The following is a 72,089-nucleotide window of genomic DNA, read 5'->3' on the forward strand; positions in this document are numbered from 1 at the left end:
TTGGTGATCGTCGAGGGGACACTGAATAGTGCACGGTACATCCAAACCGTCATCGAACCCATCGTTCTACCATTCCTAGACCGGCAAGGGAACTTGCTGTTCCAACAGGACAATGCACGTCCGCATGTATCCCGTGCCACCCAACGTGCTCTAGAAGGTGTAAGTCAACTACCCTGGCCAGCAAGATCTCCGGATCTGTCCCCCATTGAGCATGTTTGGGACTGGATGAAGCGTCGTCTCACGCGGTCTGCACGTCTAGCACGAACGCTGGTCCAACTGAGGCGCCAGGTGGAAATGGCATGGCAAGCCGTTCCACAGGACTACATCCAGGACTACGATCGTCTCCATGGGAGAATAGCAGCCTGCATTGCTGCGAAAGGTGGATATACACTGTACTAGTGCCGACATTGTGCATGCTCTGTTGCCTGTGTCTATGTGCCTGTGGTTCTGTCAGTGTGATCATGTGGTGTATCTGACCCCAGGAATGTGTCAATAAAGTTTCCCCTTCCTGGGACAATGAATTCACGGTGTTCTTATTTCAATTTCCAGGAGTGTATTTGTCCATTTCTTCTTGGTGTAGCAATTTTAATGGCCAGTAGTGTAGATACTTACATGTTCCATATATCATTTAAAATATTCTTTTATCGAATTGTTGAGCAAGGGGTCAATTTACATGATATGTATATTTGTTTAGTGTTAACAATAGTGAAAACATTATTTTTTATTCCTGCTTATGCAAAAATAATTTTTTTATATGGTATACTCACTGATCAACGTTATTGTGATACTGTACTCATCGAGGAACTAGATATTGGGGAGGAACTATTGGAAGGAGAGAATGTTCGGCGAATGGATTCGCCTGCCCGTTACAACCAAATTAGATCTCATGGAGCATGTGTGGGATGCGTTAGGGAGACGTATTGCAGATCTTCCGCATGCACCAGCGATCATCCATCAGTTGTCAACCTCACTGGGTATGTAATGGGATGTCCTACCACATGAACTCTTTACCAACCTTGAGGCTAGCCACACGGACCACACTGCTGATCACGTACTGTCCCCTGTAGTGAGCGCGCGCGCGCGCACACACACACACACACACACACACACACACACACACACACAAGCGCGCGCGCGCGGGCGCTTTGAAGGACCATGTCCCTCGTTTTGTAATGTCCTGTGGACGTTTATAAATATCGTAATTATTGTCCTTGAATAAAAGTGCTTGTTGATTTCGTCTCATTGTACATTTCTTTCAGCTACCTTGTGTACTATATTGTAGCCGTTGTTTCTTTGTATGGTCTGAGTTCCATCGAGATATGTTAAATGGTTCAAATGTCTCAAAGCACTATGGGACTTAACATCTGAGGTCGTCAGTCCCATAGACTTAGAACTACTTAAACCTAACTAACCTAAGGACAGCACACACATCCATGCCCGAGGCAGGATTCGGACCTGCGACCGTAGCAGCAGCGCGGTTCCGAACTGAAGCGCCTAGAACCGCTAGGCCACAGCGGCCGGCCGAGGTATATTACGTGTTAGTGACATATCAAGGGAAAGTTACTTGCGGCCTGAAGTTTTGCATATCATGCCGTTCAAGTGTAAGAAATAGAAGTATACCATGAAAACATCTATTTGATTCAGGCATGACGGGAAGGATATGTAGGGACATGTTGGGATGGACACGAGCCAGTTCTGTCTCATACAGAAAAGAGCCAGATCGTACAGCTTTGACAATTCCACTTTAGGTTCATTAAGTAACGCACGGGTACGGAAACGTGGAGGCGGAGAAGGGAGGCAACAGATATGGGGAGAAATATTTTTATTGACGTAGATGCCTAAATGTTACCACACAGTAAGTTAACCTAAAACTGTTTATAAAGTACAAACTTGCTTTTTATATTTTATGTAATCATCTTTATCCACGGATCTGAGTATCTTTCCTCTTAATGACAATTATACGCCTCGTTTGTTCTTTCACGACATTTACGGTTTCTTTTGGCAGATGTTCAAATGAAGAGCTATCCCCGAAATTCGCAAAAAGAGAATTTCAAAACAAGTGATCCATTGTTATTGGCAACCAAATTACGCTGTCAAAAAAGGCGCGCCCAGCATTTTTCTTTCTCTATTTCTCCTTAACCGTTGAGTTTACACCTTTTTTTCCATTAACTGTGACGTTATTGTGTTAAAACGTATTCTTGCTAATTTCGTAAGTATAATTAATCTTTCGAAATATACGTTCAATAAGTACGTCAAATAAAGCCGGAAATAAAAATATATATTTCAGACCATCAAAACTGTACCAGCAGGAAAGATAGGAAATGGCGTAATTTTACTTATCATGCGTGTACAGTAGAGCAATAAGAAAATAGGTAAGATTAAATTTGTGGGTGATATGGGAGTATAGCAGAGGGTACAAAATTTAGTACACAAAAATGATGGTTCAAATGACTCTGAGCACTATGGGACTTAGCTTCTAAGGTCATCAATCCCCTAGAACTTAGAACTACTCAAACCTACCTAACCTAAGGACACCACACACGTCCATGCCCGAGGCAGGATTCGAACCTGCGACCGTAGCGGTCGCGCGGTTCCAGACTGTAGCGCCGAGAACCGCTCGGCCACTCCGGCCGGCTTTTAGTACACAGATCTGTCATGTCTGGCAACAGTAGCGGATCTAATTCGACTGCGCATGTAGTCAGCTAGGATCAAAGCACTCAACTTTGACTGGCTAGTGATGGCGCCACGGAGTCTCGGTGACCCGTTACCCAGCGCTTTCAGTGGGTTAGAGTTCTGGAGAAGGTACTGGCTAGGGCAACAGCCGCACACTCGCAGCATGGAGGTAGGTCAGAACAGCACGGGAAACATACGGTCTTCCGTTATCCTGTTGAAATGTATCGAGGATATAAAAAATATAACGCACGTTGTCCAAATTACTGACTATATGAACAAAAGATGATTGTGTTGCGTAGCCAATGGAACGCGACACCACCACGCCCGTTGCTAAGCCTTTATGATTATGAGTAATGTCATTTTGTGATGTCCGTTTGCCCCAGAGCCTCTGCGTCCAGTGGAGTCCGTGTTTGCACTACTGTAGGCATGCATCTTTTACTGCCACATCAAAGAGCCGCAACAATGGTCACTATGCTTGTTTGCCACACTGTCTGTCTTCCTGGTGTCAAATGATCCTTAGATTGTCATCCTTGGAGTGTAAAATGACATGTCAGGACAACAATAGATTCGTTCAGTTAATTTATTTATTCCAACTCTCGGCCATAGTACATCAGGAACAGTTTGGTGGACGCGGTCAATTGCCTCTCATGTAGCAATACTGGCAGCGCACAGAACGGGGTCAAATGTGGCGTCTCTCGAATGCCACTGTCAGCGATGTCCCTGGCGGCACCTCAGGCAGAAAACTAACAATTATATCAAGAAATGCCAAATCACATAAGTGCTTGCATAGTGGCCATAGGTGGATCAACGCGTTATGGACCTGCTCAATTTGTGAAGCTCTTTCTCTTAAATAAATTATGAAATTTTTCTGCAATATTGATCATTTGTTTTCTGCTCATGTTCATCGCATCTACCGATTTGCGTCTCCTTCTGATAATTCTTCCGTGGTAGGTTTTTTTTTTTTTTTTAGTGTATTTTGGCTCAACAGTGTAAGTGGCTGATTATTTACATAAATGTTACCGCCTTAAGAGTATGTGTGCCGTGTTGTGGAGGTTAACGACCACCAACACAGCAGCTGTTTTCGGGAGTGGTGCAGTATTCATATTTTCGCGTGAAACATCTGTGCAAGAGAAATGGCTGTCACACGGCAACATTTCACGAGTGGCTGCACACGCCCTTCATTATCGTGTCGTGGAGAGTACATTCACCCAAACGCTACAAACGCGCTGTCTAGTGAACACCACGGACGAAGATTCGTACACGGCAACAATTAAACTTAACGAAATTAGAATTATATTAATACCTTGAGCTGCTAACGGGCGTTGATATATCAACGGGGACAGGTGAAAATGTGTGCCCCGACCGGGACTCGAACCCGGGATCTCCTGCTGACATGGCAGACGTTCTATGCAGCCGAGCCACCGAGGGCACAGAGTATAGTGCGACTGTAGGGACTATCTCGCGCACGCCTCCCGCGTGACCCACATTCTCACCTTGTATGTCCACACACTACATTCGGAGTCAGCCACCCCGACACACTCATTACTCGTGGAAGACATTCTTAACAAATCCCGTAAGAGTTCGGGGAATGTGTGTGCATCCGCACAACAGGAGGAGGACATGTCCGGTATTGCCAGAACTATAAACTTGTATGGATATGGTGTGTGTTCTTCCGGACATGTCCGAAAGAACAAATGTTCAAATGTTTGTGAAATCTTATGGGACTTAACTGCTAAGGTCATCAGTCCCTAAGCTTACACATTAGTTAACCTAAATTATCCTAAGGACAAACACACACATCCATGCCCGAGGGAGGACTCGAACCTCCGCCGGGACCAGCCGCACAGTCCATGACTGCAGCGCCTTAAACCGCTCGGCTAATCCCGCGCGGCGAAAGAACGGACACCATATCCATATAAGTATATTAAACTTAACGGTGAACGTGCATACCAAATTTATGTATTTTTTTCCGATCTCATTTTGCCAGAGCTGTGTGTCAGTGATTTTAAAATGGCCCTTTTCGCCAAACCTTTAGACTTTAGCCGGCCGCGGTGGCCGAGCGGTTCTAGGCGCTACAGTCCGGAACCGCGCGACCGCTACGGTCGCAGGTTCGAATCCTGCCTTGGGCATGGATGTGTGTGATGGCCTTAGGTTAGTTAGGTGTAAGTAGTTCTAACTTCTAGGGGACTGATGTCCTCAGATGTTAAGTCCCATAGTGCTCAGAGCCACTTGAACCATTTTTTGTATACTTTAGTTATTCCAGAAACGCAAGCTGTTGGTGAAACAGAAGACTCTAGGTGAGCTTGTCTCGGCATAACAGGTACGTGTACATTACAGACACCGATTAAAAGTATTCATTACACTGTAAGCATATAGCCGTTTTATCTGCTACATCGGTTACAACGTTAAGAGACAACCATACTCACAAGTAATTTATCCGAGTTACTGTGTATCCGTAAGCCTTCTGTATGAAGCAACGGCACTTTCAGCGTTACTTCACGGATTTAAAAAATCCACCGACATATGGAGTCTACACATATGAAAATTAGAGAAAGGAAATATCTCCGTCGGAAACATGTGCGTTAAATAGTCTGAGTTGACACCACAGAACAAAATTGAAAATAATCCTTTATGTTACGTGCGAACAACTTCGTTATACGTGATACAGACAGTACAGTCTCACGTTTTGCAAATAAATTGTGCCAAAATAATACGACCACCGCGTTCTTTACACATCTCGTTGGCAGATGTAATGTGTAATCAGCAGTAAATTTGCATACGAGAAAAATATTGGTCTCTTGGCCAATGTTGTTCTTTTTCCTGACAGCACTGCCACTTTTCACACCACAGAATATGTCCCGTTACGGTGTTCCCCATTTCCCATGGGAGACATAGCGAGCGCCCGCCACGATGTGGCGTCCTCTGTTAAAGAAAAGGTCTCACCTACTCTGACCGAGTGGCATTGCTTACGAAACTCTTAGGACTGCAATCTGGCTAGCAAAAGAAAGGAAATGTCTCATTATGCTTTACTGAACACATTATACGGGAGCAATTTGTCAAACATTACTTACAAATGTAGTTGCGCTCGTATCTCGGAAAATTATTGGCACCCTCCCGGTATTCGGAGGCTTGGAAGAAAGCGTTGGCGGCTCTGATCTTATAAAGCAGACGCCATGCAATCAGATGTATATTGGAAAAAGCTGAAGAGATTATCGAACACTGAAATCAAGTTTGAAAGGTCAATGGCCATCTGCTTGCTTCCTGCCATTAATAAGACACTCTCCTTCTTGTCATGCCTGGAGATATGCGAGACTCATGATTCTATCATTTTATTACCTCTGACTACCGTGTGATTGTGAGTATTGTGTTTTATAGAAAGTGTCGGAGTTGTCTGTCTGAACTTCTGCCAAGGGAATTCGTGGTAACCTTGCAGCTCGTTTCCTCAGTTCGGGAACGGCTGAGGCACGCAATACTGGGAATAACAGGGCGATCCGCTCACCACTCAGAGGAATAAACCCCTGGCTTACGCGGGTGATGGAGTCATTTCGGTGAGGCTTCAAACAGGTACGGATATTCGGTGTTGTGGCTTACGGTACTGTCCGGTGACGGTGAGCGGGTTTGAGTCTTAAGAGCTGGCCCGCCACCTGATAACATCTGGAGAAAACTCACTATTTTGTAAGAGACCATGCCTGCTGCGGTGGGAACGGGACCTCGTGGAGTGCCCTTCGCGTTCGGTTGGCTTGCTGGAAATTCTGACTCGTGCAAACAATGCTCTGATTCGCTTCTCTCCTCTTGATGTCAGACGGGAATTTTCATACCAGGTTTGAAAGAAGAGTGTGCCCTGACTGGCCCTCTGCTTGCCATATTCCGTGGTGGGAAATCATTGAACGTAGTTGTTCCACCCTATTGGACAGACGTAAATAACATTTTCCCTGGTCGGTTTTTGCTGTCATGTCGGCGCAAACGGGGGAGTTGGGTGCAGGACGAATGATCGAAAACACTCTCGGATCGGTAGTCTTAGAGGCGACTTGTCAGTTCAATCGCTGAGGTGGCGAACATTCTGGTGTTGTGCGGTGGGACGTCGACTTACCGTGATCCGCAGGTTGAAATGGTTGAAATGGCTCTGAGCACTATGGGACTTAACAGCTCAGGTCATTAGTCCCCTAGAACTTAGAACTACTTAAACCTAACTAACCTAAGGACATCACACACATCCATGCCCGAGGAAGGATTCGAACGTGCGACCGTAGCGGTCGCGTGGTTCAAGACGGAAGCGCCTATAACCGCTCGGCCACCACGGCCGGCTTAAATGAGGAAAACTAGTCGATAATGTACTTATACTTGTGCAAGAGTTGTAATCGAACGGGACCCATATCTAAAGGCACAACAAGTTTATAAAGTCGGGTGCTGCGGCTGCGCTCAGAGTTGACGTGAGTGTGTATGGATGTGTGGAAAGTCGGCCGGGCAGGCTGGTGGCTGGGTGTTCGCAGAGGAACAACAGCCATTTGTGAGTGGACAGGTGAAATACAGGCCGACGGATGTTGCTGACTGGGCAGCGCAAGCCCCAGCCGTTGATCGCATGCGGGTGGGACCACAACGATGCAGGCGGCCTAGCGAGCCCAAAAACTACCAGAGTTCGCCAAGATCTGATTCAACGAATCACCGTTCTGCAGTCAGATTGTGTGCGTCCTATTTAATATTAAAGTTTCTTCTTAAATTCAAGTTGTAGCGACGAAATCAGTTGCGTTTCCACAACTCATCTGGAAAAATTAATTACTTTTTCAAAGCTACACTGACTACACAGTGATATTAAAGGCTAAAGTGGTATGGAAGGAGGTACTGACCACTAATTGGCTGGTACAAACATTCGTTGTGTGAGCTGGTATGGAGGCAATTTCGCTCGCAAAAGGTACTTCGTTCTGTGTACTCAGGAGTAATTGATACATATGACTTCTTCCTCGACATTCGTGAGCTGGCGGATAGGTTTTCTTTATAGTGGTGCACAACATGAATGAAGGGGTTGTGTCACCTTGCTCCACTGATATTGGTTTTCTCTATCAACGAACGATTCGTGCCCTAGCTGTTTTAATGAAAATAATTAGTGTAAGATATAAGAGGGGCGTTCAGTCAATAATGCAACAAATTTTTTCGGACAATTTCAGCTGCAAAAATTGCTAAATTTTTTGTGTAACATCGTGAGATATTCCCACTCATGAAGCTCCATTAGGCGGCATCGCTATATGTAGCCTTCCCAACCGGTCTGTAACGGAGGTGCGTTCCAAGCAGAGCGCTGTCATTGAGAGTCTTTTGGCGGGAAACCGTAGCATCGCATAGAATCACAGGCGCTTGCAGAATATCTACGGAGCCCTGACAGCGAACAAAAGCACGGAGAGTCGTTGAGCAAGGCGTCTGTCATCGTCGCAACATGATCGCTCAAACCTGTCCCATCTCCCGCATGCCAGCCAGCCATCTGCACACACCTTTGACTCTTGCAATGATGGAACGTGTGGACACTCTCATTCGACATGACTGACAGATCACGATCAGAAACCTCGCTGGCCAGCTGGATGTCTCTGTTGGTAGTGCTGACACTTTTGTCCACCAGTTGGAGTACTGAGAGGTATTTGCCCGTTGGGTTCAAAATGGCTCTAAGCACTATGGGACTTAACATCTGAGGTCATCAGTCCCCTAGACTTAGAACTACTTGAACCTAAAGACATCATACACATCCATGCCCGAGGCACGATTCGAACCTGCGACCGTAGCAGCAGCGCGGTTCCGGAATAAAGCGCCTCGAACCGCTCGGCCACGCCGGGCGGCTCGTTGGGTTCCTAGGCGCCTAACAGAAGACCTTAAAGAGCAACGAAGAATCATACGCTGTGACCGAGCGGTTCTAGGCGCTTCAGTCTGCAGTCGCAGATTCGAATCCTGCCTCGGGAATGGATGTGTGTCATGTCCTTCGGTTAGTTAGGTTTAAGTAGTTCTAAGTCTACAGGACTGATGACCTCAGATATTAAGTCCCATAGTGCTCAAAGCCATTTTTGAAGGATCATCTTTGCTCATTTGCTTGCGCGTTACGAGGCTGATCATGACAATTTTTTGTCTAACATCGTCGCAGGCGATGAAACATGGGTTCATCTCTTCGAACTGGGAGCAAAACAACGGTCCATGAAGTGGCATCAGACCACTTCTCTCCCGAAGTTCAAACCCGCAGCCTCAGCTGGTAAAGTCACGGTGACGGTCTTCTGGCACTCTGAAGGGGTTGTTCTGTTTGATGTCCTCCCTCATGGTACAGCAATACTTTGACCAATAGGGTGGAACCATGCAGGCATACAGGCCCTCCCATAAGGCGGCGTAAGGTCATCGCATTGATCGGACAATATGTTGAAAAATACACATTAAAAATGTTTTGCATCACCCCTGTTCCCAGTACTCGTGAAGACAGACGTTGACTGTGGATATTGTATCACAGAGACAGTCCCTTTCATTCTTCAGGGATGTCACTAAACCCGCCCAAAGATGTAAACGATAATGCAGGAGAAGCGCCTATTAGACGGAGAAGGTCCGACAGCCGGTCAGTTCCAGTCATTCCACCAGGAAGCAGGTACACGGCTCGTGTTGTCTGTAGTTCAAACCATGCCTAGACGGTCAATATCGCATTACAATTGCGTCCGCATTGTTACTTTGTGCCAGGAAGGGCTCTCAACAAGGAAAGTATTCAGGCGTCTCGGAGTGAACCAAAGCGATGTTGTTCGGACATGGAAGAGGTACACAGAGACAATAGCTGTCGATGACATACCTCTCACAGGCCGCCAAGGGCTACTACTGCAATAGATGACCGCTACCTATGGATTATGGCTCGGAGGATCCCTGACAGAAACGCCACCATGTTGAATAATGCTTTTCGTGCAGCCACAGGACGTCGTGTTACGACTGCAACTGTGTGGAATAGGCCGCATAATGCGCAACTTCACTCCCGACGCCCATGGCGAGGTCCATCTTTTGAGCCACTACACCATGCAGAGCGGTACAGATGGGCCCAATAACATGCCGAATGGACCGCTCAGGATTGGCGTCACGTTCTCTTCACCGATAACTGTTTCATATGGCAAGGTGGAGGTTCCCTGCTGTTTTGGGGGGTTACATTACATGGGGCCGACGTACGCTGCTGTTGGTTATGGAAGGCGCCGTAACGGACGTACGATACGTGAATGCCATCCTCCACCCGATAGTACTACCATATCGGCAGCATATTGGCACGGTATTCTTCTTCATGGACGACAATTTGCGCCCCCATCGTGCACATCTTGTGAATGACTCCCTTCAGGATTACGACATTGCTCGACTAGAGTGGCCAACATGTTCTCCAGACATGAACATTATCGAACTTGCCTGGGATGGATTGAAAAGGGCTGTTTATGGACGACGTGATCCACCAAGCACTCTGAGGGATCTACGCCGAATCTTCGTTCATGAGTGGAACAATCTGAACCAACAGTGCCTTGATGAACTTGCGGATAGTATGCCACGACGAATACAGGCATGCATCAATGCAAGAGAACGTGCTACTGGGTATTAGAGGTACCAGGGTGTACAGCAAACTGGACCACCACCTCTGAAGGTCTCGCTGTATGGTGGTACAAAGTGCAAAGTGTGGATTTCATGAGCAATAACAGGCGCACTAGGCCGAGTATGTACCCTTAATCAGTACAGCGCCGAATGTTGCCATCTCAGGATGTTGCTACACGAAATACGAGGACCAACAAGTTTCACTGACCTCAAGTCCGTTGACGGTTACCTATGCCAGACGTACAGAGAAGCATGATAACGCTTAGGACTGAAAGTTCTCTGTTAGATTCCTTTCATGCTATTTTCCTCGGTTTATTGTTGTTTACGTCATACATTTGCACCTCTGAATTTATTATAGTATTTCCAAATATATCTGGGAGGAGACTGAGCAGTGGAATATGTTATATTGACATATAAACCCGAACAACTTGTCATACAACATTTTCAAACACAATTTTATATGTAATTCTTATCATACACTTTCCTATGAAACCCACATCCGCCTCCTTTACGTAGTGTATATGATGTCTTAAGATATTGTCGTCTCCTACCCTACTGGTGTGAAAGGATGAATGAGTGTGAGTATTTATAGTTGCATGCTCGGTGGTAGCAGACACGATCTGTCTGCTAGAGAACAGTAGGACCAACGTCTGAGTGGGTAGAGGGGATTTCTAAGGCAAAAAGGTTGTCTCTTTGGTGTGGTTCTGTGCGTCATTTGTCAGGTTGGTAAAGGAAGCTACCTCTCTGGTCACTTCCTGTTGTATCTGTGGTACACCCTTGGATGGGCCCCGCTCTAGTCAGTCGGCGGGCAGTTTGTCCAGTGGTAACATCTCCGGGTAAGCGTGTGTTTGGTGAGTCCGAAGGACAATGAAGTTCTTAAGCTTTCAGCCTAACTGAAATATTAATTATTTTTCTTCCAGGTCTATATCGAAAATGTTTTTTTATGTTATTTTAAATCTCGATGCAGTGCGATTTCAGTGTTGGTTCCGGAGTGTATTGCAATAGTTGCTTTGTCTCCACTCCAATAAAGTAAAGTGGAAGCACTTTGCCAGAAGGCGTATTTCTGATTAAAATCATACCTCTTTAGTGTGAATGTGCGTATAAGTATTTTCTCTCGTTGAAATTCTTCAAATTAATAATTTCTCTTCGTGTTCAACCCGCGCGATGAGTGCTTTGTAGTTGCAGTACCACGGGCTCGTAAAATCGTGGGGCCATCAGGTCAATACTACGCCGTTATTAACTCAGTTCGGAAGTTTCTTTTGTAACTAATGTGTTTGGATCAGATTTCGTCATTAAAATCGTTGTGGAACTACACATTTTCTGTACATGTACTTGTGCACGTGGAACATGTGCTGCAGTAACAAAACTAGCCCTCAGCTACTCTTTTGCATAATATTTCGCGTATTCAAACTTAATTAATCGCTATCGCGAGCAGTTTACCTATGTCACAGTTTCTAGAAAGGTTTTTATAGAGCATTTTCGTATGATTGTGGATATATCGAAACACGTGATCCTTGTTTAAACTCCCAATACGAGTCTGTGGTTATCCAATGGGAACACGACTACACCAGGAATGGAATTTCTTTGCTTAAATGGAATGGATTGGTGATGGTTCAGTTTCTTTCTTTGTGTACCCTTGAACTATCTTTGCGTGCTTGTTTGAATGCAGTATCCCATCCTGTTTCCTATTCTTTGAAAATCACCTTTTATGCTAATTGAACCGCCTCTGAGTAACACTTTTCTTAATTAATTCGCAACAGTAAGTAATGCTTTGAGACAGACTTAGCGTGTGTTATACGTTTTTTTGAACATTGATGAATTTTAAAATAAATATCAAAGTTTAAACTTACTTTAGTTTTCTTTAATTAAATTTCGTCGTCATCTAATTACTTAAAATAATAAAAGTATAAAAAAGGAGCTGATAGTGTGGGTGAATATTCCTTAGATTTAAAAATTCATAACAGTAGTAAAAATCTCTGTCACCAACGCATATTTTCTATCCTAGGTTCGGAGACTGATGACCATAGATGTTAAGTCCCATAGTGCTCAGAGCCATTTGAACCCAGGTTCGGAAGGTTTTAAAAACACTAAGCTCTTTATAGGACTACTGGATAACGACAAACGCTGCGACTTAATAATACAGATGTCCGCCCCCGGTAGCTAAGTGGTCAGCGCAACAGTTGTCAATACTAAGGGCCCGAGTTCGATTCCCGGCTGGGTCGGAGATTTTCTTAACTCAGGGACTGGGTGTTGTGTTGTCCTAATCATCATAATTTTATCCTCATCAACGCGCAATTCGCCGAAGTGGCGTCAAATCGAAAGACTTGCACCCGGCGAACGGTCTACCCGACGGGAGGCCCTAGTCACACGACTTTTATTTTTAATAGTTCAGAAAGCCCCACTCACAGCCTCAGCTAAACAAATGAGAGACTAATTCGCCATAATTCGAACAACATGAAACTCACCGACTCTAAAACAGTTATAGGTCTCATTCAAAGAGAGTATGAGTGATGACATACAGTACCAAATCCAACAAGCTCATCCTGAACTGACCATTGAATTCAACGACGACATCATCAATGAAACACTCTTTCATCTAGATGATAGATGTTGTGCAATAAACAACCAGACCTTGGTACAACTTGGGACACAAGCACATTAAAAGATGCTATCAGCAAGCTAAGCTTCGAAACTACAAAGGGAAAAAATTACAATATCAATGAACTACTTCAAGACATTGCTCACAATAAACCACTCCTCCGTGACAATCAAAAGGCAATTTACATCGTTATCATGGATCGGATCGGCAACGACACTGGCGGAATTTTTTCTTTGGATGCACCAGGCGGCACCGGTAAAACGTTTCTAATAAATCGACTGCTAGCGGAAATACGTGCTAAGCAACATATCGCACTTGCACTGGCATCATCCGCCATTGCAGCCACACTTACAGAAGGAAGACGAACTGCCCATTCCACCCTACAACTACTGTTGAATATAGCTGAAGAACAATTCCCTTTACACGAAATTTCAAAAGTGTTTGGATGGGGTGAACGTCTAAAGCAAGCTAAAATTATCTTCTGGAACTAATGCACAATAGCACATAAAACGTCACTGGAAGCCATGGGCAAAACATTAAAAGACTTGCGAGGAAACTTTGAAGTGATGGAAGAAGCTGTACTCATACTCCCAGGAGATTTGGACAAACTCTGGTACCGCGCGCCGCCGAATTTGAATCCGCGCTAGACGTCATGGACGTCGAAGACCCCTAGAGGTCTCTGCACCATCGCGCTGTAAGCTCTGGCGGCGCGCGCCTCCTGGCCTGCTTTTAGTGTGAGGGCGCCACAGCGGAACACGTGGTTCCAGCAGCCAATAGCGGCGCCCTCGATAGCGTACGTAAGCGCCTGCCTCTTGCTCAGCCAGCCCCCCTACCCTCCATCTCTACACCCTTCATCTCCTTTCCCAAGGTGGCTTCCATCAACTCCCCCTCCCGGATGATGCCCTCTCTCCCTCCATTTATTCCTCCTATCAACTCTGATCCTCACTCCCCCTCCTTTCCTCTGTCCTTTTCCCGGGCTCCCTCTCCCCCCCTTCCATCCTCTTTTTTTCCCCACCTCCCATCTGTCTGCCCCCTTCTCTCCCCCAAGTCCTTTTGCATTTCCCTCCTCTGCCTCTTCTCATTCCCTCTCACGTCTGCCCTGCCCCTCTCCCTCTTTATGAGTCCTCTCCCTCATTGGTTCACCCCCCTTTTCGTTTTTTCCTTCCTCCCTCCTTGTTCTTCCCCCTCCTCCAGGTCCCCCCCCTCCCACATCTGCCTTTGGCTCGGGAGTGTCATCTTTGTGCCGCCATTTTCGTGCAGCGTTTTACAGTGAGTGTTTTACAGTGAGTGTTCCGTGTTGTGTTTTTTTGGAAGTGTTGTGAACGGCCATCATACTGTCGCTGGGTGTGCTTTTTATCTCTTGCGAACAGAAACCAGACTGTCGCCATGTTTTTTAATTGTGTGTGTACTATGTTACTTGTCTGATTCCTGTGTCTTTTATTAACAATGCCAACCCCTTTTGCTTTCTGTTTTAACTTTCCGCATTTTCCCGCCATTTTACACTTTAAGTCACCGTTTTATCGCCTGTTTTTCTTGTTTCTTTTCTTCTTCCGTTTTTTTTAAAAAAAAGTCTGTAGGCTGTACAGCAGCATACTAAGCTGCTGCCAGCCCACTCCCTTTGGGGGGAATTAAAAATCAATAAAGGAAGGAAAAAAAAAAGCTCAGCCAGTACAACCTTATTCCGTTCCCCCACCTCCTCCTTTTCCTCGAACGGATACGGATCCTCTACACCTCCTGTAAACTCGATCCTCCTCACCTGCTGGTCTCTCCCATCCTCTCCCGCCCCCGTCTGCTGCCGCGCCTGTAATTCCATGTCCCATGTGCTCTCCATCTCTCCACTCTCCATACCCTCTTCCACGGTGGCTTCCGCCATCTACCTCTCCCTGATGATGCCCTCCTCCCCTTCATCTACCCCTCCTATCAACTTTGATCCTCCCTCCCTCTCCCTGTGTCTGTTCCTATGGACACCCTCTCTCCCTTCTCTCCCCCTTCCCTCCCTCCTCCCTTTCTCCTCACTCCTCCCCCAGGCTTCCCCTACCCCCATGCCTCCATTCCTCCTACCATCTCCTCTGCCATTGGCATTTTTGCTCTCCCCTCTCCCTCCCTCACCCCCTTCTTCCCCTCTTGGCAGGTCCCCGGACTCGCACATGTTACGTGGACATTCGCGTGCCGGAGATCATCGCCTAGTGTTTGTGTGGCATCGTGTTCGTGCTCAAGTGTCCCAGTGTTTATTCGTTTGTGCTCCAACGTTCGCGTGTGCCATCTATCATCTCTGTGCGTGTCCAAGTGCCTGAACGTTCTTATCTTGGACTCTGCGCCCGTGAACGCCTCCGTGTGTTATAATTTTGTGTATGTATGTCCGTCTATCCACCCTGTCTGTTCTGCGATTGTCTTCTTTTGTAGCTTTAGTTTTATCTGTGGCCGAAGAGCGGCGTAATATGCCGCTGCTGGCCTACCTGTATCAGGTGTGAAATTAACAATAAAGGAAAAAAAAAAGCAAAAGCTCAGCCAGCTAGACTAATCTCGCGTACGTCTGTTGACTCATCGCCTCGCGTTAGACAGCTTATTTACTTGTTCTGTATGCGAGTGGACGTGTTTGTCAGATTTCCTTGTGACTTCCTTGTTCGATCTTGTTGTATTCGTTCTGTCCTTCGTTGGTCGTGTCCGTCCTCTCCCGTTGTGGTGTTGTTCGCGGGCCCCTCCGCGGGTCCCGCCGCGCTTTCCGTCATTTCAACACCGCGACCGTCCCGGTCGCAGTTACAACACAAACATTTCCAGTTATCCCCAAGTCAACACCAGCAGACGAGATCGATGCATGCTTAAACAAAAATCACATCTCTAGCCACACATACAAATACTGTGACAAACAAAAAATACGAGAGTTGAACTACAGAAGTACGAAACAACAGCACATTTTTGTCGACAAGTTTTACGAATAAGCGAAGGCACGTATATTATTGACCAGACAACCGGCCTCATTAAACTCGACAGTGATTCTGAAACATAGTTACTGCTGAAAGCGAACTAATCGACCAAATTTATCGAAACATTGTTCACAATTATACCGATCCGAGCTGGCTATCTAAAAGGGCTACATTGGCAGCTAAAAATAATATTGTCTACAATACCAACTTTAATATTCAAAAGACAATTCCATGTGAAGAGAGTATATACAAATCGATCAAGACGGTAAACGTTGACGAAAGTGTGAACTTCCCTACAGAATTTCTGAACTGTTGCAAGGTCCAGGAATTTCATTACACTTCCTTCGACTTAAAACTGGGTCTCCGATCACACTATGCAGAAATCTCTACTCATCGAAACTTTGTAATAGAAGAAGGATGATGCTACAACAGCAGTGAAGTAACATCATCGAAGCCGAACTTCTGACTGGGAAGTACAAAGGACACACGCTATTTATTCCCAGAATACCACTGATCTCTACTGATCAGTCATTCTAATTTAAAATACTGCAATTTCCAGTCAAATTAGCCTACGGTTTTGCAATTAACAAAGCGCAATGACAAACTTTAAAATATTGTGGCATCAACCTCAAAGACTCCTGTTTCTGTCACGGTCAACTAAACGTGGCTTGCTCTCGAGTAGGAAATTCGAAAAATTTGTACATATATAGCCCAGATAACAAAATGAAAAATGTTGTTTATAAGCAAGTATTGCAGTGCTTTCAATATTTTTCTTACCTCTTATCCCTATCATGCACAAATCGCGGCTCCACCACCATACTGAAATATTTTTTGCAGGCCTGTTAAGCCCAAAATGGTAAATTAAAATACATAATTAGTCATAAACCGAACAATTCAGTCGCTTCAGTCACTGCTGTGATAGATACATTCTTTTTCTAGTTGAATAAACAATAGCACCAAGAAACTTTTACCTTTTATTCAAATTTATCCTTTTATGCCAACTACCACACAATTCATGACTCCACTCAAGTATATTTTAGATACACCTTGTAGATGAGCGACTGGAATGAATAACGAATGAAATACCGCATACTACGGCTGTCAGTTAGAGAAATGAGTCTACTTCAGAAACACAGGATGCGCTACATTTGTGACGTCAAGGTACGTTACTCGTTACTGTTCGTTATTAGTCGCAAATCTGCAGCGGTGATCTCGTTCATTTAATCAATCTGACAAATTACTGTAGCATACAGAGTTAATTTTATACTCCCCAATTTCGCGTTATCTCATGTACTAACAAAGGAAGAACTGATTCATCGCTAACGAGCCGCAATGGCGCGCTATCGAGCAGCTCTGATAGTATAAATAGGGGCGGAGTGGCGAATGCGGCGAGGGCAGGCATAGCCCGTGCGTTTCGCAGCGTTCGATATTCGATATTGCCCTGTTGTCAGTTTCATGGGAGTTCGTTGCAACCAATGCACCATATTATCACCATTGTTATTTTTCTGCTGTGTTAACAGATTTTTGTTGTCTCCATTTCCTACAGTCGACCGCTTCCTTTTCCATTCAGTTGCCTTTACAGTCACTGAGCAGATTTTTCTGGATCTGAGTCGACTCTGGTCCTTGCCCTGTCTGCCCCCACTCCTCCCCTCCCATCCTTGTCTCCTACCACAGTCAATATCCTTCTAAAACAGACTGAATTTTCTCATTTTACGAGAACTGAAGGGCAATCTGTTTCATCGTTAAAGGGCCGGCCGAGGTGGCCGAGCGGTTCTAGGCGCTACAGTCTGGAAAAGCGGTACCGCTACGGTCGCAGGTTCGAATCCTGCCTCGGGCATGGATGTGTGTGACGTCCATAGGTTAGTTAGGTTTAAGTAGTTCTAAGTTCTAGGAAACTGATGACATCAGATGTTAAGTCCAATAGTGCTCAGAGCCATTTTTCATCGTTAAACACCATTCAACAGCCAAGACGGCATAAAATATTTTTCTTTTTATTCAAGACAACCGGTTGCAACAGATTATGCTGTCATCTTCATGTCTTAAAATCTTTTATTGTAAAACATGCTCACTTTACGCTGATCTCACGTACAAGATATCAAGTGAATAAAAATAGCACATTATAAAAGGTTTGTATTTAGCGGTGACAAACCGTTTATAATGTACTACTGTGTGTAAGATGAACATGTTTTACAACAAAAGATTTCAAGAACAGAAGATGACAGCATAGACTGCCGAAACCTATCGTCTTAAAAAAAAAAAAAAGTATGCCACCTTAGCCGTTGAATGGTTTCTTCTAAAACAGATTTTTAAATTATTTTGAACTTTTTCAGTGCATGTCCAGACAAATTTCTATTTTTATACGGCAGTCATTAAATGCCTTTCTTCTTCCATTCTTCTTGTAATTACTTCATTTATCACACTTTCTACAATTTATTGTATCCTTTTATCGCCTTGAACATATTTCCTGTATCGCTCTGGTCATCTTATCTCCTGAAGACTCTAGATTTGACGCCGTATAGTGGATCACTCCAAACGGAGGTCTTCAACTATTCCCTTGCTCTTATTACAGAAAAATCTCCTTTGTCCTTAAAGAACACTGACGCTACCATTGTTGTTCTCGCTGTAATACCTTCGCTACATCTCCAATTGAGTTCTATTCTGATTTCTAGATACTTAAAATCTGGCGCATATTCGAATTCCTCTTCGTTCAGCTTAATATTTTCCCTTTAAAGTTCTTTAATGCAATTATTATAGTTTTATTTTTATGGTATGCCAACGGCCTTGCCTCATTTGGCAGCACCGGTTCTCGTCAGATCACCGAAGGTGAGCGCTGTTGGGCTGGGCTCGCACTTGGATGGGTGACCATCCGGTCTGCCGAGCGCCCTTGGCAAGCGGGGTGCACTCAGCACTTCTGAGGCAAACCGAGGGGCTACTGGATTGAGAAGTAGCGGCTCCGGTCTCGTCAACTGACATACGGTAGGAAGCGCAGTGTGCTGATCACATGCCCCTCCAGATCCGCATCCAGTCACTCCTGTGGGCCGAGGACGACACGGCAGCCGGTCGGTGCCGTTGGGCCTTCCAGTGAAAAAGAAGCGTGATGTCGTTGCAAGCAATGTGACTTTGTTAGATATGTTTCGAATTGTATAATACACAAAATTATCAAGGAAATCTGTACCTTTTAGACGTCAGCATACTCTACTTCCAAAAATGAATCTTGTATCAATGGGATTAAAAAAAAATCAGATGTAGTTGTAGTGGTGGAGAGGGGAAGGGGAAAGACAGGATAGCACAAGCCAATGTTTGTCTTGGGAGCCCGTTGCCTACGTTACATCAGTCTGTTGATGCCGTAAGTGGAACTGTACATATGGAGCGGTAGCTGCGTCTCAGGTAGTGGGACGGTGGTTAGTGATGATATGGCTGCTTACTGGTTATTGTTGCACTGGGATGATGTTCTACTCCAGTGCTATTCGTTTGTCCAATGTAGGAACAATTGACAGCCATTCGTGTAAGCAACACATTGTTCTTACAAAGAGGATCTGTCTCATCAATACATCGATGCTGGCAACATGTAGTTTCCTTTGACGATGACTTGTCTCATCAATATGTTGTCGCCTAAGAGGAAGATCCACGGCATTGACGGCTTGTGTCATCGACACATAGTTGTCCACAGTGATAACATGTATCATCAACATACTACCGTCTGGAAAAGCAGCTCATACTGTATTGAGCCTTGGGTGGCTCATGTTATGCGTTGGATTAAACCTTTATTGCTATTCCGTGTTTAGTCTCCTACAGTTATTGCGATTATGCTGTTATCCTCTCTCTCCGCTAGTGGTGGCAGCAGCAGTGTGTATTGATATTCGCACCTTGTACTAGCTTTGGCCTAGCGCTTATAGTTTCCAGCTGTACTGTGTGCGAGCAGTTGGCCGATTGGTGTGGAGCAGTGACGAAATCTCCGCGGCGCGTGGTTTGGCCGGGCCGCTGGCGGCATCAACGCGCGGTCGGAGTGTGTGGTGCTGTTCCCATTGCTACGAGGTCGGTGTATCACCGATCCTGGACACTAAAGTTGAGTTTTGATTTAATCTACCAGCAAGTCACGACTGTTCACATTGTGTCGTTTGGATTTAGTTGGCTGTTGGGTCATTCCCGTGAGCAACAACGTGTGTTTTCAAGTTGGCAAATTTAAGCACCCTCTGATGGAGTTTAACTGTACTTGGTTATTTTGAATTGAAATTTACCATCGGAATCTTCTGCCTTGTGGCCGTTAACGTTCCGGTTAACCACCCTGGCCGTTGACGTAAATTCAGGCAGTGTATTTTCCTCATCGGGTTGTCACTGTCCAGCACCGTGTGTAGTTTGACAGCTCAATGTATAATTGATTGTGGACGGCAATATTTTCTACATTGTTCCACTGAACTCCCTGTTGTGTAATGGTCGGGTGAAGCGGAAGTTATCTTGTCGGTGGGTCCGTTGACTGTATGTCGGTTGGGTTGTCGTGGGATGGAGAATCATTGGGCCGACTGCCTGTCGCACCTAAGCGAGCGTTAGTGTTTGAATTCCAGGCCGACCCTGGGAAACCTCTGAGCGCCGTTGGGTGCATGCCTTTTCTTATTTGTTCTTGTTGTTTGTATTCATATGGCTACTAGCAGATTTTTAAATTAAGATTGTTTTGCCCTCAAGGCGTAAGATTGTTTGGGTCTTCAGCCCAATTTAAAGAACTGTTTTAAGGCAAGGCCTTTGGCCTTTTTAAAAATATAATTTTGTTGGAGTCTTAAGTGATGGGCCGTCAGCAGATGTTAAATTAAAGTTGTTTTGCTCTCAAGGTGTCAGATTGTTTGGGCCTTTAGCCTAATTAATGAACTGTTTTAAGGTATGGCCTTTGACATAAAAAAATTTTTTTTTGTTTCAGTCTTCAGAGATGGGCCTTCAGCCGATTTTTTAAAATTAAAGTTCTTTGCTCTTAAGGTATGAGATTGATTGGGCCTTCAGCCTAATTGAAAGAACTGATTTAAGATAAGGCCTCCTGCCTTTTAAATTTCTGATTTTGGTTTGAGTCTTAAGTTATTGGCTTTTAAATTAAATGTAACTGACAGCCGCTTACTCTGGCCCCTTCCCACAATTTAAACTACCGGTCCTGTCCTGTGGATTTGGCAGGGCGTCCCATGTATCATCAACATGTTGCCGGCAATGACAAGACGTGTGAGCGACGTGCTGTTGCTTGTGGCGATGACACATGCAAGCGAGAAGCGGTCGTTGCGACTAACAACATGATATTGCCCATGCCAGTGGCCCACGTCAGCGCGAAGTTGTTCTACCTGACAAAAAATCGCGTCGTCATCATACTGTTGACCACGACAATGACGCGTGTCATCAACACGTTGATGCCTGTCGGAGATGATACCACTCGCAAAAGGAACTCGAGAGCGGTGGACGCACAAAAACTCTTCCTCGGCAGTCGCCAACCGGCGGATATGTTTGAGTATTGTGTCGCACAACACTGAAGAAATATTGTGTAACAATTACGTTGCTCCATTGGTGCCGGTTTTCACTATCAAGAAGCAATACGTGGCGTACAGTTTCAATACAGGTAATTAGCATGTAAGAAATGGATTGTGGTTCACATAACCTAAAATGCTCACTTATAATTATTTATTGCAGTTTGGGAATCCGGTTTTGATCTTCGATTTTTTAACGGTTGCAGGTGATGGCGTTGCACACACTGTATGGTGGTTGTTGGATGTATCAGTTGCGCGAATGGCACATGGATGAAGGTTTATGTGGGGTGTCAGTTGTGCTTGAACAGTACAAAGCAGACCTCAGCACGCTGGTTTTCGCAGATTACGGAATCCACACGTACGAGGGCGAGTTAATCGAAAACCTTAAATTTGTAATAACAAAAACAAAATTTCGCGCCGTTATCCTGTAAGCTGGTAAACGTGCTACAACAGCGTGCAGAATGGCCTGTAGGTGGCAGCATAGTGCAGATGCACACATACCGTCGCAGTATCAGTATAAAGATGGCCGCCCCACTTGCGACTTGCACCAGGGAACAACAGCGTTCTGTTATTCGGTTTTTGCGTAATGAAAGTGTGAAACCTATTGAAATTCATCGGCGAATGAAGGTTCAGAACGGTGATGCATGTTTGTCACAGCAGCAGGTCTACGAATGGAGTAGGAAGTTCGCCAATGGTGTGACTTCAGTGGAAGATGCTCCTGGTCGAGGTCAGGCACAACGAGTTGTGACTCCACAGAGCATTGCAGTAGTTGAAGCCATAGTGAAGGAAAACCGCCGAGTGACAGCGAATGACACTGCAGCATGTTTACAGATTAGTCATGGGCCAGCACACCACATTGTGCATGATGTGCTCCAGTTTCACAAAGTGTCTGCAAGATAGGTGCCACGGCAGCTGACTCCTGAAATGAGAGAACGACGTGTTGACGCTTGTGAAGATCTTCTTCGGCGCTCTGAACGAGAAAGTGATGGCTTCCTTGCAAGAATCGTTACTGGGGACGAAACCTGGGTGCACTTACACCAACCGGAAACGAAGAGAGCGAGCGAGGAATGGCGCCATTCCTCATCACCAAACCAGAGAAGTTTCGAACAGAACCATCAGCATGGAAGGTTATGCTGACTTTCTTTTGGGACGAAAAAGGCGACACTTTGGAGCATTAAATACCTAGATGGACCACTGTCACTAGTGCATCATACACAGATCTAATAAAAAATGATCTGCGGCCTGTAATAAAATCAAAGCGACATGGATTTCTGTCAGCAGGTGTCCTTTTGCAACATGACAATGCAAGGCCCCACACTGCCCGTACAGGAGTTGCAACAATCACAGACTTGCATTTTGAGTGTCTTCCTCATCCACCATACTCACCAGACCTTGCCCCAAGTGATTTCCATATGTTTGGACCAACTTCGTCAGCTTCGTCTGTGCGAGTGCTACGACGATTGCGTTTTCGTGGGTTGAAACTTCCCGTTTCCTGAAGCGTCGCAACAAGACGAGAAAACATCCGTCGGGAAGGTCGGTTCTTGTCAAGAGATTGATCTCTGCAAAGTTCCGCTGCCTGCGTAGCATTTCGCCTACCTTCAACTACTACAACCACAACATCAACAACAATAAAAGAAACGTTATGTGGATGCAGATTATAGGAAGGACAGCCTTTACTGTATGCCTATTCTGCAGGACAGTATTTAAAAGGACTAAACTACTGTACTAAGAAGGGGAGGCCACGACGTTTGGAACGCGGATTTACTGCAAACTTCGTACACTCGTAGTACTCCATTAGGACAACAAAATGTGTAAGCAGTAGCGCGTACTTGGCCTGCAATCAAAGCAAAGCGACGTGGATTGCTGTAAGCAGGTGTCCTTTTGTAACATGACAATGCAAGACCCCACATTGCCCGTACAACAGTTGCAACAATCACAGACCTGCATTTTGAGTGTCTTCCTCATCCACCAGACTCACCAGACTTTCCCCCAAATGATTTCCATATGTCTGGACCACTCAAAGCCGCAATGGGAGGAAAGAAGTTCCGTTCTCATCGAGAGGTACGCCAAACGGTGGATGAGTGGTTGCACGGACTACCAAAAGAATATTTTTCTACAGGAATTTATGGACTTTGTAAGCGCTGGAGAACTTTCATTGAGCGTGGGGGAGATTATGTTGAAAAGTGATACAGTTTTGTACCACTTCTGCACAATACATAATATTTAAAAATACACTCCTGGAAATGGAAAAAAGAACACATTGACACCGGTGTGTCAGACCCACCATACTTGCTCCGGACACTGCGAGAGGGCTGTACAAGCAATGATCACACGCACGGCACAGCGGACACACCAGGAACCGCGGTGTTGGCCGTCGAATGGCGCTAGCTGCGCAGCATTTGTGCACCGCCGCCGTCAGTGTCAGCCAGTTTGCCGTGGCATACGGAGCTCCATCGCAGTCTTTAACACTGGTAGCATGCCGCGACAGCGTGGACGTGAACCGTATGTGCAGTTGACGGACTTTGAGCGAGGGCGTATAGTGGGCATGCGGGAGGCCGGGTGGACGTACCGCCGAATTGCTCAACACGTGGGGCGTGAGGTCTCCACAGTACATCGATGTTGTCGCCAGTGGTCGGCGGAAGGTGCACGTGCCCGTCGACCTGGGACCGGACCGCAGCGACGCACGGATGCACGCCAAGACCGTAGGATCCTACGCAGTGCCGTAGGGGACCGCACCGCCACTTCCCAGCAAATTAGGGACACTGTTGCTCCTGGGGTATCGGCGAGGACCATTCGCAACCGTCTCCATGAAGCTGGGCTACGGTCCCGCACACCGTTAGGCCGTCTTCCGCTCACGCCCCAACATCGTGCAGCCCGCCTCCAGTCGTGTCGCGACAGGCGTGAATGGAGGGACGAATGGAGACGTGTCGTCTTCAGCGATGAGAGTCGCTTCTGCCTTGGTGCCAATGATGGTCGTATGCGTGTTTGGCGCCGTGCAGGTGAGCGCCACAATCAGGACTGCATACGACCGAGGCACACAGGGCCAACACCCGGCATCATGGTGTGGGGAGCGATCTCCTACACTGGCCGTACACCACTGGTGATCGTCGAGGGGACACTGAATAGTGCACGGTACATCCAAACCGTCATCGAACCCATCGTTCTACCATTCCTAGACCGGCAAGGGAATTTGCTGTTCCAACAGGACAATGCACGTCCGCATGTATCCCGTGCCACCCAACGTGCTCTAGAAGGTGTAAGTCAACTACCCTGGCCAGCAAGATCTCCGGATCTGTCCCCCATTGAGCATGTTTGGGACTGGATGAAGCGTCGTCTCACGCGGTCTGCACGTCCAGCACGAACGCTGGTCCAACTGAGGCGCCAGGTGGAAATGGCATGGCAAGCCGTTCCACAGGACTACATCCAGCATCTCTACGATCGTCTCCATGGGAGAATAGCAGCCTGCATTGCTGCGAAACGTGGATATACACTGTACTAGTGCCGACATTGTGCATGCTCTGTTGCCTGTGTCTATGTGCCTGTGGTTCTGTCAGTGTGATCATGTGATGTATCTGACCCCAGGAATGTGTCAATAAAGTTTCCCCTTCCTGGGACAATGAATTCACGGTGTTCTTATTTCAATTTCCAGCAGTGTATATTTACGGTTTTCATTCGACTCACCCTCGTAGAAGAATAGTTGAGCAAACAGCCCGTAACCTATACAACTCGTATCATCGCAGCTGTCAGATAATTTGAAGCTCTGTAGTACTTCGTCAGTGTTGGGTCACATCCCCAACAAACCGGAGAAACCTAATTCAATCTTAGGGTAATCCACAGCTAGAGCTCCTAAATCTGCCTCCGCTGGAATCCAAAGTGTGAGGAGGGACGGTGCCGAGTAGCCCCTCACCCCCGGCTGCACAAACTAGACCAGAGTGGACAGGCCTGGCTAGGCGGGACTTACGCGTGCAGGAGCGCGGCTCGTCGGAGGCGTCCCCGCAGTGGTCGGCGCCGTCGCAGTAGCGGTCCAGCCGCACGCAGCGCCCGTTGCGGCACGGGAACTCGGAGATGCGGCACGCGGGCACCGCCCCCGCGCCCGCCGCCCACGCCGCCACCGCCGCCGAAGCCGCCAGCAGCCACAGCGACCACGCCGCCGCCCGCCGCCGTGCCTGCCACACACAAACAGCACTCACGTCGCAGCTGCCTGCTCCACTCGCCCTCTGCAAGGTGCTCATTGTTCGTGTGAGCGTCGTTCGTAAAGCGGGTCGACGGCAAAAAACTGTTTGTAATGAAAGTAGCTTATTCTCGTTGTTTTTCTTTTTTTTAGTGTGACTAATGCTACCATGCTTCACACTGTCAAACAAATAAAAGCAACTGCTGTTTATAACATCGCTGCAGAACTGCTGAAAAAATTATGGGTTAAGTCTGCCGCAGACGGCCCCTGCCAAGCAGACTACACTCAAGACACCCCTGTGTAACATATAACATACACAAGCACTTGCAGGCGCAACCCAGAGGAAAACAATTCTTCAAAAACAAAACAGAACTTGCTACAGACTAATATGAACCTTTTTCTGCAGAGGTCGCCTCACAGACACAGGGAAGTTGGAATACTCCGCCGACCTCCGCCTTCTTTATAAGGCCAGCGCAGCAGCAGTACAGCCAGTTCCTCGCCGAGCTAGGACCATCTCCGACGGACCTCACTGACGCTCTTGATGAATAGTCGTCTACTTGTTATTTGTTTTCTTTGTGTGTGTATAGTGATTGTTCGAGAAGTGTAGTTCAGTTTAAATAAACGACGTTATACTGAGTGTTGTATAATACTGAGTATTCTTCAGGTTACAAAATGAAAGATCAATTATTCAGAGTAGTAAATCCCTGCTATGCAGGATCATTAACGTACCTAAAATAGGAAAGAAGCAAAACTAGCTGGTGCTAACGACATACCTACAGCATAGCTGAAAAATTTATGTCTTCCTTCTTCAGGGCCAAAAATTCTTCCATCTTTAAAAGTATAATAGCTCCTGTCGAGCAACCCGGCTCGGCGATTATGTCACTGGATAGTCATATGCTAGACCACAGTTTCAAATACTCGTCGGTATTTATGTTTTCCGTGACTTTTACTAGCTAATGGCAAAATTCGAGGATGCTTCTTTTCACAACGATACAGTAGATCTCGCCTCGCTTCCTTATGCTTCACAGATCGAGATTGTGCCCAGTCTATAATGATTTCGTTGTGCAGGGGACATTATAGCCGAGTTTTCTGCTCTGCATCCGAAATTCTTCTTACTTTAATTTTAAAATTATTTGCTCTGAGCACTATGGCACTTAACTTCTGTGGTCATCAGTCCCCTAGAACTTAGAACTACTTAAACCTAACCAACCTAAGAACATCACAAACATCCATGCGCGAGACAGGATTCGAACCTGCGACCGTAGCGGTCGCGCGGTTCCAGACTGTAGCGCCTAGAACCGTTCGGCCACTCCGGCCGGGTTTAAAATTATTCCTTCCTTATTCTTTTCTTTGAAAGTAAAATCATGCCCGCCTGGTTGGCCGTGCGGTCTAACGCACGGCTTTCCGGGCGAGTAGGAGCGCCTGGTTCCCGGCACAAATCCGCCACGCGGATTTGTGTCGAGGTCCGGTGAACCGGCCAGTCTGTGGATGGTTTTTAGGCGGTTTCCCATCTGCCTCGGCGAATGCGGGCACGTTCCCCGTATTCCGCCTCAGTTACACTATGTCGGCGATTGTTGCGCAAACAAGTCTCCAAGTATGCATTCACCTCCATTACACTACCACGCAAAAATAAATGTTACACTCGTCTGGTGTGAGAAGTTCCCTGGGGGGGGGGGGGGGGGGGGGGTTCACAGCCTCCTGAGTCACCTCACCACGTTAACCTACAGGAGAGCACTAAGTAACTCCGTCCGAACAGGCCTCAGAAGGTCCTTCGGTACCGACCGACCTCCTTGTCATCCACAGACGGTGGGCGTCACCGAGTACGGATATGGAGGGGAAAGCGATCAGGACATCGCTGTCCTGGCCGTTGTCAGTTTTCATGACCGGAGTCGCAATTTCTCAGTCAAATAGCTCCTCAGTTCGGTTCACAAGTGTTGAGTGCAGCTCGCTTGCCAACAGCGTTCGGCAGACCCGGACGGTCACCCAACCAAGTGCAGCCGAGCCCAACACCGCTTTATTTCTGTGATGTGGTAGGATACAGTGTTGCTATTGCGGCAAGGTTGCAATGGTTCAAATGGCTCTGAGCACTACGGGACTTAACATCTGAGGGCATCAGTACCCTAGAACTTAAAACTACTTAAACCTACTTAATCTAAGGACATCACACACATCCATGTCCGAGACAGGATTCGAACCTGTGACCGAAGCAGGAGCGCGGTTTCGGACTGAAGAGCCTACAAGCACTCGGCCATAACGGCCGGCCTGCGGCAAGGCCGTTGGCGCAGTAAATAAAGGCGTGTAGAAATTGTAACATAATGGAACCAAACTCGGAGAATGCGTAGAAAAGTGTACCTTCAACAAGACCCTGGAATGCAGAGGCATAATGCACCCGAAAGTTCAGCCGGGCCCTCTGTTGCGCAGTAGGAACTTTGGTTCAAATGGCTCTGAGCACTATGGGACTCAACTGCTGAGGTCATTAGTCCCCTAGAACTTAGAACTAGTTAAACCTAACTAACCTAAGGACATCACACGCATCCATGCCCGAGGCAGGATTCGAACCTGCGACCGTAGCGGTCTTGCGGTTCCAGACTGCAGCGCCTTTAACCGCACGGCCACTTCGGCCGGCACAGTAGGAACTGTTTAGTCTTACATTACGCTGATTCGCTGCAGAGCTGTCAAACTAAGTGGAAACCTGATAGCAATATCCCTCTTCATCATCAAAGGCTCAACAACTGGTCTCCGTTTTTACGGGTTTTCAAACCGTGACAATTCCGCTGTGGGACGCGCGGGTAGCCGTGCTGTCTGCGTCCGTCACAATCAGTCAGGAATCTCTCAACGTGTTTCTGGAACTTCGTTACAGCAGCGCCGCCAAGTGTCTGCCGTGTATAAACGCACAATGAAACGTTTGTGTCTTGTGTATATGGAATGGAAAAGACCATTCACTATGCAAATAAGGCCGTATTTTGGAATTTATTTATGGGCTATAAATATGGAATGCCGTTTTGTAACATGGAAATAAATAAATTGCTTTTCCTTTCTTCAAGCAATGTGATACCGAAAACACAGAGAGATGGATACCAACTCTCTTTCTTCAAACCGAATCAGGGTGCTATGTACTGACGGATTTTTATAAGTAGTTAAAACGAGAGAAGATGTAAGGCAAGTTCATTGTCACCACTGATGTTTATATGTACATCGAAAAGAGAATGAGGGAAGTAAAGGCCTGGTATTGTTTGTAAAGGAAAAGAAATTAGCACAATACAATTCATTGATGACGCAGCAGCGGTAGCCGCAAGTTAACAGGAATCAGGTTTCGTGCTAAATTAAATGGAAGATATGTTACGTGTAGGTTAGGATGTGAACAAGATAAGAAGAGATCTCATTGGTGGATATGCTGGAGGACTAAATATTGCAGCCGGGGAAGAGAATCTAGAAGCGATACATACACAATGACACTTGGGAAGCGGCGTAGACGAACATGATATGCAAGTACAAGTCATAGAAGCAAGGACAAGGCCAAAAGGTTCTTTATAAGAATAAATTGTGACTAATGTCGAAGACTGTAAAAATCGTGCCTAGTACTGAATGTATTAATACGAGTATGAAACCCGTACAGAAACTCGAGAAAGGAATTACAATCGGCGTAAAGCATCATAAAGTACATTTCAAGCACATGTACACAGGGAGTTAGCAAACTCCAGTTAAGGACTTCCCGGACATGTAGAGTGGAGTAAGTACATAATATTTTGAATAATAACCCATGTCCGGAAACGTACAGTTACCGTTCTACGACGGTTTCGGTTCAGGTACTTAACTCACCATTTCTTTTTGAAGAACAAATATGTGTGACGCAGTACGATTTTTAGGTAAAAATTAGAAAGGAAACATGGCGAAACCACAATTTATCACTTGAGCGCATTTTTTTTGTATTAATACTTAAACGTTACCTGTTTACGCTTATCCAGAACAAAAAGGAACCCAGCATACTGTGCTTAAGGCAAAGTACTGATGCATTACAACAGTGGCTAGATGTCCGACCACCAACGTTGTTCAGACATTGTACATATGAGGCATGTTCTGGTAAACACTGTCCATCCCACCTGGTACATCTTCAATTTTTAGTGCAGCGGCCAGAACTCGTACCAGCAGATTTTACTCTGTCTCTACAGGAGTTCTCGCAAATTAAACATTGCATACGACACAGCAAGAAGTAAGAAGTAGTCCATGGGAGTTAAAACCAGCGATCGCGGCGGCCACTCGGCTGGACCATCTTCCTATCCGTCTTTCACCATATTGTCTGTTGAGACGTCTGCGAACCGCACGAGGGAAGTGAGGCGGTACATCATTAAGCTGAAACCACATTTCCTGACGGACATTCAGTGTCACCGCTTTCGAGAACGGGTCGAAAACGTTTTGTAGGAAGATAAAGCGTGGAGGAACAGTTAGCTTCGATAGGAGGAGGTATGGCCCAATCACACGAACGTCCGGAATACCTGCCCACACGTTAATACTAAACCAGTGCTAAAATCCTTGAACATGAGTGACACAAGAGTTGTAGTTTGCCCAGACATGGCTGCTTCACGAATGCAGAGTACAGTCCCTAACGAACGGGTGTTTCGATGCAGTGGTGCAGGAACCACGTGCAGTAGGCAACTTGTTGTGGAAAATTGGCTGGACCCATGTCGTGTACGCTTTGTAAGTGTTACGGATGTAATTGTTGCTCACGCAGAACTATTACTAAGACCCATCGCATGCGCAGCTGTTCGAGTACTAGTGGATGGATTTTTCCAACGCGATGCAGTACATCTTCGAATTCGGACGTGCGGCGTTTCCGTGAAGTACTTGCCTCCTCACGGTGAAGGTACCTCTTTCTTGGAGCCGCTGCGTAGCTTGGACAAAAAGTGTGTGTGATGGCGTGCTAGGATACAGCCAACTAGCTGCTCTTCCGTTACCTCCAGCTTCGCCATACAGAAGGAGTATAACTCTGTATTCCGAAAATGTTTACCAAATCATGTTTACTGTATCGGAGACGCGCGGATTTTCAATAGGTCTCGCAGCAAGGCAAACGTTAAGTGACATCAGAGGAACGTCTGAAGTAGTACACTTCGCCCTGTCTACATTATTGACTCAAATGGCTCTGAGCACTATGGGACTTAACTTCTGAGGTCATCAGTCCCCCAGAACTTAGAACTACTTAAACCTAACTAACCTAAGGACATATCACACACATCCATGCCCGAGGCAGGATTCGAACCTGCGACCGTAGCAGTCGCGCTGTTCCAGACTGTAGTGTCTACATTATTGCATACCAGGACAAGCGACTCTGTAACTTCTCCCTTTCCCTCCACAAACTTGGACGTTTACAGATGTGAACTGAAATCGTCATAGAGCGGAAACGGTACAGTTCAGGACATGGGTTCGTACTCAAAATAATTAGCACCACTCCCCTCTACACGTCCTAGAAGAATATAACGGGTATTTCCGTGCACCCCATCCCTAATCAGTTCCCTCTGAATTTAACTACATGAGGTCACAATTCATTTCTCGAGATAATGGATTTTTGATGATACCATTACGACTCGCCACCTGTTAACAGTATATAGTGAATTGCACTAGGATTTTATTATTGTGTATGCGAGATCAGTTTAATTACATTTTTTTGTTCTAACTGGAAAATTACCGCCCCTTTAGTAAATGCGAAATATGGAGGGAACAGCATTAATAATAGAAACTTATCAGTTGATATTATGCAATTATTCTGTTACTACATACCAGCCGCTTGTAGCGCTAGCATCGCTGCAGCTGTCAACATGTTGCATTTTTTGCCCTTGGAGTTTCCCAGCTGTTTGTCGAAGACTATGGCGAGACAGAAAGAAGTCGTACGTAGCGACGAGCGAATTTCGGAAAATTCAGTGTGATCTCAGCATGCCACGAGCACAATCGACTCCTCACGGCTCTGACGAAGCGCATAGTTCGTCCAAAGATTTGAAGCACTGAGACACGTGTGGAGGTGTCTGTAGTGATTCTTCTAGAAAGAATGCAAGATTAGCATCAAACGTCCTGTCGACGACACGTTCTTCAGAGGCATGTGTTGGTTCGACACCGGTGTAAACAAATAGTTCTTCCACCAAAATTTCTCACAGTCGTCCTGTTATCAGCCTTAAGTGATTGCGACATGAGCAAGCCGCGTGGGATTAGCCGAGAGGTCTTAGGCACTGCAGTCAAGGACTGTGCGGCTGGTCCCGGCGGAGGTTCGAGTCCTCCCTCGGGCATGGATGTGTGTGTTTGTCCTTAGGATAATTTAAGTTGTGTGTAAGCTTAGGGAGTGATGTACTTAGTAGTTAAGTCCCATAAGATTTCACACACATTTGAACATTTTTTTGAACCACATGAGCAATGAATTGATCGACATCATATGACCCACACAAAACAAAGTGTGGAAAAACAAGACAAGATGCCTCTTTCTGCTGAAGATGTGTACCGTGACAAAGATGAAACTCCTCTGGAAAATCAAATAGGTGCATTTCTGTAAAAAAAATAGCGTTTGGTGTACATAACATACACAGCATACTTATTACGACGGGTGATCAATAAGTAATACAATTTTATTCCTCAAAATAGGCGGGTTTTATTCAGGATTCGAATACACCATATTATTCCTACTCTTTGGTTACAATAACCAATTTTCCAACGAGGAGCCTGTATGCGCACATGGCACCACTCTACTGTTCGATGTTGAAGTTAACATCTTGCTGCATCAATAACATCCCCATCATCACGTACTGCATCCCACGGAGTGCATTCTCCACTGGGCCAAACAGATGGAACTTGGAAGGAGCGCTTCAGCCCAGAACCGCGCTGAGGCTACGGCCGCAGGTTCGAAACCTGCCTGGGGCGTGGCTGAGTGTGATGTCATTAGGTTAGTTAGGTTTAAGCAGTTCTAAGTCTAGGGGAGTGATGACCTCGGATGTTAAGTTCCATAGTGCTTGGAGCCATTTGAACCATTTTTTCGAAAGGAGCAGAGGTTGTATGGTCCCACACCACGGATTGCCATTTTGTTTCCGGTTAGAAGTGATGAACCCATGTTTCATCACCTGTGACGATTTCTACAAAAAATTGTCACTATCATCCTCGTAAAACGGAAGCACTTACGATGGATGGCCATTCGTTGCTCTATATGGTCGTCTCTTAGGCGGCCTGGATAACAGAGGGCACACATCTTTGAGTATCACAACAAATGAACGTGTGTGTCACTTTTACCAACAGAGACGTCCAGTTGAACAGCGACGTGTTTCATTATGACCGTTGATCACCTCGAATGAGGGTGTCCGCACGTTCCAACATTTCAGGTGTCGCCGCATTGTGCGGCCGGCCAGCATGCGCGAGATCATACAGATTTGGGCGTCCTTGTTGCGATGACGAAAGGTCCCTCGCCCAACGACTCACTGTGCTTTTGTTTTCTGCCAGGTCTTCGTAGCTATTAAGCAAGCGCCTTCAGTCTCTGCGAGCCTCTGGTTTTCCGCCAAAATAAACTCAGTGACAGCTGTCTGCTTGGAACGCACCTCCGTTACGGACGCCGTTTTGAAGACTGCAATTATCACCGCCACTTTTTGGAACTTCATGAAACTACACGGGAGAAAGAGGGAATATTCCACGATGCTCTGCAACAAATTCTACAGCTTTTCATCCGATTCTTGCCGAGAAAAATACGTGTGGCATTACTTACTGAACGCCCCTCATCCTTTAATTGTAAATTAGGCACAATAAAATTACGTAATTAATATCTTCTTTTACTTTTTTGCGGTACATCTCTAAGGTCCTGGCAACACTGAAATCCCTGCACCACAGTAAAGGAGCATGCCATATGGTGGGATAAGTCTGCACGATGAAGAAAGAGTGACAGTTCATCTCTACAAAAAGATACAAGAATCGCTAGAGAGCAGACGCTCCGCTGCTCGATGGACGGTATAACACAATCGAGGCGACAGTGGGAAAAGTGAAAATCAGTCATGGACCAGTTTTCAACATTTTGTAAGACCCTTTGAACATGAAAAAAGTCGAGACCCGCTAGTTTTCACAGCTGCTCATGCCGTCAGAGGTACATACCGCCAAAATCCCCTGAGACATTATGGGAGGCTCTACAGACATTGTGTCACAGAAAACTGGATAAGGTGGTGGTTTTGCACAACGACAACGGCCTGTTTCTTTCTGCACAAGTCACAGTAACAGTCACGTGCTGCTTCTTTGGGCTATTAAATTGTCCTGACGTGGCAGCCACCGACTTCTCTCTCTTTCATCATATGAAAAATCCATTGCGTGGCAAGCATTTCCAACAAGACGAAGATGCGAGATTCGAGATGTAAATTTTCTTGATCATCTGTAGAGCAAACATCTACCACCATATTCTCCCTAAAGTTACCCGTCATTGAGAAAAATGAAAGGTGAATATGTAGGAAGACACTAAGGCCACCAGCCAGGTCATAAGAGCACCCTTATTTCTTTTGAAGCGATAAAACGTTACAAAACGCCTTCTAAGGCGTAAATCTTCCTATTAAAAAAGTATACAGGGTGGTCCATCGATCGTGACAGGGCCAAATATCTCACGAAATAAGCGTCAAACGAAAAAACTACAATGAACGAAACTTGTCTAGCCTGAAGGGGGAAACCAGATGGCGCCGTGGTTGGCCCGCTGGATGGCGTTGCCATAGGTCAAACGGATTTCAACTGCGTTTTCTTAAATAATAACCCCCATTTTTTATTACATATTCGTGTAGTACGTAAATAAATATGAATGTTTTAGTTGGACCACTTTTTTCGCTTTGTGATGGATGGCGCTGTAATAGTCACAAACATATGGCTCACAATTTTAGGCGAACAGTTGGTAACAGGTAGGTTTTTTAAATTAAAATGCAGAACGTAGGTACGTTTGAACATTTTATTTCGGTTGTTCCAATGTGATACATGTACCTTTCTCGAATTATTATTTCTGTGAACGCATGCTGTTACAGCGTGATTACTTGTAAATACCACACTAATGCAATAAATCCTCAAAATGATGTCCGCCAAACTCAATGCATTTGGCAATACGTGTAAGGTGGAATTTTTTCAAGGGGTGACACAACATTATTAAGCACAGACCTTCGTCGAGAATATCAGTTTTGAAAATCGGAGGATTAAAGCGGTGGTGGGTCATTTAAAACTATAGGCGTTTTTTCTTCATTACTAATCTACAGTTGTGAAATAACTCACTTTCTGTGTATGGAGAAAAAGACATACTACTGAATCACATCGTCGCATTATGAGTGCGAGTCTATTATTCAGTAAAATACCGTTGACTTTCTATAAATTTAGCCGTCAAAATGGTTGAAAATTTAAACCAGCAGAGTCAGCAAGCATAATAGGCACATTAGCGATGAAAATGAGGGAAAGAAACGGAAGGAGTGTATCCGAAAGAGTCGTGATAACTAAGTGCAGTTTCTCATTACTAACCCCACCAACCAGAAAATTATTTAGATGTGGATTCTCTTGACCTCTATCTGATTATTTTAGCGAGGAAGGGAGAGAAACAAAGTAATGCGACGTGGTAGAGGGAGACTGAATTAAATTCTCGCTTAGGTGTTGCGGCCGATCCGAAATAAATTACACCATCACTCGAGACGCAAAGTTATTAGGGAAATGCAGCTCAGAGTAAAGGTAGCTAGGTCTCGAGTTGGCGGAATCCCGGCAGAGGGAATCACGTACCGGAATAAAACTGCTGAGGGACTCTGCTCTGTGGGTAGCCTAGCTCCCAGGCATCCGTCTATTCGCTTTCCACCAAAAAATTTTAATTACTGATGACTAGAGCTTAAAACAGATGTTTCTGGTGCTTTTCGGTCACAGTTTTTTCACACGTAGTGTAAACGTGCCGAAGAGACATGGTTACAAACTTCTTAGCGATTGTACAGTGCGAACGACTGTTTAATGCTTGAAAGAGCGTACTCCACATAACACTGTGTTGTGTTGAAGTTTCGTTCTGCGAACGTATTCTTGCATGTCTATTTTCGTTGCGTTATCATGAGCGGTTTTTAATTTATCGTTGAGTAGCACATTCCAAGTCAACACATTTTTGCATTGTGGCTGTCAGTCCGAAAAAGGGTTTGATGCAACTTTCCAGCCTGATCGATTCTGAGGAAGTCTCTTCATCTCTCTACATCATCTCCAAACTCCTTTAATCTGCTTATTCTAGTCAAACCTTGGTTTGTGTCTAAATGTTTTTCCCACCAAACTTTCGTCCCGTTATCAAAGTAACTACTCCTTGATCCATCAGGATGTGGTCTATTAACCTAGTCATTCTGTTAGCGAAGCTGTGTCGTACGTTTATTTTATCCTCATTTCACTTAAGTACATTTTCATTAGTTATCCTGTCCGCCCCTGGTAGCGGAATGGTCAGCGCGACGGAATGTCATACTTAACGGCCCGGAAGTCGCTGAAGTGGCGTCAACTCGAAAAACTTGCACCAGGCGAACGGTCTACCCGACGGTAGGCCCTAGCCACACGGCATTTCAAAAAATGGCTCTGAGCACTATGGGACTTAACTTCTGAGGTCATCAGTCCCCTAGAACGTAGAACTACTTAAACCTAACTAACCTAAGAACATCACACACATCCATGCCCGAGGCAGGATTCGAACCTGCCACCGTAGCGGTCGCGCGGTTCCAGACTGTAGCGCCTAGAACCGCTCGGCCACTCCGGCCGGCAGAAGCACGGCATTCCATTTTCATTAGTTATCCTATCTACCCATCTAATCTTCAGCAGTGTTCTGTAGCAGCATACCTACTTTAAAAGCTTCTATTGTCTTCTCGCCTTTTCCGTTCATCGTGCACGTTTCACTTCCGTACAATGCTACATTCCAAATATAAGGGGCAGTCAAATGAAAACGAGACAGAAGAGAAGAAAGTAAGCAAAGTTGCTATTGTTTCAAAAGAAATCATCCTAACTGTTGACACATTTATGTCACTCTGTGATTGTACGCAGGCTTTCATTTCTTCGTCCGAAGCAAATCGACGACCACTGGTGCCTTACTTGAGGGCTCCAAAAATATGGAACTCTCATGAGGAGGGAGCGGAACTGTATGTGTAATGGCTCCCTGGCGAACGTTTTGCAGCGTAGTCTAAACAACAGGCATACCAACCCCGGTAAAGTCATGAGGACATCTTTCTATGACTGCGAAGCCGAGCTGCTCTATGACTTCTTGGAACATGGCACCAGAATTAACGCACAGCGCTACGTCGACGCTTTGCAAAAACTGAAACAAACTACCAAGTGCAAACGCCCAGGAATGTTGATGGACGGCATCATTGTGTTGCAGGATAATGCCCGCCCGCATGTCGTCGCTGCAGACGTTTCTTTGGGAATCCCTTACACATCCTCTGTACAGTCCTTATCTCGTTCCATGACATTTCCATAGTTTTGGAGCTCTCAGGAAGGACAGTCGTGTCCGTCGATTTGCCTCGGACAGAGATGATGATGATAATGATGATTGGTTTGTCGGGCTCGCAACTGTGCTGGTATCAGCGCCCGTACAAATACCCAACCTTGGCTCAGTCCAGTCTCGCCAATTTCATGAATGATGATGGAATAGTGAGGACAACACAAACACCCAGTCATCTCGAGGCGGGCGAAAATCCCTGACCCCGCCGGCAATCGAACCCGGGACCCCGCGTTCGGGAAGCGAGAACGCGACCACGAGAACACGAGCAGCGGGATCGGACGGCAAGGTGCTCGTCTGTGTACAATCACGGTTCCGCAGGCAATCGCAAACATTTTTCCATGAAAGCGTTGACCTTATTGTCTTACAGCGGGATAATTGTACGTATTAACAGTTATGGACAAAACTTGGCCGCGCGGGATTAGCCGAGCGGTCCTAGGCGCTGCAGTCATGGACTGTGCGACTGGTCCCGGCGGAGGTTCGAGTCCTCCCTCTGGCATGGGTGCCTGTATTTGTCCTTAGGATAATTAATGTTAAGTAGTGTGTAAGCTTAAGGACTGATGACCTTAGCAGTTAAGCCCCATAAGATTTCACGCACATTTGAACATTTTTTGACAATACTTGAAACAATAAACAGTTTAGTTCCTTTCTTTCCATGTGTCTCGTTTTCATTTGACTACTTCTTGAAGTTTCAGAAGAGACTTCCTGACACTTGAATTTGTATTAGATATTACAATATTTGCCTCTTTCAAAATACTTCTCTTGCTATTGCCAGTCAGCATCTTGTACCCTTTCTACTTCGACAAACGTCATTTATCTTCTGCCCAAATAGTGATCCCCATCTAGTTTCTTTAGTGTCTCACTTAATAATCTAATTTCCTCAGCACAGTTCGACTTAGTTCGATTAGGCTTCACTTCTTTTGTTTTACTTTTTTATGTTCACCTTCTAAACTCATTTCAAGGCATTATCCATTTCATTCACCATTCCTGAAGCTCTTTTGCAGTCTCTAAGGAAAGGTACACTGTACTCGGCAAACCTTGTAATTCTTACTCGTAATGCTTCTCCATACACTTTAATTTCTTTTCCAAATTTCTTTGGTTTCTTTTACATTTTCTCGATGCAATGATTGAATACCATTGGTCGTAGACATCCTTCTTATCTACAGACTCGTTTTCATTTCTTACAACTGCCGCCTGGTTTGTGTACAAGTTGTAGATAACATTTTCCTACGTATATTTTCTCACTGCTATCTTCATAATTTCTAACAGTGTATTCCAGTCAACGCTTACTTCCTTCGAAATGTACTTTAGACTTTCCATCTTATTTATGTTTCCTTACGTATTTCTCCCAAATAAACTTCACGTGGTGCGTTAGCATATGATAATGAAACATTTTCTATAGTAACAAGGAAATCCGTTTACATTACGTAAAGGTCCTTATTTATGCATGAGACCAGTGACCTGCAAGACCTACGGCATTCCTCAGGACAAAGCTTTTTTTTTATCTCGTCTTAGTTTAGAAGGTATATTAAAAAACAGATTTAAGACCCGTACATACAGCACTATATACTGCATAACGTTAATCTTTTCTGATAAGTAACTGTTAGGAACGTATTTTCCGATAGAGGAAGTTCGGAAGTTGTAAAAGTTCCAGTGTATCTTACAAGCAAAGTGGCAGAGTTGGTTGCTTACAGGTAAACGCATACGCCTCGGCAGAAACCATCTCGTATGTTAAAGTGTGTTCAAGCACGACGTAAATTCCACCGCCGGTTTCGCAAACAGACGCTTTAGAATATGAAATTTTACGAGTAAGATGAAAGGAAAATGCTAGTATATGGAAGAGTACGCAAATGGAAAAAAGCTGTTTGTCGTTGCGCTTCGCGTGAAATGGGGAGGGCGTGCGAGATGCGTTTGTAAACCTTTCCGAGAAGTCGGCAACGTGGATAAACAAGAAACTTGGATTTTTACCGTCTGTTGGTTTGGAGTTTTCTGGAAGTATTTCGTAAATGAAACTACAGAGGACGCGGTTAAAACAGTCAGTAACTATTAACAATCAAAAGATAAATTTCAAGTTTAGTGCACTAAAACTGCTCATTTCAGAAGAGAACAGTTTTCTCAGGTTAATTTTTCTGCGAATAATACTCTTACATGTACAATATTAACAAGCTATAAAAGTGAAATACATGCGTAATATCAGAAAGAGTTACGAAGAGGGAACATATTTGGTGCAGTTTGTACCACTATAACCTACTCACCGCAAATTTAAGTGCAACCGAAACTTCTACTTTTCTCATATTCAGAATTATTCAGACTAATTCATTTTATTAATTTTTTTGTAATTTTATCAGCTTTCTAGCCTCCCTTTCACCCACCTTCAGTTATATTTTAGTCACATCAGAGTGATGGAACTGTGGAACCGTTAGCTTCGAAATCCCACATTATGCAACACCCAGTTCGTTTATTTTTCGTTTTGTCTAAACATATTTTCTCGCAGTATGTACTACCTTCAGGGACTCTTGATGAATTTGAATGTCTTTTCGTTTTCTGAAATTTGTAGTCTAAGTAGACTCTACATCCTCAGATACATTGCGAAGGTCACTTTACGGTGCATGACAGAAAGTACTTTGTATCAGTTTTGGCACTTCCCTTTTCTGTACCATTAACCATGAAGTGAGGGAGCCTTAGGCGTAACAGAAACAAAAAAGAAGAAGCAATATAAACAAATTGTCCACTACGCTGATTGAAATGCTTCATGTATGGTGCGGTAGGATAACATGTGCATCGATTTTAGAGGGTTACGTATACCCACCCATGTATGGATTTGCCTGTTACCTCCAACGTGCGCGTCTCCATCGTAACTGTGGAAAAAATGTTAAAATGTGTGTGAAATCTTATACGACTTAACTGCTAAGGTCATCAGTCCCTAAGCTTACACGCTACCTAACCTAAATTATCCTAAGGACAAACACACACACCCATGCCCGAGGGAGGACTCGACCCTCCGCCGGGACCAGCCGCACAGTCCGTGACTGCAGCGCCTCAGATCGCTCGGCTAATCCCGCACGGCGTAACTGGGGAAAGCTCGTCGGCTCTGCTACCAGAAGAGTCGGAGAAAAGTGAGGAAATAATATACCCACAGTGAAAAAAATAGCTGGACTGGTACTCCAGACTGGTGATTGAGCACTTGACTAACAACCCGTCTCATAAAAAGGAACCTGTGACGAAAAGTTAATAACATGCCTTCTGATGATAACGAAAACATGTAACATCGATAACAGCTTGTGAACAGTGACCTGTGGCAATAAGGTTCGAGTCCTCCCTCGAGCAATGATGTGAGTGTTGTTCTTAGCATAAGTTAGTTTAAATAGTGTGTAAGTGTAGGAACTGATAAACTCAGCATTTTGGTCCCTTAGGAATTGACGCACATTTGAACATTTGCACTATCTATTCATGACAGATGCCGCAAGTAATAGCAATAGAAAAGCCAAGGGGAGGAAATAGAATAAAAGAGTGGAACATTGACGAGGACAAATTAAAATACAGTGAAATCAAAGGACAATTTGCCATTAAATTTAAAATCAGATTCGAGTTTCTATTGATGGAAGATAACCTTGAGCTGGAGGCCACTGGTAAATGATAAAACAAATCTCAAAACTTTGCAGTAAAAGTGTGCGCCAAAAGGAAAACAATTCATAGTTCTCGGAATAATGTGAGCAAAAAGTGAAAGAAAGAAGATTAGCAAAGTAAAAACGCCTATAGAAAGATTCCAACGAAAGCAAAGAAGCACATGAAAATGCTAACAGGGAAACCAAAAGTCTTCTCAGAAGTAAAAAGGGAGGGCATCTCGATAGTCTAGTGAAAAGAGGGGAAGAGGATGTAGCTAAAGGTTAGTTACGTTTATCAGAAAAGCATACGTACCTCGGGTCTGTGGCATCAAAGGTGAAAGTGGCAATACAGTTTTAGTAAGAATAAAACTTATGGAAATTTGAAAGAAATATTTTGAAAAGCTTTTAAATGTTGGACACTTAAGTACAAAAATCGAGGCACAACATAAATACCGCAACGTGGGGTCTTTAGCTGCACCACCGACATTCAAAAAGACGGTAGATGCAATCAGAATACTGAAAAACAACAGATCTCCCGCGAGAAACGGAATTACAGTTAAACTACTTAAGAAGGGAGGAGATACTATTGCGAAACTAGTACAGAAAACCTTAAACAACATTGTAAAGAAGAACGAATGCCATCTCAGTAGAAAGACGCTCTCGTAGTACCGATTAATCAAAGGGGAATAGACAAGAATGCATAAATTTTAGAGGTATCGCATTAAGTAGCACAGCCTAAGAAATGATCTCCAATATTCGCCGGCTGGAGTGGCCGAGCGGTTCTAGGCGCTTCAGTCTGGAACCGCGCGACCACTACGGTCGCAGATTCGAATCCCGCCTCGGGCATGGATGTATGTGATGTCCATAGTTAGGTTTACGTAGTTCTAAGTTCTAGGGGACTGATGACCTCAGATGTTAAGTCCCATAGTGCTCAGAGCCATATATTCTCTAGAAAAGACTGGAGGCATATATAAAAGAGATAATGAGTGAGAAGCAAGCAGAATTTAGGAAGATATTTGTACTGAGAGAAGCCGTATCAAAGTATTGGGATTACAGCAAAATAACGGCAACATTATTTGTTGATTCTAAGAAGGCCTACGGTAGCACAAGAAACTTGTCGGGGGAAAATCTTAAATTTTGAATACCAAAAAATATTAAATATCTTGTAGAAGTTACACTGGAAGGCTCAAAAAGGATAGTGCTAATGGTTGGAGAATATTCCACGACTTTTGACATGAAAACAAGTCAGGCAAGAAAATGGAATATCACCACTCTTGTCCAATGTAATAATAAAGGAAGCACTAGATGCAACAAGTTAAACAGAGGAGGAAATTAGCGTAGGAATAAAACTGAATGTACTAGGGTTTGCGGATGATGCAACATTAATCGATGAAAATCTAGACAACCTAATAATACTGGCAAAAAAGTTATTTCAAAAAGCAAAGGAAGTTGAATTACAGGCAAATGACGAAAGAAAAGGTGGCAGAGAGAACTTACAAGCGAAAATGGGGAAATATATGGATGGATGATCTCGTATTTGAAGAAATAGAAGAGTTGATAAATATGAGGCTTACATATAAAATTCTTCTCGGGTATGCAGCCGGATCATGACGTCTTCACATCGTTCCAGCGTACAGGGGTCCTGCGAACGTTGGCGAGAAGAGCTTATGCCATTTCAGATGGAGAAAGCTTGACACAAGAATTGGACCACCTTAAGGTTGTGTTTAAGCAGAATGGCTAAACAGATAAACAGATCCGTCGTGCTTTCCAGTTTGGACCATCGCCTGAACCACCAGAAGATACCTGCAAATCGGTGGCTTTTCTGCCTTTTGCTGGGAGCATTTCCTCGAAGATAGGAAGAATTCTAAAAAGATATCACATCAAAAGTATTTTTCGTCCGCCGGCCAAGCTTAGAGCGTTTCTTGGCTCTGTTAAGGATGACTTGGGTCTGAGGAAGCCCGGTGTATACAAGATCCCTTGCCACTGTGGGAAGGCTTACATTGGTCAGACGATCCGGACCATTCAGGACCGATGTGTTGAGCATCAGCGGCACACACGGCTGCTTCAACCCGAGAAATCCGCAGTGGCGGAGCACTGTCTCACCCAGGGACACAGAATGCAATATGATGCGACACAAATGTTTGCCCCTGCATCTCGCTATTGGGACTGTGTTTTAAAAGAATCAATAGAGATTCGTTTATCTGACAATCTTATTAATACAGACAAGGGCTATCTTTTAAGTAAGACTTGGAACCCGGTGTTATCCGACATTAAAAAACAACGGTCTGCGTCTCAATCGTCGGAATAGAATTTTTTAAATTTCTTTTATTTTTGACAGCGATATCTCGATTTCGCCTCTTTCCACCACCGGCGGCGCGGCATGTTTACTGCACTAGAGGGCAGCTACGGCACCTTTTCGCGCACGCGTTGTGGGCCTTCTGCGGCCTATATATGGGCTGCCGCTTGCGCTGGGAAGTCAGTTCCGGCGAGATTGTGCACCAGCGCTCTCACCTGATGATGGCGGCCAGTTGGACCGCAGAAATATTGTGTCTTGAAGACGTCATGATCCGGCTGCATACCCGAGAAGAATTTTATCAATTATTACGCCGGGAAAGCCTTCGTAGTCACATGAGGCTTACAGTAAATAACAAATGATAAGAAACAAGGAACAGAAACGAGGACAAAAGTGGCATCCAGAGTATCGTATTAACTCAAGAAAATACTACCAGCCACAATTTCATCAAGAGGAACGATAATATGGATATATATAAAAAGATAATCAGAGCAGTATTACTATATGGGACAAAAATATGGAGAGTATATAAGCGCCGGCCGGAGTGGCCGAGCGGTTCTAGGCGCTACAGTCTGGAACCGGGCGACCGCTACGGTCGCAGATTCGAATCCTGCCTCGGGCATGGATGTGTGTGATGTCCTTAGGTTAGTTAGGTTTAAGTAGTTCTAAGTTCTAGGGGACTGATGACCATAGATGTTAAGTCCCATAGTGCTCAGAACCATTATTTTTCAACATCGATACAGCGGTGCAACACCACACAGCGGTAAAATGCGCCTACTGTTCGCGCTGTCGCTGTAAACGGAAGGTAGAAGATCAATGTGACTTGAGCAAACGAGCAGGAAGCCTCACAGACGTACACGCGAACCGGTAACGTCAGATCAACGAGGAGGTAAGAGGAGTCCTTATTGGCACGAGAAAATGTGATGCATCCATCCGGGAAACTGCTGCCTGTCTGCGATGAAATGTTTCGGCAGTGCAACGGCTGTGTGCAGAATGGTTCACGGAAAGCCGTAGAACACGACGAGATGGGTCAGGTCGCACCACCCACACCATACCCCGAGAAGATGAAACCTCACCCGAATTCTGTTGCAAGACAGATTTGCGTCCTCCTCGGCTCTGGCGCTACAGTGGATCAGTTTAATACATCGTACACTGTCAGGGGTGTTATTACGGTTTGCGTTACGTGCGTGTTGTCCACTTCTCCGCCTACCTTACACGAATGTGTAGAAACCTACTAGACGGCAGTAGTGTATGGAACGAAGTCACTGGGGACAGGAATAGCATCAGATAGTGTTTAAGGGCGAATCCAGATTCTGTTTGTTTGAAAATGATGGCCGCGTTTTGTTTCGTAGCTGACAGAGGAGTGGCATTGCTGTGACTGCATTCACACAAGACATACAGCGTCAATACAAGGCCTTATAGTGTCTGGTGATACTGGGTACAACCACAAACCACAGTCGGTGCGTGTCCAGGGCACTGTAACCGATATGACTTACGTGAATGACATCCTGCGACGTGTAGCCATAACCTTTCTGCACAACACCCCAGACGCCGTTTTTCAGCAAGACAATGCACGGCCACATGTCCCACGAACACATGCCGTTTTGGTGTCACAGGATGTCAGCGTTTTTCTCTGACCCTCCAGATCACCAGACTTGTCGCCAATCGAAAATGTGAGAGATATAGTAAAACGACGCCATTGCCAATCACCACATATGAACTTTAGCCAGCTGAATGCAGCATAATTGGCTACACTTCAGGACGCTATTGGTGCCTTATACGCGTCGATTCCATCACACATGGAAAAAGTTATCAGGATCCATGGCGTACCCTGTGCCTAGTAGGCAACAGGACACATGCTGACCGAGGTGATTGAAATGCTAAACATTTCTGCGGAACACACTAATGTACATGTCCTGTGCATATGAACGTCCTATCTCTAGTCGTCCAGGACGTTCTGTTTTTTCTAAACATGAGTGTCTATACACACACCAAAAAAAAGTTTTGCATCACCTTGATCCCGAGAGTTCCGGAACCCGTACAGAAAATTGGAATAGATATCAACATAAACATCATTTCCACTCTTTTTATTGCCCCTGAAAACCATACATTGCATGTTGTACCCCCATACAGCGAGACTTTCAGAGGTGGTGGTTCAAATTCCTGTACAAATCAGTAATTCTAATACCCACTGGCACGTCCTCTTGCGTTGATGCATGCCTGTATTCGTCATGGCATACTATCCACAAGTTCAAGGGATTGTTAGTCCAGATTGTGGCACTCTATCAACACAGTAGTTGGTGGGTCACGTCGTCCATAAACAGCCCTTTTCAATCTATCCAAGGCATGTTAAATAAGGTTCATGTCTGGAGAACATGCTGGCCACTCTATTCGAGCGATGTCGTCATCCTGAAGGAAGTCATTCACAAGATGTGCACGGTGGAGGAGCGGATGGTCGTCCATGAAGACTAATGCCTCGCCAATATGCTGCCGATATGGTTGCATTATCGGTCGGACGATGGCATTCACGTATCGTACAGCCGTTAGGGCGCCTTCCATGACCACCAGCGCCGTACGTCGGCCCCACGTAATGCCACCCTAAAATAATAGGGAATCTCCACCATGCTGCACTCGCTGGACAGTATGTCTAAGGCGTTCAGCCTGACCGGGTTGCCTCCTAACACGTCTCCGACGATTGTCTGGTTGAAGGCATGTGCGACACTCATCGGTGAAGAGAAAGTGATGCCAATTCTGAGCGGTCCATTAAGTATGTTGTTGGGCCCATCTGTACCGCGCTGCATGGTGTCGTGGTTGCAAAGCGAGGCCTCGCCATCGACGTCGGGAGTGAAGTTGAGCATCATGCAGCCTATTGCGCACGGTTTGAGTCGTAACACGACGACCTGTGGCTACACGAAAGGCGTTATTCAAAATGGTGGGGTTGCTGTCAGGGTTCCTCCGAGCCATAATCCCTAGGTAGCAGTCATCCACTGCAGTAGTAGCCCTTGGGTGGCCTGAGCGAAGTATGCTATCTACAGTTCCTGTCTCTCTGTATCTCTTCCATGTCTCAACAACATCAGTTTGGCACACCGCGTGGCGCCTGGACACTTCCCTTGTTGAGAGCCCTCCCTGGCACAAAGTAACAATGCGGCCACGATCGAACCGCGGTAATGACCGTCTACGCATGGTTGAACTACAGACATGAGCCGTGTACCTCCTTCCTGGTGGAATGACTGGAACTGATCGGCTGTCGGAGCCCCTCCGTCTAATACGTGCTGCTCACACACGGTTGTTTACATCTTTGGGCGGGTTTAGTGAAATCTCTGAATAGTCAAAGGTACTGTGTCTGTGATACAATATCCACAGTCAACGTCCATCTGCAGGAGGTCTGGGAATCGGGGTGGTGCAAAACTTTTTTTGATGTGTGTATTTTTCAAGTCGAGTTAAAGATGAAATAAACTAAAAAAAGAGAGAAATTAAAACAGAAGGAAAGGCGCCCAACCTCAGAGCCACGGAGTGCAGTAGAAAACATGTTTTGCAAGGGGCAGCAGTGTCTCTGGCCTTCATAAAGCATTCAGGAGAACTGACTAAAGAAACAGTCGCTGTACAGATTAACAGACCGGGACAACAGTGCCGAGTGTCCCCACTAAGGCTGAATAAATTATGACGCAGATTTCGGCGGGGAGAAATACGCCCTGCGACCGGTGCATTAAATTTCAGCTCAGGAGAAGCGCTGCTATAAGCACTCCAGCATCTTTAACGTGGAGCTGTTCCAACGCCTGCTACGAAATGCTGCCAAGACATGGCTATGTGTTTTGCTAGGCCTGGCAGGGAACCACGCGCCAGGTGATACATCAGAGGCTGGACAAGATACATGGCGGGAACAACAGTGGCGCGTGTTTATCTTTTCCAGAGGCCCCAAAATGTTTACGAATTCAGCGCCAATTCCAAATAATAGAGGGAGAACGAGCAATTGACGCACATCACTTACGGCGTTGCACTACAACTCTTAACATACAGCATCTCTCGATCGAGCTACAAAGCTGTCAGATCATAGGTAAAATAGGTAGACAAACCCAGTACATATATACGTTACAAAATCGAAAGCAACTAAACGTGGATCAAGTTAATAAGCTGTGAAAATAGAACCAACTATAAAGTCTTATGGAAATTACATACTTGTTCATGAGATGTCAGCAAGAAAATCAGGACAGACAGAGATGAAAAACATTGTCGCTGAAGAAATTGAGTGGCGCTGTCGCCACGGTATAGTGGTTATGATACTAGACTGTTGCATGAAGGTTTGTGAGTTCGTAACTCACGTGAACTGTAAAATTTTAATTTCTATATTCGGCTGGAGTACATTCTAGAAGTATCCACAAATGTCAAGAATCATTGTACTGATACTAAAATGTAGACTTTCACGGCCGCAAATATCATGTCCATTATAATTATCCGGGCTGTTATGCCGTGGTCGGTTGATGGATTCTGTGGTGATTCCCAACGTTTCGTCTCCGACTGTGGGAGACATCTTCAAGGGGGTCCGTAGCTCGATGGAAGGTCCAACACACCCACTGGCTCGCTACTGCGAGTGTGTTGGACCTTCCATCGAGCTACGGACCCCCTTGAAGATGTCTCCCGCAGTCGGAGACGAAACGTTGGGAATCACCACAGAATTCATCAACCGACCACGGCATAACAGCCCGGATAATTATAATGGACTATTATTGTACTGGAATGTTCTGTAACTATATATATACCGCATGTGTTCTCGCCAGAGGCAGTTAGCTCCGCGCTCTTGTATGTGCAAGTGGTGAGTAAACCTTCGTTAAGTGAAGTTAGTGTTCGTCATTCATCTAATTACACCTTCTTCTACGTCAAATTATTCTGCTGGAGACGCTACCTATTCAGGATTCACAATCATAGCAGTGGAAGTCCAAAAAAATTGCGAAATAAATTTTTCTTACATGTGAAAGTTCATCATTTTTTCACTTCTATTGGCTGCGTTTGTTGCTATAGGTACGCGTTTCTTCATAAGTAAAAGAGATTCTTCGATGAATTTTGCACAGCATACAAACCATACTTACAGGTGTATGAAACTCGAGAAATTATTTAATTTATGAAAAAATGAATGTGCTGTTACATTTTAAACTTCATGCTTAGAAAAAACTCAAATTTTATAGTTAATTATCTCAATTTTACCACAGTTTTTAATAGATTTGAAAAATTCTGGAGTTTCATACACCTGTAAGTATGGTTTGTGGGATGTGCAAAATTCATCGAACAATCTTCCTTACTTATGAAGAAAAGTGTACCTATAGCAACAAATGCAACCAATGGTAAGTGAACAAAAGGTGAAATACAAATTAAAAAAAAATTATTTTCTTATATTTTTGAACTTCCACCACTATAAGGGTAAATCCTGAATCCTTTCTGATCATTCGGACAAAGTTTTATGAATTTATTTTTAAAAGTATAGTCAGTGGAAATTGATAATTCCTGTGGTGTCTCTCCTCCTCCAAGTCGTCCCGTTTGACGTCCTACCCCACTTAAGCCAACCTAGCATATTCGGGCAACTCACCGAACTTGACCGCATGAGGATTACTACGGGTTTCGTTCAAATGGCTCTGAGCACTATGGGACTTAACATCTATGGTCATCAGTCCCCTACAACTTAGAACTACTTAAACCTAACTAACCTAAGGACATCACACAACACCCGCTCATCACGAGGCAGATAAAATCCCTGACCCCGCCGGGAATCGAACCCGGGAACCCGGAATTACGGGTTTTAAATACCACATAAAACCAGATATTCAGCAAACGGGAGTGCTAAAAACATGTTGACAAGGGTATAATGATTACTCCCTAAAATTATGGCGGATGGAATAACGGTTGAAAACCTTCAAAAAAGTTTTTGTTTCGCAGCTTTAGCTAGTCGTTAAGAAAGTTATTTTTGTCATATAGTAAGCGTTTAAAAATTTGCATTTCTTCCATAATATCCAACCTCGCACCCTTCACTTCGCAATGCAAGAGCCGAGTATTATCCGGAGGGTTGGGTGCGTGAACCGTTCGCACAAAAATAATCTTCTTAACGACCAGCTGCAGCTGCGAAACAAAAACTTTTTTGGAGGTTTTCAATCGAGGATATAGCCAGTTCCAGTACAACATCCGTTGCTGACGTACTGCGGTCGCGAAGTGGGGCCGAGGCTGTTTCCCAGATAAGTCACTGCAATATGGCGATGTATTACTATATTATAGTTTCTAGTTTTTGACGTTGTCCATTATGGACAAATCTTAGTTCCTTTTATTCTGAAGAAGGTTGGATTATCCCAACTGAAACCTAGGTAAATCTAGGTAAACGTTGCAACTGAGGCTGTTGTTAATTTAAAATTAATATTTATACAATTTATAACAGAGCCGTGAAATGTTTAGAAAATATTAAAATACAGCTGAATCTGTTTCTGACCGCCTGAAGCAAGTGTGTCTGCGGGGCCAGTGACCTATGGTGACTCTCATGCTGCTACCTGACGAACTGTCGAGTGTGCGTTATCTTCTATATGTCATCTACTGGTGTAACCCCTGTGTCTTCGTCGGGTTAGGCCACTAGCATGGCTCTGGTGTGAGAAGAGCTGCTGGTACTGAGGAGGGTGAAAGCCTCGTACACAGCAATGTCTATGCTGTCATTCGATTTCTTCATGCTGAGGGGTTCTGCATGATTTCCATGCAGCTCGCATAACGTAACAGTCAAGCGTGACAGCAAAGTGTGGAAGGGGCACAGGAACTTTGAAGCAGAACGTGCAGGCGTTCATGATGCAGGCGGTCATGAAAGGAAGCGCATGACAACTGACGGTCTTCTTCAGTGAGTGGATAAGGAGATTCAAGAAAATTGTCTACGAAGACAATTTATAAAAAGCAAATAGAAATGACCTCATCAGGCACTGTCCTTCTTCATGACAATGCTCGGCCTTACACTGCAGTTGCAACAAAGAGCCGGCCGGTGTGGCCGAGCGGTTCTAGGCGCTTCAGTCTGGAACCGCGTGACCACTACGGTCGCAGGTTCGAATCTTCCCTCGGGCATGGATGTGTCTGATGTCCTTAAGTTAGTTAGGTTTATGTAGTTCTAAGTTCTAGGGGACCAATGACCTCAGATGTTAAGTCCCATAGTGCTCAGAGCCATTTGAACCACTTTTTGCAACAAAGATAGTCTTGTAGCGTCTTCGGTGTCAAGTGTTTTATCACCCACGATACAGCCCATGCTAGGTTCCCTCTGATTGTCATCCATTTCCTGACAGCAACCTCTGGCTATGAACATAGCATTTTGTCACGGCGAACAAATTGCGAAACTGTTAAGAACTGAGGGGAAAGCGTAGGCAGCTGCATTGTATGACGAGGGTGTTTGAAAGTCGGTACCACGCTACGAAAAGTATCTAAGTTGGAGCAGTGACTATATGGAGAAGTAGCTGGTAAGTGTAGCCAAATGCTGCAAATAAAAAATTTTTCATTTAGACTAGTTTCCATTCCATGTCCAATAAGACAATGAAAAAAATAGCCTTCATTCTTCAAACTAGTTACTAATTAAAGCCACACCAATTACATGGGTAATACATCTTTGTTTCAGATTTGTCTTATTATTTCGCTTACAGCCAAAATTGTAGAATATAAAAATTATCATTGATAACAAATAGGAATCACAATAAGACGGCGTGTAGCAGACGACATGCTTTATTAAGAAATGCATAGAGAACTATTTGGTGAGATAGAAGAGAGAACAAACGTATAGAATTACTAGCAGTAGCACAAATCATAGAAAATGAAGTTAATTTCGCTGCAAATTGTTGAATGTCATCTGCGTTTCGACTTTTTCTCAGGATGAAAAGCCTAATCAGGATGGCGAAATCTTCGTGAAACTAGCAACACAAGAGAGAAATATAAGAAATAAGTATGAATGGACAGGTAAGAAGAGACATTCTGATCCATTACAAGCACAGTTGAGCTGTTGACATGGTACGCAGCGGGGGTGCAAACTCTCGACCTCCAACAAGGAAGGCAGCTAGCATCCCAGCATGTAATGGGATGTCAGTGACAGAGAGTCACATTCCGAATGGGCAGCGGTCCCATAAGCCGTCTACCTGTGTGCAAACACCAGACACGCACCGTCCAGAATCTTGCGCACCTACAGTTGGACGTAGCTTCACTTCAGTTCACTGCTCTTAAATACGTCCGAATCTAATAGCCCATAAAACAGCCTTTGAGAGGGATTCTCTTCTAAGATTTTATACAAAGTGGCAAAATAAAACCGGACAGGAAATTATTTCACGCACTTTAAGGTAGACTGCATGACTTACATCATCAACACCTAGGGGAGATGACAACAGTTGCGTTGCTTACCTTAAGATGCGTGAAATATTTTTCGGCTTAGCGTTAATTTTCCCACTCTGTAGTTGATTGCATTTTATGTAATATCGTGATAAGAATATAGTTCTCAGAATTCCACAGATTTACTGAATTACATAAATATCCAGTATGCAATATTCTTGTACGTGTCTACTTCAGAATATACTCGACGCATTGCTGCCACAGTATGGCATTCTGCGCGCAGCACGCTACGTAATCCCCTCCAATTAAGCCTCAATTACAAAATGAATCGGCCAATAAGTGAAGAGATCAAATTATAGCGGTAGAATATAACCAATTAACGAACTAATCACTTCAGTGCGCTCTTGTATTATATTGGCAGAATTACCCCACGACATTTTTGGCATTTTATCTGTCGACTCAGTCGTTTTCAGCCAATATTTTCTTCTCTCAGACTGGCATATTTATCCTGCACCATCATTTCTCGAAGGTTGTATCATCAAGACCGAGATATCAAGTGCAACATAAAACTGATGTTTAGTAACGGCGTTATGTTGGTGGACTTCGTATATTTCATCCTCCAACAGTGCAACTTTCGCTCACGGAATCCTCTCGCGGTTGAATGTCCACTGTAGAATACAGTTCAGTAGTTCAGTACAAGGCAAGGTAGGCTCGTTCTCGCTAACGGAGAATATTTGGTGTACTCTCGGGAGACGTGGTGCTGTTTGCTTCTGGGCTCTCCAACCGATTCTCATGCCTAGGGGACTATTACGCGAAAGGCGATCGCTTCTTATGTAAGACACTCTTAAGAGAGCGTGCTGAAAAGTAATGCTTCCGAATTTTTTGTGTGAAACCTATAATGGCTCAAAAAATAGTTCAAATGGCTCTAAGCACTATGGGACTTAACATCTGAGGTCATCAGTCGCCTAGACTTAGAACTAATTAAACCTAACTAACCTAAGGACATCACACACATCCATGCTTGAGGCAGGATTCGAACCTGCGACCGTAGCGGTCGCGCGTTTCCGGACTGAAGCGCCTAGGACAGCTCGTCCACAGCGGTCGGCCCCTATTATTGCTTTTTAAATAAAACAAACTTGATTACACGCTATGATTAAACTTGATTAACATTCTAAATCTTTATTCTTCATGTCTACTTATTTATTTCTTAACATAACTAAAGCTACCCTGGTGATGAACACATTTCTCCCAGCGAGAGACCTGTTCATTGCTACCGTCGCTGTAGAATGTTTGACTTGGTTTACGGAGGTTCAACCTCACCTCTACTTGCACCGCTTCGTCGCTATAAAAGTCACTTCCTCGGAGCTGTTCTTTAAGTTTTCCAAACAGATGAAAGTCAGATGTAGCCAAGTGGGGACTGTGTGGAGGATAATCGACAACAGTGAATGAAAGGCTTGGGGTTGATGCAGATGTCGCCGCATCCGTGTGTGGCCTGGCATTTTCATGCTGAAGATGTCCACTCTTCTGTGGTTAGAAACTCGATTACTATTCCTCATGCACCGACATAGGTACGTTACACACCGCCATGTTACACACCACATTTCGGAACCCTCTATCGGCACAGCGTTACAGTTTGCGTGAGCGAAGCGGGAAGGAAAGTCGACCGAGTAATATAGATGGTATGTAATACCTCACCCGATATTGAGAACAGAATAAAGGATTCGGAGGCATTACATTTCAGCACGCCCTCGTATTACCGTTAACAGCTTCGCATTCAGCTGTCTTTGCTGCACTTCTGTTCCGGATAGTCATATTCCGTATGAATGCCTTGCACGCTATATTGAAGTATCATGTCCATTTTGTACGATTCTAACCTAATCTAACAAATATTACGTTATTTTATTTCATTACTAGCGACCTCCCCCATTTCACATGGGTAGCACTAACATGCAAACTTCCAGATGTCAGACACGCAGATCGGTACCAAACGTTGTGCATCGACATAGTACCAACCAAAACACCGAATTAGTTCCTGCTGCGTACTGTCGTCCAGTAGAAGATGCGTAAACGATAATTAAAAGTAACACCAGAAATACAGAGTCGACGGAAACCGTATCTGTGAGCTGCGACTGTAAATATATGTGGTAGGTGAGTTGGTATAGTCGTGCAAAAGGTCACGAGTTCGGAACCCACTAATGGAGACTTATTTTTAAACAGTTTAGGCGTGAAATTGTTATGTGCGAGAACATTATTCTGACATGTGACAGGACGTTTTGGAGTTTTGTAGCAATGTTCCTTTGGCAGTCTGCTTCTACTTCGTTAGTTGTAAGCTGCAAATCTATATTGTACGTTTGTGTAGATAACACCACACCTATTCATATAAAGCGGCGCGTTCTTAGGCAACTTGCCACGATTCGCGCTCCTCCCCCTCCCCACAGAGGTTCGAGTCCTCCCTCGGGCAAGTGTGTGTGTGTGTGTGTGTGTGTGTGTGTGTGTGTGTGTGTGTGTTGTCCTTAGTGTAGGTTAGTTTAAGTTTTAAGTAGTATGTAAATCTAGGGACCGATAACCTCAGCAATTTGGTCCCATAGGAAGTTACCAGAAATTTCCAATTTCCATACTACCTGCAGAAGCAAGCTGCCAGAAGAACATTCGCTACAAACTCCGAAACGTCCTTTTACATGTCAGAAAAATATTCTACCATATAACAATTTGACGCGTAAACTGCAACAGAAAAAAAGTCCCCGTCATGGGGTTTCGAACTCGACAGCATTAGTACGACGATCTGATGTTCTACCAACTCACCTACCATAGATCTGCAATTTATAGCTCACAGATACGATTTTTCCTATACTCCATTGTTCTGGTATTACCTTTAAATACCATTTACACAATTTCTGCTTGACGTCAGCACACAGCACGAATTAAATCGGTGTTTTGGTTGATAATCTATCAACACACAACGTTTAGTACCAACCCGAGTGTTTGACATCTCTGTGTTTCGATGTAAGAATAGTGGGCAGTCAAATAAAAACGGGACAGATGAAAAGAAAATGACATTAGCTGTTTATTATTTCGAAAGTAATCTCCATAACATTTATTATATTTATTCCACCGTGAGACAAGGTGGTCAATGCCTGGATGAAAAAATTTTGTGGTTGCCAATGGAAACATTATTGTACCCCGGCGTACACCTCTTCGTCTGTTGCAAATGGATGACTGTCTTTCTTTAGGGCTGCAAAAATACGGAATTCGTATGGGGAAAGATCAAGACTACATGGTGAGTAAGTGCTTCCTAGCGAAACTTTTGCAGCGTAATCGGAAGAACTTGTGGACCCTGAAGAAAGACACATAGCTGTCTGGTTTGGACGAAAAGCTGCTCGCCCAGTTACAATTTTGGATCCGTTGGCTGGCGAATTATTTTTTCCATGAAGGCATTTACCGTGTTGCCTCACAGTGGAATAAATGTATCAACAGTTGTGGCGAGTAATTTTGAAAAAATAAACAGTTTACTTACTTTTCTCAATTTTTCTTGTTTTTATTTGACTAACGCTTATAAATGCAGCTGGACCACTTCTCTTGAGCAGTGGTTATCTGTCCTGCAATATAAAGACAATACGTTGGTTAGCGTTGTTGACAATTATCTAGAAAAAGTGTTTGACCCATGTACTTAAAGTTTCTACACGATTAATAATTATTTGAGCGACAAGTGTCGGAGTTCGATTCATTCAACCAAACATCAACGGTAAGGGCTTTCGGAGCCGAAGGCCCATTCGTGTACCCGCGATCACTGCACGACACAAAGCTTTACGCCTCGCGTAGACCCGTCAACAGCGACATTTGACTGTTGATGACTGGAAACATGTTGTCTTGTCGGCCGGGTTCGTTTCAAATTGTATCTATCGGATGGACGTGTACAGGTATGGAGACAACATCGTGAATCCATGAACCCTGCATGTCAGCAGGGAAATATTCAAGCTGGTGGAGGCCCTGTAATGGCGTGAGGCGTGTGCAGTTGGAGTGATATGGGACCCCTGATACATCTAGATGCGACTCTGACAAGTGACACGTCCGTAAACATTCTGTCTGATCACCTCTATCCATTCATGTCCATTGTGCATTCCGACGGACTTGGGGAATTCCAGCAGGACAATTGGACACCGCACAAGTCCAGAATTGCTACAGAATGACTCCTCAAAAACTCTTCTGCGTTTAAACACTTTCGCTGGCCCTTAGACACCCCAGACATGAACATTATTGAGCATATTTTGGATGCCTTGCAACGTGCTGTTCAAAAGAGATCTCCAGCCCCTCGTACTCTTACGGATTTATGGACAGCCCTGCAAGATTCGTGGTGCCAATTCCCTCCAGCACTACTTTAGACATTAGTCGAGTCCATGCCACGTCGTGCTGCGGCACTTCTGCGTGCTCGCGGGGGCCCTATACGATATTAGGCACGTGTACATTCTTTGGCTCTTCAGTGTATAACAACGCCAATCTTCAAAAATGGTTCAAATGGCTCTGAGCACTACGGGACTTAACTTCTGAGGTCATCAGTCCCCTAGACTTAGAACAATTTAAACCTAACTCACCTAAGGACATCACACACATCCATGCCCGAGGCAGGATTCGAACCTGGGACCGTAGCGGTCGCGCGGTTCCAGACTGAAGCGCCTAGAACCGCTCGGCCACACTGGCCGGCCGCCAATCTTCACAAACATTTTAACAGACATCCAAAAGGGTTACATTATATGACCAAAACTACCCAGAAACACCTACGTAATGCGGCAGACTGCTAGTTGTCACGAAAGGCGGACCCTCCAGTATAAGAGGAGAAGGGGCGTATAGTGGTGTCACTTCAGAAGCAGTAACAGCATTATCAGTCAGTCAGGAGAACTCAGTCGGAACGTGGACACAGGATGTCACCCGACTAGCGAATCCAGCAGGGATATTTCAGCCCTTCTGAAGTTGCTCAGTTCGACTGTTTTTGTTGTGACGCTGAGGTGAAAGCGCGATGAAACAACCACAGATGAACAGAGACCAGGCAGTCCCCATGTGCTGGTGGACAGGGATGGTTTGTAAAAAATCACTTGATATCAGCGGAAGGAAACACTCGTTTGTGGCTGGGTATGGGTTTGGCGATTGCCTGCAGAACGTTTCCTGCCATCATGTGTAATGCCAACAGTGAAGCGATTTTCGTGGTTACGGTATGATCCCCCTACTCCGTCTAAGGAAACAAAGTGTAAGGATATGAATATACTTTACACCATCATGTACAGTGTATAAGAGAAGAGCTGTTTAAACACAATTACTGTTCATATTAGCTCGACAATGCACTTCGTCATAAACAGCATTTGCCATGCAACAAGTTGTGGACAAAAACATTCCTGCAATTGGCTGGCATGCCCAGAATCCCGAGCGAAACCCAACGGAACGCGTTTGAGATGAGTTACGCCGTTGATGAGCAGATGAGTTTTGCTATTTGGATAGCAAAATAACTGATGATGGTCGAATTAGAGATTATATCAAATGTAGACTGGTAATGGCAAGGAAAGCGTTTCTGAAGACAATAAATATGTTAACATCGAGTATAGATTTAATTGTCAGGAAGTCTTTCCTGAAAGTATTTGTATGGAGTGTTGCCATGCATGGAGGTGAAACATGGACGATAAACAGTTTAAATAAAAAACAAGATTAGAAGCTTTCGAAATATGGTGCTGCAGAAGAATGCTGAAGAATAGGTGGGTAGATCACGTAACTAATGAGGCGGTACTGAATAGAATTGGGGAGAAGAGAAATTTGTGGCACAACTGGACTAGAAGAAGGGATCGGTTGGTACGAAACATTCTGAGGCATCAAGGGATCATCAGTGTAGTACTGGGTGGAAGTGTGTGTGTGTGTGGGGGGGGGGGGGGGGGGGAGAGGGGGGGGAGAGAAAGTCTAAGAAATGAATACATTAAGCAGATTCAGAGGGATGTAGATAGCCGTAATTACTCGGAAATGAAGAGCTTTGCACAGGATAGAGTTGCATGGAGAGCTGCGTCAAACTAGTGTTTGGACTGAGGACAACAACAACACATCGTTGACTTCGCTCGATACCGCGGCGTCCTACATTGTTACGTTCTCTGGTTTTGTGCACTTCTTCCGCAGTCAGCCAGACTCCTCGTTGCAAGTTTTCCTATAAAATTTCAAGCCGTTCACCCCATATCGTGAGCAGTAACATTTGTATTTCTGTTTCGATGTTTCCTGTTTTATTTAAAAACCCACATACATTAAACAGGTAAGATCGAAACAGCAATGCAGATACTGCACAGAATACCAAAAGGAACCTGAACGAATAGTTTAGAAGAAATGGAAATTCACCCAAACATAAAAAACAATCCGTATGATATTGTAAACAAACAAACAGAGCTAAAACTAAAACAATATTTAAAAAACCTTGTTAGCATTTTAAAGCGATAAAATAAGTTAAAACATACACCAAAGAGTATAAAAACAACATCTCCAACCACAATATCTATGATATAGGTAAACAAATGTGAACATACACCATCTGTCAATCGAGCTACAAACTGTCTATATAGATCCAGCTGTCAAATCTTACGAAAAATACCTAATTATTGAGAATATAAAACAGCAATAAAAGTACGTCTGCATACAAATATAATATACAAAAGCATTATAACAAATTAACGTAAGTGACCTTGGATCAGCTTAATGAACTATCAAAATAAGACCAACTGTCAAATATTATGAAAAATGTATAATTGTTCTCAATGTAAGACAGCAAGTGAATAGTGACCAGACACAGGTGTAGTATGTTCATACGCTATGAACAGATTAAGGTAAGCATACCTTTTGTACGTATTCCATGTGAACAACCGTCTAATTGACACCTATAATAATTGTGGGCTATACTGTAAAGTGGAAATAGTGCCGAAACAAGTTAATAGTACGAAAAAATAATAATTCTAAGCGACTAACAAGAACTAAGTATTCATTGAAATGTAATTTTTTGACATGTTACCCTGCAGCCCCTCAATGTGGAAATTGCATCTCAAATTGTTTTTGAAGTAATCAATGGTTGGTAGCAAACCACGATACGCCAATTCCAGCAACGCCTTTTTTTTCATATATGAGAATGTTGAACTGGTTTCATCTGCAGATGCAATGTTCCTAAAATCATCTCAGATTTAAACTATTTTACAGGACCTAACAGTATAGTTACGTCTTTCACTATTCCCTCCAGCGGTTGCCACATGTAAAACAGCTCTCAGGCGTCGTGGTACTTGCGGGTTGAGACAATTCACGACCATACATTCCGGGCGATTATATTCAACACGAGGGCTCCACAGTCAAGTGTTCTTAGCAGTCCACCGTAAAATAGTGAAGCGAAATCACAACCTGTGGCCAGTTTTCTGTCGTAAGTGAAATTTGATCGTAGCTATGTGAGGACTTAATCGAAAATTTTATTTTTGAAATGCTATTTTACTAACTGGGGCAATTCTTCATATTGAAGTCAGTGGCGCGTCATAACCATACTCTTCCAGTTACGTATGAAATGGCTCGTTTACTGGTACTTTGGCTGCAATATTTTTCTATTATCACGTACTTTCAACCGTATCATTTTCCACTCTTGATTAATATGTACACTGCTTAAGGAAGACGAGATTTCATAGCAGGCATTTTTGTGTTGCCAGTGCACGAGACTCGGATGCGCGAATTTTTCTCCTCCCTGTGCGCGTCGGCTCTGCGGCGAGTATTAGGCTCGTAGCGAATTGTTTCATAAGCGGCAGGTGGCGCGGAGCAACAGATGTTCGCCGAGACAATAACCGCGCGAGTGTGGAAACTGCGTGTGCTTCAGCGAGCTGTTATTGTGGCACTGAATGGGCTGCCAGTTAGCACCGGATATCAGCACCAGTACCACTGTAATTCGCTTAAACGCTACGAGCTTTTAAAGCACAAACACCTGAGCGATTAAATCACAGCACATCAAGATCCGTTTACTTTTGAAACTACAAATATTCACGAGAATCGCTGTGTCGTCCCAACGCAAGCATTGCTCAGTACTATTCACAAGGTAAATAGATGTAAGTTCTCCGAAACAACTGTTACCAGAAACGCATTCATTGGAATGTATAGTTCATTTCAGATAGGGAACTTATTCTCGTGAACATTTTCATGTGAGAGCATTTAACAAAAGACAGTTCTAACTGAATTTAGTGTTTCAGTAACTTCCAGTACACGTAGATGCAATGCGGAATTTACCACTAGATGTTACGAGAAGCGCCTTGCCAGTATAAAATGAGGGAGGGGGGAGGGTAATCAACCCACTCCTTTCTAATTCCAGTTATTATCCACAACAAGCAAAGTCTTTTATGAAAAATGTGATAGGAGCGAAAATTACAATAAACTTTCTAGTTTACTTAGCTTTCTGTATAGAGTTGGCTCCAGTTCTTCTTCTCTAGAGGTCTGGTTCCAGAAGCTGAAATTCTCACATATTAGTCCTCATGGTTGGATTGATCTAAATCAATTTGAAGATTTTTGATGCAGAATTTTTATTGTTACGTTAATATATTTTTTCACATTTTATTATATCATACAGTCTTTTGAATTTTCACATGAACAAAGCCAAAAATATATTATTCGTGCAAAATACAAAACTGCGTTCGATCGCGTCAGAGGCATGCTTACTGCTACTCCATTCTCGGTGATAACCATATTCCAAAGGGCTTACAATTTTTCTTGTCAAATTAATTTTTATTAATTTCGATTATTATTTCATAAATGAATCCAGAAATAAACATATCAAACACTACTACATTTCATAATTAATAATAGATATTTTAAGTGTCCAAATAATTCGTAATTTCAAATATTTCTAAAAAAAAAAAATTTTACTGCACATTCAGAGCTAGTACTTATCGATTGTAACATCGAAAATAAAATAATTTCTTTTTATAAATTTTAGTTTGAAATACAACATGTTGTGTTTAAAATTATATGAAAGCTTTCAGAAAAGCGGCTGAGATAGTACTGAACTGTCCAAAATTCGAAAAATAATACTGGTATCGAGGACAAGTAACGCTAGAGGAGTATGTCCCGTTACAGGGGGAGTACTGTGTTGTCAGTAGATAAGCAGTAACAGCATACAGGAGCGATCAGTGATTCCGAATGTGGACTAGTCATCGGATGACAAATCCTCAGGGACATTTGACTTGATATAACCAGAAACACCTTGTATCAAGTACCACAAATTTTTCAGTGGAAGCAAAAACGTGATTACATTTTTTACTATATGGTATGTTTTTTCTAGAATCAAAAAGTTGCGCATACCTATTATACAACCGAAATATATGTAACTATTGGACATTTCAGGTTTCTTCTCGAAAGTGTGGATATGAGGGTTTCTACATAAAATCAATTGCAACGAATGGCGTTTTAGTGTTATTTATTGATGTACCAATAAACAATAGTCTACAATATGTGCTGCATTGTAAACCATGAGCTTTGGGCAAAACATCCTTCCCCTTGTATTTTTTTGTAATTTACTCTCGCTTCCTTGATAACATGCGAACGCTTTTCCATCTCTTCCACGGTGGTTCTACATCACTCATATTAGAAACGCTTTAACAGTGCAGACGTAACAGTTAAACGATGTAATAATGCAATGAAAACTAAGTACAATATTAGTTTCACTACAGTCATATAACATATTATTGGCAGTCAGCTGTTTAGTAGTCAGGTACAACAACCTTAGAAAACAAAGTAAACTACCAAGTAAATCAACGAGAAATCAAAGAGAATCATATTCCCAGTCATTAAGGGTATAAATGTCTCATGTCACAGGACGTAAGGCGTTACTGAATAAAACAGTAAAATTTACCATCCTGTAACATGGAAACCGTTAGATGGACGTGAGGTATTTTATCAGTCAATGTCGCTGCCTTCAAAGACACGTAATACGCTATCATCTCATTTTGCAAAAAAATGTGGACATGAGCGATTTCTTATTTTATCGATTCCTTTGAACCCTGCCACAACTGCCCAAGTCGATTGTTGGTGATCAGACTGTGCAGTGGAAACGCAAAGGAACAACCACAACTAAACAAAGACCAGCCACACCTCATCTATTGACGGAGAGGAATCATCGAGCATTGCGGAGGACTGTTGTAAAAAGTCACACAGATCAGAGGCAGGAATAACTAGTGAGTTTCAAAATGCTACAAGCACTCTAGCTAGGGAGTTGAAAGGACTGTGGTACAATATCCGACCAGGTTCCTCATGAGCCACACATTTCTGAAGTCAGTGCTGTGCTATGCATCAGCTTGTGCAAAGAGCAACGCCACTGAACAGTGGATGACTGGAAAAGAGTGATTTGGAGTGGTGAATCACACTGTACCCTGTGTAAGTCAGGTGGAAGGGTTTGGGTTTGACGAATGTCTGGGAACTAAGCTCCACTCACGTGTAGTACCAATAGTAAAGTAAGGAGGAAGTGGTGTGTGCGTGTTTTTAGTGGTTAGGGCGTAGTCCCCAATTTGCGCTTAAGAAATGCGGAAGGATATGAACACATTTTAAAGCATTGTGCCCTACGCACAGCAGAGGAACATGTCACATTCGATGACTGCGTATGTCAGAATGAGAAACCAACCTGGCATAAAACAGCATCTTGAGGCAGTGGTTTGTACACAATGAAATTCATGAGATAGACAGGCCTGCCCAGAGCCTCGGCCTGAACCCAACAGAGACTTTTAGAATTAATTAAAAAGTCGACTTCGCACTAGACCTCAACATCCGTTCTATCTTCTCTGGTTCTGGCTCTTGAGGAAGAATGGGTTGTCATTGCTATACAAATATCCAAACACTTCACTGTAAGTTCCAGCAGCAGAGTTCAATCAGTCGTAAAGACAAAGGGTGGAGACCCCTACATTAAATTTCGATAATCGTAGTACGGATACTTTGGACCAGATAGCGTACTTTAATTGCGAAAATGTCCGCAGCTACCACAACTTTTCTGAGCGATAACATTCTGTTGCACTTGGTGCTTTTGGTTGGATTAAAAAATCCCTTCATTTGCATTTATAACGCGCTGACACAGATATGTATCCATCTTCAAATGATTATACAGTAGTCAGCACCGTATAATCTACAAAACAGACGTATTTGTGTTACATTCCAGGCATTCAGTAAGTCAGACGCTGGCAGAAACATTAATATTTGCCCGATTTCGTGGAAAGAGAATGAAACACTAACAAATGTGGACTGATAAAAATGTATGGAACCTTCTCAAACATTAATGATATATGTAAAGTTTTACCAAGTCAAAAACAGGAAAAAAATACAAAAAGGTATGAAATTAATTTGTTACAAATGTAAGTTAACTTCAGACTTTTGCCTACCCTGTAGTGCTGATGTTTTACCAATAATTGCAATGTAGGTGTCACTTGTAGAGATAATTTCTTTACTTTAGTTAATTTTCTTGGGAAAGTCATTAGTATTGCTGAGATCAATAGTGGTCCTAAGATGCTACGTTGAAGAACTCTCAAGTTAATGTGTTTTGGAGCTGATAAATATTCTACAACAAATTTCGCTTCATTTGAGGGCAATAGTATCTCCACATTCTGTGCCCTGGTCTACTAATAACACTGGAATCTTTTATTTGCAACTTCTCTTACCTCTAATGATCGTAACATCTTCGGTACAGTGCTACTGTTGACAGTGTCAAAAGTGTTGGATATATATAAAAGTTTGTTGCTACACAATTATCGCTGTCAAGAGTACGAATTACTACTTTCGTAAACTCGACTATGGCTGATTATGCACATATAATACTTCGAAAACCAAACTGTGCTTGGATGAGGATTGTATATTTCCTTTGGCATTTCATTAATCTGTCTTTCACAACTGGTTCTACTACCTTTCATATCAATGGTTCAAATGGCTCTGAGCACTATGGGACTCAACTGCTGAGGTCATTAGTCCCCTAGAACTTAGAACTAGTTAAACCTAACTAACCTAAGGACATCACAAACATCCATGCCCGAGGCAGGATTCGAACCTGCGACCGTAGCGGTCTTGCGGTTCCAGACTGCAGCGCCTTTAACCGCACGGCCACTTCGGCCGGCTCATATCAATGGCAACATAGGTAACAATGACAGATTTAAGGGAGCATGTATGTTGTTTATACATCCTTTCAGTACACATACTGGTCCTCCTTCTATGCCTACTGAATTTTAATTTTTTAACTTGTATATTATGTTCTTGACTTCAAATCTTGTGGTGGGTAAAACAAGACTGCATTTGGTGTACAAACTTTTAGATAAACAGAATCTGTTTCCGAAAGTTTTTGTGGAATCTCTATTGCAGCTTTTCTGCAGTACTGGAGAAATATCTATTCACAAAATTTGTTACTTCCTGTCAATCTCTAATTTGTTTGTGACATTCAGCTGTAAGACTCGGTTTTATATTTATTTGCCCCATTTTCTGTTTTCCAGGCTTCCTGGTTCCTTTCCTTTTTCCTTTAACATTAAATATTAACTTGCTTTTCCATGATAATTTTTTTCTACGCCCGCCGGAGTGGCCGTGCGGTTTTAGGCGCTACAGTCTGGAACCGAGCAAGCGCTACGATCGCAGGTTCGAATCCTGTCTCGGGCATGGATGTGTGTGATGTCCTTAGGTTAGTTAGGTTTAATTAGTTCCAAGTTCTAGGCGACTGATAACCTCAGAAGTTAAGTCGCATAGTGCTCAGAGCCATTGGAACCATTTTTTCTACGAGAAGTACCCTCCTCTAGATATCGGGATAGTTCTATAAATTCTGGCTTGCTGTGACTCTTTCCTTATACGAGAAATTAAAGGATTTTTAATTTTAACTGTTTTATTCCCATATTTCTTTCCACCTTTAACAATACCTACCAAAAATCTCGCACTTCTTGTTTTAAAAACGGTCTTTTGTAGATCTGTAGCTTGACAGGCTTTTGCAGACTAGCTTTTAACTTTGTTATTTGAGCAAATTGTTATGAGTCCACGAACTTTTACAGATATACAACTGTGCTCGATATCCAGATTTGTAGCCACACGATCAGTTACTCTTATCCAATTTCTGTTTACTCTCAAGGCACTGATCACGAGCTGTGATATGCCAAAATCGTCAGTGGTGTTTATGAGAGAGCTACTGATTTAATACATGTTATTTGTGTGTCTGTTCATATCGCCACATAACAGTATCTTAGTTTTGGGGACTTTGTGGAGGACATTACCTAGTTTATTAAAAATGAGTTTACACTAACGCTATGTGATCGTCATACACAAAAATCGATATTTAGTAAGCGCCCATCTCCTATGATCATGTCTTAAAATTGTTCATCATCCATTTCACGACTTATTCTAAGCAGTGATCAGTGATGTTTGCGCAGAATAATAATGTTTTCCAAATAATAATGGGTTATCTATTCATCATACACATTTCACCTATTACGTATTAATACTTCAGAAATAAATCGAAACATCGTGACAACTATTTTTTTCATTATGGTATACATTTCTTATCTAGAAAGATAAAGAAACACTAAATTTCTTCCTATAGAACTACGTACTTTTTTAAAGACGTCCCAGCGTTCTTGAGAAACATGAGACACACAGATGAGCAAAGACTGTTTGGTATGATATTGGCACGATGTTATATACTGGGAGTCCCAGAAGACAGCGTATCCTTAACAGAATCCTTTCACATGGGAAGTTAATGATAGGAAGTAAATATTTAGTTCTATATTGCAGTAAAGAAATTACACTCTACTTTTTTTTAATGTCCTGGAGGAGCACTTTGGGACCGTATTCTGGCTCTGGGATACCCAGAGGCCACTGGCACCGGCTTCGATTGGCCGCTATATTCTACAGATCTGAACACATGAGACTGCTTTTTGTTGGGTCTATATTAAAGATAGGATTTACAGCAATAACCCCAAAACCATTGCTAAGCTGAAACCAACCATTCAGGAGGTCATCGATAGCATCGATGCTCCGACACTTCATCGGTTCATGCAGAATTTCGCTATTCGTCTGCGCCTCATCACCACCGATGATGGCAATCATATCGAACATATCATAACATAGATCCGAATATCTGTAGTGACGTTTGCATGTTGAATGAAGTGTATGCACGCAGTAGTTGGTGAATAATTTACGTTTCTTTCACGTAGTTCAATAACTGTCACCCTGGAGGTAAGAAACAAATCAATTATTATTAGCTTCGATACGCCTAAAATTATACGCACGAAAGCTGTTTTGAATCTAGGAAAAACAATAAAGGAACATGCCCTTACTTAGTTTCAGATTCCAGTATTAGAACTCACGCTGATGACCACTATTCGCCGAGCTACAAAATATTTCATAAAAAGTGTGACTTGTGTAGATGAAAGCCTATAACGGTTGCCTATAACGAATGCAGAGTTCACGGAAAGGCACTGAAAGCTGCCCAAACTCAGTGCAGCTCAGTCAGACAAAACAGAGCGGTAACGTCAAGTGGACGACGAGTGTCGTCCGTGCTGCTGATAAATGGTTACAATGCGTTTACCAGTGTGCTTCATTTACGTTTCTTGAAGGATTTATTACTTTGATTCATGTTTTCCCTCTGTCTTATAACTATTAGTGAGCAGTTTACGTCGATCATATTATTTCTTTGCTTGTGTAGTAATACTAGGAATCTGATGACTTGTAACTTTTGAGACGGTGTGCAATCGTACATTTAGGGCTGCTAACGTGTAACTGTACTGCTTGAATATTAGAGTGTGATCACGAAATCGTATGGTTTGTTTATTGTCTACCAGTACTGGCTTTCTCATGACTATGTCTGATGTAATTGTTCTTTTGCTACAAATAATACACACGCTTTTTAGCGCTACGGTTTGTGCTTTATCTTAGGTAATATTTTCAACTCCGTAGTATCTACAACTTTGCTGTTACTGTTTGTAAGTGAATGCAGTTTCGCCGGCAGACACAACTCAGATTAGTCTTGTATATGATTTCGCCGACAGTAGTTAGGATTTAAAAACTCATTTTCTTGTTCACTTAAACTGAGATTGTAAAAACTGCAAAAACATTTCCACTGCTTGAGTCTTCATCTTCAATGTAGGACTCATTACACGAAGCATTCCTTAGCCGCCATGCTAAGTTTAAGAAACCAGTTTCTTTCAGAAACACATCTGTAAATTCTACATTGTGCTTGCGCAATTTTAACTGTTTGTTTATTAATCATTCTGAGTCAGTGTTATCACAGGATTATACCTGGGAAAGTGCCGTGGATCACTTGCTCCAAGAGACTGCTGTTAGCATTCCGAGAGCACACTTCCTGAGAATGGAAAACACTTTATTACATTTTTCATTATCACAATCCTTCCTGGAATCTATGAGTGGAGTGTATGCTTTCACATTTTCCCCATATATGCTTATGTTGCTAACCGCAGAGCAAAAGTTGTTCCTCGAGGACCCCTGGTTTCATTAAGAGAACGTTCACGAAACTGACCGAAAATTTCATTTGTCAATTTATTTTTTATTAATGGTGGTATATTGATTTCAATGCCTGGTGAGCTCTCAGTGAATGCAGCTCCGTTCTCAGTTAGTAGTCCTTGGTAGTGTTGTACCCATTCCTACATGCTAATGAGGTTTATATTTGCTTTATCTTTATTCTGTGTTCTCACTGTTTTTAATACCTTCCAGGCTGTATTTGCTCGTGTATTCCCCATGCTTTTTTCTATCTCTTTCTGCCAGGCTTCGTTTTTTGCCTTCATTATTGTCTTCTGTGCATCTTTTCTCCGCTCTCTGTATTCCAGCCAATCATTGCCTGATCTTGAGTTCACCGATAACGCCAAAGGAAGTCCAAAATGCAATTAATGCCATGAAAAAAAGAAAGTCACCAGGTCCAGGATTAATCTATATAGAACTGGTTAAAGTAGCACCGTCAAAACTCTTTGAGATATTGGTAGTGATTTTTGACAAATGCCTTAGAGGTGACGAAGCCCCAAAGGAGTGGAAAAGGGCAACAATGACATCAATATTTAAGAAGGGCACAGGAGGAGTTGTGCAAACTATCGTGGTATTGGTGTGATACCATCCATGGCGAAAGTCTATGGCCGTATCCCAAAAAAGAGGATAGGAGAAGAAATAAAAATCTGCAGAGCAAAATGGATTCATATGTGGTCGCTCCTGTACTGATGGTGTATTTACCCTCAAAAACCTAGTGGAGAAAAGGACAGCAAGGGGCCGTACAACCCACCTTGTCTTTGGAGACCTCCAGAAAGCTTATGTCACAGTTCCACACAACAAGCTATGGACAAGTCTAATTGATAATGGTGTGTCACCGAGCTATGTGAAAGCTGTCAGACTCCTCTACCAAGGTTGTACGGCAATGGTTAAAGTGAGAAATCAACTATCTCAAGAATTTGAGGTGACAAAGAGACTACGCCAGGGATGCACACTTGCCTCTACACACTTTAAGATCTACCTAGAGGAGGCACTAAAATCATGGAAAAAGGAAATGCAGAGGAATGGGTGTCCCTATAGACGACGAGATCTTGTTCACTCTATTTTTTGCTGACGACCAAGGGTTAGTAGATGGAGATGAGGAAGGTGCAAATTACATGCTCCGCAAATTAAAAGAAGAATATGAAAAATGGGGTCTTGTCATAAACGTATCTTAAACAGAATATCTGAAAGTGGGAGAAAATAGTGTTAACGACTTACAGCTCGGTTCTGATACTCTTACAAGGGGAGGCCGCCAATTGTGAAATTCAGATTCGATTCATACTGCGCATAATAAAAGCTCATGGCCAGAGGTGTAATGTGGCAAAGCACTAAGATGCACTTCTCAGCCGTTGTCGAGAAAATCGACAGTTAAAAGAAACCGTTGCTGTGAAATACTCTCTACGATTCACAATTTCCTACAGCGTCGTGGTGTAGCGGTAAGCGCTCCGGTTCATAATCCGAAGGTCGCCGGATCGAATCTCGGGCCATGCAACTTTTTTTTTAGTATTTGTTTTTTGTAATATATATATATATATATATATATATATATATATATATATATATAAATTCCCGGCAATCAGTTGCAACAATTATGCATATAATAAGTTGTTGAAAGTCGTTTGTCGTGGAAAAACTGGCGACTTCGAACATCATTATGTTTACGCAAACAAAGTTATATTTCACAAATGTTATTAACTGTCTTCATAATGTCAACCACGTATAGTTAACGGAAGACGTAGAAACGATATTCCGAAACGAATACGTATAGCGTAAGTCAAACGTTCGAATTAGAATAGAGACCCCACGAACACAAATTTGCTGTGGCAAGTATGAAATATAAACTGCGTTACTCGCTCGTTATACTTGAAGGACAGATGTTGAATGGGCCGAAACGAGCCGCCGCATAACAGCGTAGTTGCCTGCTAACTTCGAAAGAAGGTAGATGCGGTCCCTAGCGCAACTTATAACATCGTAGAAAATCAGTGCGGACGGGAGAGCTTTGGTACACCCTGTTAAACAATATATATATATATATATATATATATATATATATATATATATATATATATATATATATATATATATATATTGAATTTCAAAAAACTAATAATAAAAAAAAAGTCGCATGGCGCGGGTTTCGATCCGGTGACCTTCGGATTACGAAGCCGAGCTCTTACCGCTGCGCCACGACGCTGTAGAAACTTATGAATCGTAGAGAGTATTTCACGCTAACGGTTTCTTTTAACTGTCATTTTCTCGACAACGGCTGAGAAGTGCATCTTGGTGCTTTGCCACATTACACCTCTGGCCATGAGCTTTTATTATGCGGAGTATGAATCGAATCTGAATTTCACAATTGGCGGCCTCCCCTTCTTAAAGGGTGTCATAATTTTAAGTACTTGGGAGTGACACTGTCGTCCAATGGTAGAAGTATGCCGGCCGTTGTGGCCGAGCGGTTCTAGGCGCTTCAGTCTGGAACCGCGCGACCGCTACGGTCGCAGGTTCGAATCCTGCCTCGGGCATGGATGTGTGTGATGTCCTTAGGTTAGTTAGGTTTAAGTAGTTCTAAGTTCTAGGGGACTGATGACCAGAGATGTTAAGTCCCATAATAGAGCCATTTGGTAGAAGTATGGATGATGTAAACAATAAAATAGGCCAGAGCAAGCGAGCCATAAAATTACTAACTGGTATTCTCTGGAACAAAAACATAACGCGCAGATCAAAACATACCATCTAGCACACAAGTATTGAAAGTATCACAACATATGGTGCAGACTTGTGGGGACTAACTCAGAGGCAGAAAGATCGCCTGCTGGCTGTCGAGATGGATTTCTGGAGACGGAGTTGTGGATACTCCAGACTTGACCATATTAGAAATGATAGGATCAGAGAGGTTATGAATGTCAAAAGCACAATCCTAGACTACATAGAAAGCAAGCGCCTACTCTGGTATGGTCACTTACAGCGTATGCCAGACACAAGATGGCCAAAACGGTTATGGCAATGGACTCCACATCAAAGAAGAAAGCGCGGTAGACCTGCGAGATGCTGGAAAGACGACGTCAACGAAGCAATGGCGGCGAGAGGTCTTAATGAAGGAGAATGGAATGACCGTGAACGATGGAGATAGGGATGCGAGAGGCGGCGGCAGCCGTAGAAACCTCGCTCATATATATAATGTAATTTTTATTAATTAATGGAACTCATAGACGATAAGTCTCGAAGTTTCACTGATGAAATAGCATCCGAAGTGCCTGAATAATAATTAAATTTGTGACATGGACTTCCTATCAAGCCCACTTTTTCAAGAAACACTGCAACACTATCTCGGTGAATTACGATTCAGCGAAATACTTTCCAGGAAACTTGCACGGGATACATCTAGAAGACTGTGATATGCACTCTTTGCTTTTACATCTTTTATCTGTGTATCCTTTATCTGTGTCTAAATAGGGAAATGCTTGTTTCACAGCAATTCCCGCAAACGTGACGCCATTTTGAGGTCACGCTCAACTTTGTGACAAGGTACAATTTGTACATTATTGCTCCTCGATTCACTCACAGCAGTTAAAGCTGTCGTCTTAAGTTCCTGCCTAGCCACATACTCCGAAATCGCTTAACACTTATTTCATCCTGCTTTCTCAGATCAGACGGTGTATAAATGGCATCCATTATTGCAGAACATACCTGCATCACATTCATTACAAAGTAACATAACTTGTTAATAACGATAACATGAAAAAAAATGCATGTAATGGAGTGAGAACCAACAACTTTCCATTCCAAAAACCACGACGTTATTCATTACGCTAGCACTTAACCATGCGGATAATTAACTTCGGTCTAGGTTATCATGTTCTATTTTGAAGGCTTTTATCGTTGAGTTATCAAGTGACATTTAGTGATGAACCTGGTGTGTCTGTGGTAAATTTTCAGTGCTCTGTTACACTGAAACGGCATACATCAAATTCTTAATTTGTAAATTATTGATGATAATAACGTATTCCTGAGATAGCATTCTTATATGAAAGCATTAGCTGTCGATAAATCATTACGTCTCATTTCATTATAGCAAGAATTATAATAAAGCATTCCAAGAATGACGTTTTTTTTGTAATCTCTTGTACATGTGCATGAAAGCCTGTAAGAGGCCAGTATCGAATGCCAACAAAAGTCGATAGCCTATCATGCGGTCGTCGATATTGTGTGACGTCAAAATTACGTCAATTTTGCGGGTATTATTGTGAAACGAGCGTTACCCCTCTAAAATTTACTCACATGGAAACGATACCCTAAAACCACATGTTCATCTGCTGCAGTTGTCGGAAATGCAGCTTGTAACCTCCCCCCTCCTAACCGGCCTACTGGATTGCGATATAATTAATCGTGATCGCGTTTGCCTATTGACATTTTACAGTGAGTAAGGCTGTCGTTACCGAAGGGAAATAATACCGGTTAGTAGGAGGAAAGTGTACAATAGACCCTTCTGAAGGAAGAATCTACTCTACACCTAATCTAAATACTGATGATAATTTTGAAATGGGTGAAATATAGTAAAATCTCTCATGAACCACACACGGTTAAAGAGTACCGAGTAATATGTAATACAAAGAAATACTCATTAGCAGAAAAGAGATAATCAAACGGTTGCCAGCCAACTAGGGCAATGAATATCCAGAATCTTAAGAAAGGCAATGGCAAAGAAAACTAAGCAAATAATCACTGACGTGGCAGTAGAAGGTTGTCACACTTTACCACAACACTGCAGTTCACGAGAAAATAAGTTAAACTGAAAGCATTGAGTTTGGAGTTACTTAATCTGAAATACTAAATTTTCAAAACTAAGTTAATTGCAGATGCTAGTTAAGAAAATAATTGGTTGTAACTGAAACTTTGTTACGTAACTTACATCGGCGTAACGTAATGCAAACTTTGGAAAAGAGCAAGGCGTTTACTTTTAATTACTGAAAGACTGAACTGAATTTACTTTAAGCACGTCAGCAACTGAATTTACTTCGATTAGGTATTTATCAAACCAGCAGTAATCACTTGCTAAACTAAATACGGAATAAAGGAAATTATGAACTTTTAATTTGTGCTGCATCTTTAGTTATTCATTTTGCCAGTGAAATTTGAGTGAAGTTAATACTCAAAATGTAAATTCGTTAAGCTTCTATTGTGCAATACAAGAATGAACACTTACTGAGGCAGCAAAATTTAGACTGAAACTAGTCATTAGCAAATAAACAAACCTGACAGTAAGGATTCAATCGAATTTCATATTTTTACGACACTCGCTGACTGCTTGAACAGGAAGGGGACCCGGCTCGGTAACAGTGTCAGAGGATAATGACAACACAGGTGTCCTGCAAGTTTTAACTACTGCAGGTTATTATTCGAGAAAATTATTTAAGTTTGTGAAAGAATTACCACTGGGTAATTCCTATAGAATACCAGTCACATT

This window comes from Schistocerca nitens, chromosome 4, assembly GCF_023898315.1.
Source record: "Schistocerca nitens isolate TAMUIC-IGC-003100 chromosome 4, iqSchNite1.1, whole genome shotgun sequence".
Classification (NCBI taxonomy): Eukaryota; Metazoa; Arthropoda; class Insecta; order Orthoptera; family Acrididae; genus Schistocerca; species Schistocerca nitens.